The 72089-nt window shown below is 38.0% G+C and overlaps 3 protein-coding genes and 1 pseudogene across 3 annotated transcripts; 3 read left to right on the top strand and 1 right to left on the bottom strand.

Moving 5' to 3' along the window:
- The first annotated feature begins 3708 nt into the window (after positions 1-3708).
- Positions 3709-4730, top strand: LOC100669052 (olfactory receptor 51G2-like). The gene has a single exon (XM_003421470.3). It carries the CDS (start codon positions 3771-3773, stop codon positions 4728-4730), a length of 960 nt encoding a protein of 319 aa, XP_003421518.2. The 5' UTR covers positions 3709-3770.
- Positions 4731-13368: 8638 nt separating this feature from the next.
- Positions 13369-14319, top strand: LOC100669331 (olfactory receptor 51G2-like; annotated as a pseudogene).
- A 9209-nt stretch (positions 14320-23528) lies between these two features.
- On the top strand, positions 23529-24485 carry LOC100670185 (olfactory receptor 51G2-like). The gene has a single exon (XM_003421471.3). It carries the CDS (start codon positions 23529-23531, stop codon positions 24483-24485), a length of 957 nt encoding a protein of 318 aa, XP_003421519.2.
- Positions 24486-59158: 34673 nt separating this feature from the next.
- On the bottom strand, positions 59159-60275 carry LOC100676378 (olfactory receptor 51G2-like). The gene is given in 1 exon segment (XM_003421551.3): positions 59159-60275. A coding segment is annotated over 1 exon segment (1008 nt). The 5' UTR covers positions 60236-60275; the 3' UTR covers positions 59159-59227.
- Positions 60276-72089: the final 11814 nt, after the last annotated feature.

Genomic DNA, 72089 nt, shown 5'->3' with positions numbered 1-72089 from the left:
GACAATGAAAGTAATATTGCTGATTTGATTTTGCTCATCCCAAGGATGATGTTTCCTGTTTTTGTGTCTTCACATATCAAATATACAGGGGGATTGTTTAATGAGTTAGAAAAATCATAAAGCAGGTCTTAGAAGTGCAAGAAATTGTGAAAGTTTTGTTATGGAAAATTCCTAGATACTGAGGATTCAAACCATTGCCTGGAAATCGGCTTCCTCTTCAGATGAAAACCCAAACATTCCTTCGACTTATTTATATTATTTGCATACTTCCTCCATCTTTCAATAAGTTATTGAAAATATGCAAAGCCACATGTAAAAGAGGTAAAAGAAATTTTCACCTCCTCACAGCGGGATGTTATTATTAGGTGCCCGGAAGTCAGTTCTCACTCAAGGAGACCCCATATACAACAGAAGGAACCACTGCCTGGTCCTGAGCCATTCTCACAATCATTGCTGTTTCCTGTAGCCACTATGTCAATGCATCTCATTGATAATCTTCATCATTTTCACTGACCCTCTACTTTACCAAGCACGATATCTTTCTCCAAGAACTGGTCCCCCGATAACATGTCCAAAGTACCTGAGACGACATCTCTCCGCCTTCACTTCTAAGGAGTATCTGGCTGTACTTTCTACAAGACGGATTTTTTTGTTCTTTTAGCACTCCATGGTATATTCAGTATTCTTCGCCAACAGCTTAATGCAAAGGCATCAGTTCTTCTTTTGTCTTCCTTATTTATTGTCCAGCTTTCTCATGCTTATGAGGTGATTGAAAATACCATGGTTTGGGTCACAGCAGCACAGGTTATCCTAAGAAATAGATTATCTGATCATCAACTTGGTAATATTTCTGAAATTATTACCACCAATAACTCAATCTCTTTGGTGGTTATAATCGCAACCCCTCTTTATGTTTATGGTTAATGACTATGAAAAAAGCATTGGGTCATACCAGTCTGGGTATGTTTCTGGTCATGATTGCCATCACCATTACAAACCTCAGCACTTGTTGGGAGCCTCCAGAGTTCTCCTAAGGGCTAGTGGTTTCAAGCTATGTCTCTTAATTCTTCAAGTTTTCCTTTCCTCTCTTGTCCACATTAATAGCCATTTGGAGAGCAATCATATATTTTACTGTATAGTGAGTTACTGTCTTTGAGCTTCAGATTGTATACTTAGTAAGCACACTAGTAGAATTCCATTTTTTTTTTTTAAGTTGAATGAGTAGTTTTTCTAGGAGATTAATTGCTTTCTAAATTATGTCTGTTACCTCTCTTTCTGGTATCCTCACTCTTGTTAGAACAGATTTTTGTTTTCTAGCTACAGTAGACAGTACCAATTCACAGTCTTTCCCTTTACCTGATGTTTCTCTAAGTATCTCTCTTTCTCTGTCACAGATATACACACACACACACGTGAACACACACCCACGAACACACACACTCACAGTCACACTTGTACACATACTTCTTGAAATGGCTGCCTTCTTTCAATTCTAAGCTTATTCCAACAGCTTCCTCCTTGAGAATTATTCTAGAACACTTAACCTAAATTTCACATGCTCATGTGCAGCCCTTCTACCAGGGTACATTACGGTATTTTTTTTAGAGAGTAAAGAACATTTTTTAATTTAGTTCAATAGTTTGTTTTTAAATTAATTTTGAATTTACAGAAGAGTTGCAAACACGGTACAAGAATCCCCATGTATACTTTACCCAATTTCCTCTGGTATTAACATCTTATATAAGCATAGTAAATTCAGCAAAACTAAGAACTTAAGAATGGTGCAACATTATTTAAAAAATTTAATGTACTTTGCTGTTGTTGAGAAAACACATGACATATGCCATTTCAATAGTTTCTACACGTGCAATTCAGTTACATTAAATACATTTTTGAGTTTTACATCCTTAACAATATTTATCGCTATTTGTGTTCATCTTGTTCATGATGCTTCATCATAGAAATAGTTGCACCTCTCTTATCCACCATGATAATGCCAGCACCCAAAACCATGAGTGCTTACCAGTAATTATTTACTGAAAAAACATTTAGTTAAATGATATGGGTTTTATACTAGACTGTGTGAGTCCAGAGAGTGAAATTTATAGTCACTCTTATACATTTTTTTTTTTTTAAATCAGGATTTCATGAGAGTTTTTAGCTGACTTAGATAGGTGGCTGAAAGTCAGCCCAGGCTTTTGATACTCGAGACACAGCAGAGGGCTACCTCTACCCTTTAACATAAAATAACACATATAGAAGGAAAACAATGGAATTGGCTAGAATTCTGTTCCAGTCTTTCATCAAATGGAGATTTTGGGAATATAAGTCTTTGGGAGTATTATTTGGTAATACTGTGGTAGATTCTATTTCTTTATCTGGAAGCAAAGCCTAATAAAATTTCAGCTCCCAATGTAGATGCTTCAGGTGATCTGAAATTATAGATGCAAAAGTAATTTTAGAGTACTCTAAAGTGAAATACAAATAAGAAAGATTACACTTGAACATTGCTACCTGCAGAAGTGTTACAGGATTCATATTCGGGATTTTTTTTTTTTTTTTAGAAAGGAGTTGCTTACTAAATCATACATCTCAAGACAAAAGATCTGAAATTGTTTGCAATTAAGGTTAAAGTTAATGCCTTCTTGGAAAAATAAAATGTAGAATTTTTTTTAAGACTCCTCAAAATTCAGTCGATTGTATTGGCTACATTAAAGAAATGGGGTTCCAGAAAACCCCTGCCTTGGTTTATGTTGAGGAGGCATTAGAGGATGCTTTAAAATAGAATTGTCTTCTACTAGTTTCTGAAATGAAAGAATCTATATTGGAAAATACTTGGGTTGGCAGCTCATATGTCATTGAGATCCAAGGCAAAGACACAGAGGACAGAGGCTCTACTCTCAAACTGTAGTATGGAATGAGGTCTACACGAGACGTTATTTATTGATGATTTTTTTGTTTTTTACAGCCACTGAGCCTTCATCAATACAATGCTGGAGAATAACAGAAGGCCTATAAACTTCTTTCTAATTCTAATATTCTTCAGTTTCAGTTTACGTTCATACTCTTAGATCCATCTATCGGCATATATGCATACTTAGAGTCAGAAATTTGAGGAAAAAATACAAAATTAGAAGAATACACAATTTATTTATCCATGGTTTCATTATTTAAAAATATTTCTTAAACATATGCGTGAGGAGTATGAACATATTGCCATGCTAGCAAAACATTTTATAATATTTGAAAACAAACTCTTAATATAATTCTCACATTTATTTTACTATGGAAATAAATACCTACTAAAAAAAAATTTTTTTTTTAATTGACATAGTGAAGTTGGAAAGCAGGACATGACAGAAATTGAAGATAACTTGAATTCCACATCAAACTCTAACACATGAATTAGTTAAAAGAGCTTGGTTTTACCTTCAGGATATGCACAATGAAGGCATAGAGTCAAGATAGTCTCAGTTCCCTTCCTGACCACTATTTCATTCAATCTCCATCTCTTTGGGAGGTTTAATTGGTGTCTTCTGACACCCTCTACTCATACATAATCACCATTCGTCAGTGAAAACACTGTGTACCTTGCTTTATCTCACTTTTCATGTAAAAGGAAATACTTGGAGTATGAGTATTCAGAAGAGTATTGTAGAGAAAGTTTTTGCAAAGTTCTTATTTGAGCTACATGTTCTGATACATCAACTCATTAGATTCTAGGGTCTGTGATTGCTCTTCTGCCCGGAGTTTTGCCTCTCCAGGTCGTCATGTCAGACTCCAACAGCAATGACACATTCTTCTTCCTGACAGGCTTCCCAGGCCTTGAGACTGTGCACACGTGGGTCTCCATTCCTCTGTGTGCCATGTATGTGGCATCCCTGGCAGGGAACAGCCTGATCCTATGGGTGGTGAGGTCAGAGCCCACCCTGCACCAGCCCATGTACTACTTTCTGTCCATGCTGGCACTGACTGACCTGGGCCTCTCTGCCTCCACGCTGCCCACCGTGCTCACTATTTACATGCTGGGTTTCAGACAGGTGGCAAAGGATGTTTGTCTGGCACAGATTTTCTTCATCCACACATTCTCCGTCATGGAGTCCTCTGTGCTGCTAACCATGGCCTTTGATCGTTTTGTGGCCATCAGAAGCCCTCTTCGCTATGGCACCATCCTCACAAACACCCGAGTTGCCACCTTGGGCTTAGCCATTGTAGTGCGCAGTATTGGTCTCCTCGTTCCAGCCCCCATCATGCTGAAGAAGCTGCCTTACTGCCAGAATCGCCTGCTTTCCCACTTCTACTGCTTACATCCTGATGTCATGAAGCTGGCCTGTGCTGACACTCACATCAATAGTGCCTATGGGCTCTTTGTGGTGCTCTCCACACTGGGGTTGGACTCAGTGCTCATTGTCCTCTCCTATGGGCTTATCTTCCAAACAGTGCTGTCCATTGCCTCAAAGGGTGAGAACCTCAAAGCCCTCAACACATGTGTCTCCCACATCTGTGCTGTGCTGCTTTTCTACATTCCCCCTATTGCCATGTCCATGATCCACCGATTTGGGAAGAGAACATCACCTTCTACTCCTATGCTGCTCTCTTATCTGCACTATCTCACCCCTCCAGTGTTTAATCCTGTTGTTTACACTATCAAGACCAAGGAGATCCGACTGAGGATGCTACGCCTATTCCAACCTGGTAGGAGTGGTATTAGAGATGTCCATGGGTATTAAGTATCTGGCAAAGTGAGAAAAGGCAGGAGTGGCTCTAACCATAATGGTGACTCTGAACACACAACAAGTCACCTAGCAAGAAAAGAATGCAGTGTAAAAAACATTATCCTTTTCCACATGAAGTGCTCTCATTCATAGAAAGAAATAATCCACCTAAAAGATAAAATGGTTATCTAGATCCTAAAACCTGTAATGTCTTTGACCAGAGTTATCAAAAATTTTGCAAAGAAAAAAAATCACAACAATACAATTTTCTTTTAGTTATCAGCTTACATTTTTCAATCATTAGTCTTGAATACAGTGAGTTACTCAAATGTAAGTGATGGATGCTATGAAAATAAATTTGTGAATTCTATTACTGCAGTTCTCATACTGAGTGCAGCAGCTATTTCCTTGATTCACTTAATAAAACAAATTGTTGACTTCTTCGCATATAGCATATTACAAGGTGAATATAGATGAGGAACATGGATGGGATGGAAGAGGCAAGTTGATGGATGTTATAATAGTCAGTACAGGAAAACAATTTTATAATTTTTTAAAAGCTAACCTATGTTTAAAAAAAAAATTAGCAGAGTGATGACTAAATAGTTCCGTATCATTTACTCAAGTGTTATCTCAGGGATATCAGCAGGCATACTCCAACATATATTTTAAGTTGAGTTGATAATCAGGAAACTATATCTTAATGAAAAGCCCAAACAGAAGGCATGTTTTTAAGCGACATATTCTCTGATTTTATCCATAAAATATGTTTAATATAAAAATGATTTCCTAGTTAAAGATGTCTACATGCTCCCCTCAAAGAAATAAGCATACAAATAGTGCTTGATAAATGCAGCAGTTAAACTTGACGAATATACCTTTTCCCTCAATATTACCTATGCTGGAAAAAAGACCAGTTAGCCTTTTCTTGACTTTAAAGATTGGGTAGATGAAGGCACAGTTTACTGGCAGTGTAAATAAAGAGAAATAATAAGATGACAAGTTCAATTCTTGTCTTAGTCATCTGGTGCTGCTATAACAGAAATACCACAAGTGGATGGCTTTACCAAAGAGAAATTGATTCTCTCACTGTCTAGTAGGCTACAAGTCCAAATTCAAGGTGTCAGCTCCAGGGGAAGGCTTTCTCTCTCTGTCAGTTCTGGAAGAAGTTCCTTGTCATTAGTCTTCCTTGGTCTGGAAGCATCTCAGCACAGGAACCTCAGGTCCAAAGGATGTGCTCTGCTCCTGGCACTGCTTTCTTGGTGTGTGAGGTCTCCAACTCTCTGCTTGCTTCCCTTTCCTTTTTATCTCTTGAGAGATTAAAGGTGGTGCAGGCAACACCCCAGGGAAATTCCCTTTACATTGGATCAGGGATGTGGCCTGAGCAAGGGTATTACATCCCACCCTAATACTCTTTAACCTAAAATTACAATCATGAAATGGAAGACAATCACAAAATACTGGGAATCATGGCCTAACCAAATTACTACACACATTTTGGGGGGGACGTGATTCAATCCACGACAATTCTGTACATGTTAATATGAGATTCATGCAGGGAATTAAACAAATTTGTACAACAACTGTACAACTGATTTATACTCTTTTAATCACTTGGGGGTAGTTCTACTCTGTCATATAAGGTTTCTATGAGTCAAAATAGACTCGATGGCAATGGATTTGTTGTTTTTATAAGACAGTGGAAAGATTGCTTTTCCAGAAGCCTTGTAACAGATAGTTTAGAGCCAGTGGGATTGGCTGAAGTATTTCAAATGTAGAAGTAGTGGTAGTGGTGGTAAAAGTTTCCATGGACACTTTATCCTCCATTATACTGTCTTGAAAACCATAGAATCCTGTCCATAGATTTGGCTGTTGCTGTCTTTAGGATTTCATAACTAGTCCAATAGGTGAGTGTCCTCTCAATAGCGGACAAAAATATTTCCGGAAACTTGTATTATGCAGCTGGAGACCTGAAAAGTGGGGAAAGCTTAGGAAAAATACCAATTATTCAAATTGGTACTATTATTACTGCAAATCATCTAATACCAAAGTGAACCTCCTTGTAATAGACTGTTGATTTCTGGCTGTTAGTCATGATTGGAGTGGAAAGTGTCAGGCAGAGAAATGAGATTTATATGAGTTTCAGGTTACTTTTATTTATTTATTTATTTATTTACTTTTTAATGAAGAGACAGCATAATTATAGTAATTCTGTTATTTAGGTCAGAGAGTAAAGAAAACATTATTTTGTTCCAGAACAGCAAAGGCATGGAGGGGGAAGGTATTTAGATTTTATCTCAGATACTCTTCTGGAAAAAGTTGGCGGTCATTTTCCCTCAGGTGGATTAGGATGAGCATATATTTTCAGTAGAGGATGAAAGAAACAGACCTGAGACACAAAAACAAGAGAGTCCAAAATAAAGGTGTAAGAGGTAGCTGAGATTATCTGACATGTCCCTGGAATAGCCATAACATAGTAAACTCTGCAAGAAAGCAGAGTAGGAAGGAGCTGTATGGGGAGGTCACACTTGCCTCTCTGCAGCCTGGCATACCCCGGGGTATCTGTATAATAAATGCAGTATTTACTTTGCAAAATGTTCACCCTTCCTCTTTTCTCTAACTGCCATGGAGTTATCTAGCTGCATGTCTGTGTTTTACTCTCTTAAGATGAACGGAATGAACTTATCTTCTAATTTTCACAAATATTTATTTGGTTCAAGACTCCAGACTTGGCTGAGCCTAGTTTCTCAACTCTAATCCCATCATCTCATGGAACACAATTGGGTAACTAGAGTTCGAATCAAGAGTTACTCATATTCCAGTCAATTTGAACAAGAGTTGCAGCATACATACAGGTAGGCTAAACATCAAGGAAGGGAAATCCATGGCCTTGAATGAAAACTCAAATACTGCTACCATAAGTTTGATGTTAAATATTTCCATAAGTGTGGGTACTTAAATACAGTCATGTGTACCTGGATACTTACTCGTGCACAATTGTGATTGAACAGCCGTTTGAATTAGAAGAAATCTGCTATGAGCAGTAATGTACGTGTACATGACAGCACTATCTCCTAGAATTATTCTCTTACTCAATTCTTCCATTAGAAGAGTAATAGTAGTTTTTAGGTGCAAAAAGTTCACCCAAGTTAATCAAATTCAGATCACAAATTCCAAGGCAAGCTATACAGACGGTGGATAGAAAAAGAAGTCAAACTTTATGAACTGAAAAAAATTTAAAAAAAAAATAAAAATTATATATCTCCAGCTGATCACATGGGAAAATGGGGATGGGCCACTAATATCAGTCTTAATTTTTTAGATGGTTTCAAGAGACTTTTCATTACATAAATATCATTTGAGTTTAGTTTGGAGGTTAAAGTTTCTTAGCATGGCATACAAAATTTTATTCTCTCATATATGTACTTTTCCTGGTTTACTAAGATTTCTTCTCTCATATATCTACTTTTTCCAGCTTAGACTTTGCTTTCCAGATACAGAAAGACACTTGGAGTCTTGTAGCAGTTCATGTACACATAAGTGTCTCTACAGTTATGCTTCAGTTTATCTTGATGCTCATTCTGCAATGTCCTTCTCAGCCCCACATCTTTGTTCTAACACACAGGTCATACTTTTGCCTCAGTGTGAGCTCTGCTTAGAGAGCCAGCACCATAGACCAGGATGAGAGGACCCCTTAAAGGAGCTACTCTTTCCTCCATGCTTATCCTTTAGATTTGTATCAACCTGGGATAGAACAGTGAGAAACTGAAAAATTCAGATTTAGACAGAGCCCAAGGATTTCCCAGTCATGGAGTCTCTCTACAGCACATAGTAAATGACTGTCCTCAACCCTTGAGTACCTGTTGTGTTCCCCAAGGACAGGATGTCCAGGGTATTGGCCAGGTTGCTGTAAAACTACCACCCATTAAGAGTTCCTTACCATTGAAATCTAACTGAAAAAAAATATTCCCAGCTTTGGTGTCTTTAAGGGCAAGTAAACATTATCGGGCTTTGAGAGGAAAGACAGACCCATGTAATTGTGGATGGTAACAATAAATTTTATGAGGAACAACTGAATAAGAGCACATTAGAGTACTAGGCAGACAAAACAAGACCCACATGCTAAGGTATCTTCTAGAAGATATTGTAAGCTATCATTTCCTTAAAGATCTCCCCGCAATGTGCTATTGCAAAAGAGATCACCAATAGAAGGCATAATTAAGAGAGAGGCTAGAAATCTGCTGGAAAATCTTCTCTTCTTAAATAAATCTTGTTGTAGATCTATCTGAATCTACGGGCAGATTTAATCGCTCCCCCTCAATACAGTCAAACTAAGATTAAGAAAGGTTGGTGGAAGAGAATGGGAAGGGGAGAAGGCTAGAATATAAATCTCCTTTTGGGGGAAAAATGTGAAAAAGTATAGCCTGAATCCATAAGCTCACAGTTATTGATATGATGTAATATTTTTTTCTAAAAAATTGATTTGTCATCTTTGAAGATAGAGTTTGAAGCTTTAAATTTTAAGAATTTAAAAATTCCTCACGTTTATGCATACCACCTTTATATGGTCTGTATGTATATAGTGTTGAGAGATTTCTTTGGGGAAATAAGAACCTTTAGTTTTTGATTATCATGACAGAGTATGAGTCTTAGTGAGCTTTTGGTGTAAATTCTAATGTGTTTGAAGAAAGAATAGATATTGATTTGAGGGAAAGTACAGTCCTGCTTCCCACTTTGTTTTTCCTGTCATGCCACAGGCTTAGAGCTCTTTTAACATCTACCTAGCAGTGAACAGGAAGAACTCTTTTAAGCAATTAGTTTAGAGTCCATTCTCATAATCTGTGGCCAATGAGCTTCTGCTCACTCCTTTTCTCAGTTATAGATAAGAAATGTTCCATCGTCCTCAGCAGATAAGATAATGATGACGATTACCCTAAGATTGGATTATATACTTCACAACATATATTGCACTGAATAATTTCTAGGAAACTTCAAATGACACTATCAGGTAAGCAGGGAGTGTATTGCTTTATTCCAATATACAGGTTCCAAAGGAAATATGAGGCTTGATCATGTTTATTCAGTGAGTTTCTTGTGAAGCTAGGATCAAAAACATATCTCTTGCTTTTGCCTGCAGTAATATGCTTCTAAAAGCTGAATTTATTTTTATAACAAAAAGTCCTTTAAACATGCACCATGCTGGGTGCTTGGATAAATTTCACAAATAGGAAAATAAATGTGACATGTTCCATGTATCTGTGGATATCAAATCTTTGTTTTATAAAGCTTGTTTTTTCGTCCTAGTTAGGACAATGAAAGTAATATTGCTGATTTTATTTTGCTCATCCCAAGGACATTCCCTGTGTTTGTGTCTTCACATATCAAGTTTGTACAGGTTTGTTTAAATAGTTAGAAAAATCCTAAAAGAGTTTTTAAAAGTGTAAGAAATTGTGCAGAGGTGAAAGTTTTGGGACAGAAAATTCACAGATACTGAGGATTCAAATTTTTATTTGGAAAGCAGCTTCCTCATCAGATGAAGTCCCCAACCTTTCTTTCAACTTATGTAAATTATTTTCCATACTTCCTCTATCTTCCAATAAATTCTTGAAAATATGTAAAACCACACGTAGATGAGGTAAAAGAAATTTTCCAGCATCTCACAGCATGAAACTGTTGCTAGGTGCCTTTGAGTCAGTTCTGACTCACAGCGACTCTAAGTACAACAGAAGGAAACACTGACCAGGCCTGCGCCATCCTCACAATCCTTGCTGTTTTAGGCCATTGGTGTAGTCACAGTGTCAGTCCATTTCACTGAGTGTGTTCCTCTTTTTCACTGGCCCTCTACTTTACTAAGCATGATGTCCTTCTCCTAGGGACTGATCCCTTCAGATAACATGTCCTAAGTATGTGAGATGTAGTCTTGCCATCCTTGCTACTAAGGAAACATTCTTGTACTTCTTCCAAGACACATTTGTTCATTCTTTTGGCAGGCCTTGGTATAATCAATACTCTTCACCAACACCACAGTTCAATTCAAAGTCATCAATTCTTCTTTGGTCTTCCTTATTCATTGTCCAGCTCCCAGCTATAGTAGACATTAACAATTCAGTCTTTCCCTTTACCTGATATTTCTCTGTGTATCTCTCTTTCTCATTTATGCACACAAATACAGGTGGACACACACATAAAACACACACTCACAGTTACACTCATACACATATTTCTTCAAACAGCTGCCTTTTTTAATTCTCATCTTGCTCCAACTGTTTTCCCTTTAAGAGTTATTCTAGAATATTTAACCTAAAACATAATGAACTTGTGTGCAGCTCTTCTACCAGGGCATATTAAAGTTTTTTTTTTTTTTTTCTTAGAGAGTAAAGAAGATTTATTTATTTTTAACATTTTGTTTTTAAATAATTTTAAATTTACAAAAGAGCTGCATATATGACAATCTTTTAAAGAGAATTCACGTGTATTTTTTACCCACCTTCCTCTAATATTAATATATATAAAAAAAAATCATGGTAAATTTATTAAAACTAAAAAATTAAGTGGTATAATACTTTCTTAAGAACTTTGTTTATTTTGTTGTTGTCCTTGTTGAGAATATACACAAAATATATAAACTCTGGTACCAGAGTGGTTAATAGCTACAACTGCTAACCAAAGGTCAGCAGTTGAAATCCACCAGTTGCGCCCTGGAAACCCTATGGGGCAGTTCTACTCTGTCCTATCGGGTGGCCATGAGTCAGAATTGACTCAAAGGGGTTTTTTTTGGTGCACAAATCAACAACTTCTACATGTACAATTCAGTGACATTGATTACACTTTTAGTTGTATATTTTTGACAGTATCTCTATTTGTATTCATCTTGTTCATGATGCTTCGTCATAGAAATAATTGTATCTGTCTTTTTTTTTTTTTATCTTATGGATCAGGATAATGCCAACACCAAAAAATAAGAGTGTTTACCAGTAATTACTTACTGGAAATAACATTTAGGAAAATAATTTGGGTTTTATAATTGACTCTGTGACTACTGATAATGAAACCTGAAATGGCTATTACATATACATATTACATATTACATATATATATATTTTTTTTTTAATCAGAATCTTATAAGACGTTTTAGCTCACTCAGGTATGCAGATGATGCCAAACCAGGTTTCTGTTCTCATAATGCAGCACAGGAATACCTCTCTCTTTTAACGTAAAATAAAATGTATAGAAGGAAAATAATGGAATTGGCCAGAATTTTGCTCCAGTGCTTCATCAAAGGAAGGTTTTGGGAATATAAGTCTTTGGGGAATTATTGAGTTAATCTCTTGAAGGCTCTATTTCTTTATTTGGAAACCAGGCATAATAAAATTTCAACTCCCAGTGTAAAGGGTTAAGGTGATCTGAAATTATAGATGCAAAAGTGATTTTCAAGTACTGTAAAGTGAAATACAAACAGAAAGAATTACAGGATCCAAAAGTAGGACAGTTTTTTTTTTAGAATGGAGTTGCACGCTAAAACACATATCTCAAGACAAATTAGTTGAAAGTGTGTGTAATGAAGACTAAAGTTAATGCCTTCTTGGAAAAAAAAAATGTCAAATTTTGTAAGGCTCCTTAAAAGTCAGTTGGTTGTGTTGGCTACTGTTATTGAAGTGCATTTCCAGAAAACTCCTGGGTCGATCTTTGTTGAGGAATGGTTGGAGGATGCTTTAAAATAGAGTTCTTTCCTACTTTTTCTGAAATGTAACAACCTATATTGGAAGATATATGGGTTGTCAGCTCAGAGATCATTGAGGCAAGGCAAAGACACGGAGGGCAGAGGTTCTATCCTCAAAGAGTAGTATATGATGAGGTCTACAGGACATGTTATTCATTGATTTACTTTTTGCCTTTTTGCAGTCACTGGACTTTTATCAATACAATGCTGGGATACGTCAGAAAGCCTATAAGCTTCCTTGTAATTCTAACATTCTTGAGTTTGAGGTTACATTCATCCACTTAGCCCCATCTATCAGCACACATCTGCAGTCAGAAATTTGAGGAAAAGAAAAAATTAGAACTATATATAATTTATTTTTTCTTGGTTTCATACATTACAATATTTCTTAAAAATATATGTGGAAAATATTAACACATTGGCATGTCAGAAAAAACATTTTATAATATTTGACAATAAAGCTCTTAGAATGCTTCTCATATTCATTCTGTTACAGAAATAAAGGTCTACTGATTTTTTTTTTTTTAATTGACATCAAGAAGTTATGAAAGCAGGACCTGTCAGAAACTCAGGATTGCTGAATTTCAACTCCAACACTGACATGAATTTCTTGAAAGAGCTTGGTTTTATTTTCAGAACATGTAAAACAAAGATTTGGAACTAAAATTGCCTTGATGCTTTTCTTGACCAGTGTTTCAATCAAACTTCATCCCTTTGGGAGGTTTATTTATTGATGTCTTCTGAATCAGGCTATTTATGCATAAATTCTCTGTCATTTAAAACTCTGTCTTTTGCTTTGGCTGACTTTTCATGTAAAAGTAGATACTTGGGTTATGTGTATTCAGAAGAACATTGCAGGAAAGTTTTTTGCACGGTCCTACTTTAAGTTACAACTTCTGATTCGTCAACTCTTTAGATTTTAGGGCCTGTGATTGCACTTCTGCCTGGAAGTGTTCATCATGTCAGACTCCAACAACGACACACCCTTCTTCATAATAGGCCTTCCAGGCATTGAGGCTCTGCATGCCTGGCTCTCAGTCCCCCTCTGTGCCTTGTATGTGGTGTCCCTGGTAGAGAACAGCCTGATCATGTGGGTGGTGAGGTCAGAGCCCACCCTGCACTAGCCCATGTACTACTCTCTGTCCATGCTGGCACTGACTGACCTGGCCTGTCTGCCTCCACACTGCCCACCATGTTCACCATCTACATGCTGGGTTTCAGGCAGGTGGCGATGGATGTGTGCCTGGTACAGCTCTTCTTCATCCACATATTCTCCATCATGAAGTCCTCTGTGCTGCTGACCATGGCTTTTGATCGTTTTGTGGCCATCAAAAGCCCTCTTTGCTATGGCACTATCCTCATAAACACCCGGATTGCAAGCTTGGGCTTGGCTATTGTGGTACGCAGTATCAGTCTTCATATTCCAGCCCCCATCATGCTGAAGAAGCTGTCTTACTGCTGGAGTCACCTGCTTTCCAAATCATACTGCCTGTACCTGGATATTATGAAGCTGGCCTGTGCTGACACCACATCAACAGTGCCTACGGGCTCTTTGTGGTGTTCTCAGTGCTGGGGGTGGACTCAGTACTCATTGTCCTCTCCGATGGGCTGACCCTCCAAACAGTGCTGTCCACCACCTCAAAGGCTGAGCGCCTCAAAGTCCTCAACACACGTGTCTCCCACATCTGTGCTGTGCTGCGCTTCTACATTCCCACCATTGCCACATCCATGATCCACTGATTTATGAAAAAAGCATCCCGTCTAGTCCTGTGCTGCTGTCTTATCTGCCCTATCCCACCCCTCCAGTGCTCAATCTAGTTGTTTCCACTATCAAGACCAAGGAGATCTGACTGAGGATGCTGTGCCTCTTCTGGGCGGGTATGAGTGGTATTAGAGAAATCCATGGTCATTAAGTATCTGGTGGAGAGAGAAAAGACAGGAGCATCTCTAGACATAGTGGCGACTCTGAACACACAAGTGACATAGGAGGAAATGAAAGTACTGTAAAAACCATTATCCTCTTCCACATGAAGTTCTCCGACTCATAGTAGGAAATAATATACTTATTTTTTAACCTAATCTTTCATAAAAAGGAATAATCATTAAGAACTTATCCAATACATAATTATACACCCTGGAAAAAAATTATATATATATATATATACATATACATATAAAACTATGCTGCAGATTTTGAGTTTTAGGAGAGCTTCATATTATTTAAGGCTCATAAAGGGAACTAGTATTATAAATGGAAATGAGACCTTAAAAAATAACTTACATGAATATTTTAATGTACACATAGTACTTTGCCTTAGAGCTGAGAAGAAAGAAATTTTGGCAAATAAAGCCACGGGCATGTTTGGAATTCAGTGACATTAGACTCATTTTGGAAAATCACTGTTAAATATAATCCCCTTGAAGACAGGGATTCTTTTTTCTTGTTCAGCATTGCATCCCTACTCTTGAATATGGTGCTTTGCATTTATTAGATATTTGATTTGTATTTGCTAGATGAATGAATGAATAAATGGATGAGTGGGTTAAATTTTCAAGAAGACTTTTGAAATGAAGAAAAGCTTCATGAGAGAAAAAATATAATTCTAGATGTGATGGACATGCTCATGAAGACCTCTTGACTGCCATTTTTAGAGCACTCCATAATCTTCTGTTTTTCTCTCTTTCTCAATACAATTTTCAGATAGAGTGGGTGTCTAGTTCTTAAAATCTGTAATGTCTTTGGCCAGAGTTATCAAAATTTTTGGAAAGAAAAATCACAAGAATATTAACAATTTTAATGATAATTCTTTTAGTTACCAGCCTACTGGTTTCAGTCTCATTAAACTTGAATACCAAGAGTTGCTTAAATGTAAGTGTTAGATGCTTTGAAAATAAAAGTTGTGATTATAACTGCAGTTCTCAAACCGAATGAAACAGCTATTTCTTTGATACAATTTATGAAAGTTAAATTGTTGGCTTCCTATCGTATAGCATATTGCAAGGGGAACATAAATGAGGGGTTCTGGGTTGGGATGGAATGAACAAGCTGATGGAAGTTGTAATAGTATGGGAAAACTGTTATAATTTTTCAAAAACTAAGCTATGTTAAAGAAAAAATTAGCAGAGTAGCAACCAGATAGTCTCATATCATTTACTCAAGGATTATCACAGGGATATTAGTGGGCATACACTAGTATATATTTTAATTTGAGTTAATAATGATGAAACTATATTTTAATGAAAAACCCAAAACCAATGGTATTTTTTAAGTAACATATTTTCTGAAAACATCAATAATATGTGTTTCATATAAAAAAGAGTTGCTATTTAAAGGTTTCTACATGTCCCCTTTAATGTAATAATCATACAAATAGTGGTAGTTCAATGCAGCAGTTACTTGTTGAATATGCCTTTTCCCACAATCTTACCTACTGGAGAAAGACTAGTTAGCCTTTTCCTGATGTTATTGACTGGGTAGATGAAGGCACGTTTTACTGGCAGTGTAAATAAAGAGAGATAAAAAGATGACAAGTTCAATTCTGTACATGTTTAATATGAGATTCATGCAGGGAATTAAATTCGTAGAAAGATTACTAAATATATAAACCTGAAACTCAGAGAAGAGACTGGAACTTCAAAAACAATGATTACTATATAGGTGATTGCTGAAACAATAGCATGGATATTATTGTCCAAGAATTTCAAGGAAAAAAAGAATACTGGCACAAGAATAATACCCTGAGGGATTCAAGAGTAAGAGGTGATGCCAAAACATATAGCCTCAAAAAGAATTGTAGAGAATGGAGTGGAGGGAGCCCTGGTGGCCCAGTGGTTAAGAGCTCGGCTGCTAAATGAAGGGTGGGCAGTTTGAACCCACCTACCACTCCACTGGAGAAAGATGTGGCAGCCTGCTTCTGTAAAGACTTACAGCGTTGGGAACCCTGTGAAGCAGTTCTACTCTTTCTGATAGTGTCAGTATGAGTTGAAATAGACTTGACAGTAATTTTTTTTTTTTTAATAACAGTGTGGAAAGATTGCTTTTCCAGAAGCCCTGTAACAGATAGTTTAGAGGAGGTGACATTGCCTGAAGTATTTCAAATGCGGTAATAATGATAGGAGTGATAATGATGGTAAAAGTTTCCATGCAAGCTTTATCCAGCATTGTAACATTTTGTAGACCATAGAATTCTGCCCATAGAATTGGCTGTTGCTGTCTTTAAGATCTCGTAACTAGTCCAATAGGTGAGTGTCCTCTCAACAGGGGACAAAAGGATTCCCAGAAACTTGTATTCTGCAGCTGGACACAAAGACAGTGGGGAGGCCATGGGAACAGTATTAATTATTCAAATAGCTAATATTATAACTGCAAATTACCTAATACAAAAGTAAATTTAGTCATGATTGGAGCTGAAAGTGTGAGTCAGAGAAATGAGAGTTATTGTGAGGAATGGAATACCTTCAGGTTTTTTTTTTTTTAATGTAAAGACAAAATAATAGTAATTCCATAATTTAGGTCAGACAGAAAAAGCATAATTCTATTTCAAAATCCATGTGACAACAACAGCAAAGATGGGGCATATATTTAGATTTTGTCTCAGACACTCTTCTGAAAAAAGTTTGCAGTCAGTTTCCCTCAGGTGAATAAGAATGAGCATATATTTTTGTTAGAGGAGGAGCGAAACAAAGAGGACCTGAGACCCAGTAACAGGAGCTGTCCAAAACAAAGCCTAGGAGGTAGCTGAGATTATCTGAGTTGTCCCTGGAAAAGCCATGACATAGTAAACTCTGGAAGAAAGCAAAGTAGGAAGGAGCTATATGGGAGGGAAACATTTATGTCTCTGCTGCCTGGGATGATACTGAATACCTTCCCAATAAATAATACGTTACCTTTATAAAATGTTCATTCTTTGCCTTTTCTCCAACTACCGTAGAGTTATCCAATTGCGTGTCTGTTTTGTTTTACTCTCTCTTAAGATGCACAGAGTGAATTTGTTTTTCAATTTTTACAAATATTTTTTGGTTCAAGACTCCAGACTTGCCTGAGTCTATTATCTCAACTCTATCCCCCTTTTCACATGGATAAGAATTGGGTAGGTAGAGCTTGGATCCAGAATTATTTATATTCCTGTCAATTTGAACAAGAGTTGCAGCATATATGCACAAAGGTTAAATATCAAAGAAGGGAAATTCATAACCTTGGATGAAAACTCACATACTGCTATCCTAAATTCGAGGTTAAAGATTTCAATTATAAGTGTTGGACCTGAAACACCTAAATGTGGTGATATACCTGTATAATTACTGGTGCACACTTGTAACAGAACAGCCCATTGCGATTGAAAGAAGTCTGCTTTGAGCAAAAATGTGCCTGTGCCTGACAGTACTGTCTTCCAGAATTATTGTCTGGCTTAATTATTCCATTAGAAAAGTAAGATTTGTTTTTAGGTGGAATAAAATCATTCAAAGTAATCAAAATCTGGTAACTTCTTCTCTGACTAATTCCAAAGCTTGCCACACAGACAGTTGATATAAAATGCAATCAAATTTTCTAAACTGAGAAAGACTTTAAAAAAAAAAAAAAGAAAGAAATTATCTATCTCCAGCTAATCACATGGGAAAGGGGTAATAGACCACTGAATCATTTTTCAAATGATTGCAAGAAAGCTTTCATTATATAAATTCCATTTGAGTTGAGTTTTGAAAGCTAAAATTTCTTAGCACTGCATGCAAAGTTTTCTTCTTTCACATATTTACTTTTCCTGGTTTAAACTTTGTAACCTAGAAACTAAAGAACACTTGGAGTCTGCAACACCTCATGAACACATTGCTGTTTCTATCATTTGTTCTGTAGGTTACCTTAATCCTCTGCCTGGAATGCCCTTCCTAGCCCAATATATTTGTTCTAATATTTTTGTTCTGTAATTTTCTGTCATTGTGAGCTCTGCTTAGATGGTCTGCTCTAGAAACCAATATGAGAAGGCACATTAAAGAACTTCCCGTTTTCCCCACGCATATGCTTTAGATTTGCACCTATTTGGATGAGAACATCGAGAATGTAGAAACTTCAGACTGAGAGGGCCTAAGGATTTTCTAATCACAAAGGAGTCTCTTTAGAGCATATTGTAGAACTTGTTTGGTAATGACTGTCCTCAACCCCAGGATACCTAATGTGTTGTGTCTAGGGAATTGACCAAGTCCCTGTAAAATACACCCCATTAAACGTTCCCGGCGATCAGGGTCTCACAGAGGGGAGAGAGAGTCCCAGGTTTGGTGTCCTTACCGGTGAGTCAGTATTGTAGATCTTTGAAAAGAAAGAAACAGCCGTGTGATTGATGATGTTACCAGTTACTTTTTGGTGAACCCTTGAATGTCAGTGCTTTGATGGGCTAAAGAGACAAAAGAAGATCAGCATGTTAAGGTGCCATGTAAGAGGTATCATGAGCTATGGTTTCCTTAAGATCTCCTCCAAATGTACTACTGCAAGAAAGAACACCTTCAGGATTGAGAGATGCTGGAAACCTACGGGAAAACCTTCTTCTCTCTTCAGATAAATTTTGATGCATTTATATCTAAATACATCTCAATACCATTTGATTCTCTGCCCCTCAAATATGCCAAACTAAGATTGAGGAAGATTAGTTTAAGAGAATGATGTGGGGAGAAAGCTGGAATATGGATACAGTCTGAATAAATAGAGTCTCTTTCCTCTTGAAAAAAGAAAAGGGGGAAAAAAAAAAAAGGTGCCAGAAGTATCATCTGAGAGAATAAGCTCATGGTTATTGAGACTTAAGCTATTTTTTTAAGCCTCTTTTCAGCTTTGAAGTTATATCTTGAAGCTTGAAATTGCGAGGATATTAAGAACAATGAAAGTGCTGCCTAATTAAAAAAACAAATATTTGCTTCAACTTTATTAAAAATTCCTTATTTTTGATGCATACCACCTTAATCGTGGTGAGAGGTTTTCTTTGGGGGAATGAGAACCATTGTTTCTTTTGATTATCATAACAGAGTTTGTGTTTCAATGAGCTTTAGGAGAAAATCCTAATGTGGATGCAGGAAGAATACATGTTGATTCAGTGGAAAATATAGAACTGCCTCCTAGTTTACTTTTTCTCTTATGCTACAGGTTTATAACTCTACTAAAATCCACGTACCAGTGATCAGGAAGAGCTCCTTTAAGCAATTAGATTATGGTCTGCTCTTAGAATCCGTGACAAATGAGCTTCGTCTCACTCCTCTCCTCAGTTATAGATAAGAAATGTGACATTGTTTCCATCAGATAAAACAATGAAGACAGCTTTCTAATATTGGATATGTTGTTGTTGTCAGGTGCCATCAAGTCAGTTTTGACCAGTAGCGACCCTATGTACAACAAAACGAGACACCACCTGGTCCTGCATCATCCTCACAACCATTGTTATGTTTGAGCCCATTGTTGCAGCCACTGTGTCGATCCATCTCATTGAGGGTCTTCCTGTTTTTCACTGACCCTTTACCAAGCATGATGTCCTTCTACAAGGACTGACTCCATAGCATGTCTAAAGTATGTGAGACATAGCCCCACCATCTTTGCTTCTAAGGAGCATTCTGGCTGTACTTCTTCTGAGATAGATTTGTTCTTCCTTTTGGCAGTCCATGGTATATTCAATTTTCCTGCCAACACTATAATTCAAAAGCTTCAATTCTCCTTCAGTCTCCCTTATTCATTGTCCAGCTTTTGCATGCATAAGATATGAGGTGATCGAAAACACTGTGGCTTGGGTCTGGTGTCAAGGTGACATCTTTGATTTTTAACACTTTAAAAAGGTCCTTTGCATCAGATTTGGCCAATGCAATGCATTGTTTAATTGGATGTTATTGTACATTGTATATACATTTATACACAAAATATATTGCACAGAGTAATATCTAGGAATCTTCAAATAACATAACCAAGTAAGCAGGGACGAGACTGATCCAATTATAGGACCCCAGAATGAATTCAAGTTTTGATGATGTTTATTCAAGAAGTTTGTTGTAAAGCTCGGATCAAAAAACATCCCCCCACCCCATATCCCCTGTTTTTTCCCTACATCAATTTTCTTTCAGTCACTAAATTTCTTTTTAAAACAAACAGTGTTTTTAAACCTGTCCCATGTCAGGTATTTGGATAGATGTGAGAAACAGAAAAATAAATGACATGTTCTGTGATCTCAAATTCTTGTTCCCTAATGCACATTTTCTTGTCATGGTTAGCACAATCCAAGTAAAATTGCTGATCTGATTTTGTTCATCCCAAGGACATTCCCTGCGCTTGTGTCTTCACATATCAAGTCTGTGGAGGAGCTGTTTAAATTAGTTTGAAAAAATCCTGAAACAGGTCTTATAAGTGTAAGTAATTGTGAAGAGGTACAACTTGTGGTATGGAAAGTTTACAAAGACAGAACATTCGAACTGATATTTTCACAGTAGCTTCCTCCTTCAGGTGTAGCCCCCAACCATTTCTTTATCTTATTTATATTACTTTCCGTAGTGCCTCCATCTTTAAATAACTTATTGAAAACTTATAAAGCCATATGTAGAAAAAAGACATGTTTCAGCTTCTCACAGCAGCATAGCTTATCCTAAAATATAGAGTATCTAGTTATCAACTTAATATTACCACTGATAAAACGATGCCCTTGGGAACCATAATCACCACTCCTCTTAATGTTTATATTTGATGATTCTTTGAAAAAAAAAATGTATTGGGTCGTCCTAATCAGTGTGCCTGCCTGGTCATGATTGCCATCACCACCACAAAGCTTAGCATGCGATGGGAGCTTTTTACTTCACCTAAGGACTACAAGTGTCAAGCCTTGTCTTTTATTTCTTAACTTTTTCTTCTACTTTCATGTCCACATCAATGGCCATTTGGAGAGCCATTTTACTTTTATAATTAGTTTTTCTCTTTGAGGATCAGAATTGTATATCTAGTAAGTACAAATGCAGAATTCTGCTTTTTAAGATTAATATTTAGATTTTCTCAGTGATTAATTAGGTTCTAATTATCCCTGTCCAATACCTCTCTTGCTGCTATCCCTATTCTATCTCGAACAGATTTTAACTCCTAGCTACAGTGAACATTAACAATTCATGGTCATTTTCCTAATAACTTCTCTATGCGTTTGCTTTCTCTTTCTCTCTCTCTCTCTCTCAAACACACACACAGACACACATACAAGCACAGGCACGTGCAAGGCAGACACTGACAGTCACACTCAATCACATGTCTTCTAAAGCTTCGTTCTTTCAATTCTGATCTTACTCCAACCGTTACCTCCTTCAGAGTTATCTCAGAACACTTAATCTTTAAAACAAGATCACGTGATGTCTTTCTATAGGTGCAAATTATTTCCTTAAAATATTTTATTCCTAATCGTGTTCGCTTTATTCATGATGCTCCAACACAGCAGTGACTTTATCTCTCTTGTAGACAGCTATAACGCCGGTGCCTACTCATAAGACTCCTTAGCAGTAATTACTTATTCAAGAAATATTTAGGCCAAAATTTGGGTTTTATAACTGACTGTGTGACCACATATAGAAAATCTGAAGTGACAGTTATATTTAATTTCTTTAATTATGATTTTAATGGAGTCTTTAGGTTACTCAGATGTGCAGATGAAGGTAACATCAAGGTTCTGATTCTCAAAACACAATAGAGGACTGAATCTCTGTATTTTAACATAAATTAAAATGTACTGAAGGAGAAGAACTGAATTAGCCAGAATTTTTGTTCCAATCTTTTATCAACCTTTTATTAAATCTGAGACTTTGGGAGGATTAATTACTTGATCTCTTGAAAATTCTATTTCTTTATCTGGAAGCCAGGTTTAATAAAATTTGATCTTATTCACCTTAAAGGGTTAAGTTGATCTAAAATGACAGATGCAAAAGTGATTTTAGAGTACTGTAAAGTGACCTAAAAGTAAGAATGATTGTACCTTCACATTCTTACCTGCAGAAGAGTGACAGGATCCATAATCAAGAGATTTTTTTTTAAAAGGAATTGGACACTACAGCATGTGTCTCAAAATAAATGAGTTGAAAGGTCTTGTAGTGAAAATTAAAGTTAATATCTTCTTGGAAGGAAGAGGGGGTGAAACCTGAATGTAGAATTTTATGACTCCTCAAAATTTACTTGTTCTTTTGTGTATTATTATTCAATTTATTTTCTAATCATTGTAGATTTCCAGAAAGGTCCACCTTGAAAGAAGCAACCTATATTGGATAATATGTAGGTTGCTGGTTGAGAGGTGTTTGAAGTTCAGGGGAGAAAATACAAGGAGGACAGAGATTTATCCCCAAAATGTAGACTACAATGAAGTTTACAGGAGATCTTATTTATTGATGAATTATTGTGCTGGGGAGCACCAGAAAGCCTATAATATTGCTTCTCATTCCAACATTCTTGAGTTTGAGTTTACCCTAATACTCTTAGATCTGTATGCCAACACACATGCATATCTCTACTGAGAAATTTTAGAAAAAGACAAAATGAGAAATATGTATAATTTCTTTTTTTTATGATTTCATGTCTTTAAAATATGTATGGAGAATATAGACACGTTGGCATGCCAGTAAATCATTTATGTTATTTGACGATAATAATTACCATGTTATGGAAATAAATGTCTACTAACATAGTGAAATTTTGAAAGCAGGAATCGAGGAGACTTGATTCCACCCCTAACTCAAATACATGAGTTAATTGAAGGAGCTTAATTTCATTTTTAGAATATGTGCAATGAAGAGTTGGAATCAAGATTGCCTCAGTTCCTTTCTAGATCTGTGTTTCAATCAAATTTCATCTCCTTGGGAGGTTCTTTTTGGTCCTCAGGAACCAGGTTACTCACGCATAATATTTCTCTGTTGGTTCAATCTCTGTGTTCTCTGCTTTGTCTCACTTTTCATTTCATGGATAATATTTGAGCTGTGGATGTACAGTAGAACATTGTAGGGAAACATTTTACAATGACCTAGTTTAAGCTAAATGTTCTGAGCCATCATCTCATTGAATTCTAGGGTCCGTGATTGCACTTCTGCCTGGAGATTTGCCTCTCCAGGTCACCATGTCAGACTCCAACAACAACACCTACTTCTTCCTAACAGGCCTCCCAGGGCTTGAGGCTGTGTACACCTGGCTCTCCATTCCCCTATGTGTCGTGTATGTGGCTTCCCTGGCAGGGAACAGCCTGATCCTGTGGCTGGTGAGGTCAGAGCCCAGCCTGCACCAGCCCATGTACTATTTTCTATCCATGCTGGCGGTGACTGACCTGGGTCTATCTGCCTCTACGCTGCCCACCATGATCACCATCTACATGCTGGGTCTCAGACAGGTGGCGGTGGAAGTGTGTCTGGCACAGCTCTTCTTCATCCACTCCTTCTCCATCATGGAGTCCTCTGTGCTGCTGACCATGGCCTTTGACCGTTTTGTGGCCATCAGCAGCCCTCTTCGCTATGGCACCATCCTCACAAACACCTGGATTTTCAGCTTGGGCTTGGCCATTGTGGTGCGTGGTATAGGTCTCCACATCCCAGTCCCCATAATGCTGAAGAAGCTTCCATACTGCCGGAATCGCCTGCTTTCCCATTCTTACTGCCTACACCCAGATGTCATGAAGCTGGCCTGTTCTGACACCCTCATCAACAGTGCCTATGGTCTCTTTATTGTGTTCTCTACACTGTGTCTGGACTCTGTACTCATTGTCCTCTCCTATGGGCTGATCCTCCAAACAGTACTGTCCATAGTCTCTAAGGTTGAGCGCCTCAAAGCCCTCAACACATGTGTCTCCCACATCTGTGCTGTGCTGCTCTTCTACATTCCCACCATTGGCCTATCTATAATCCACCGATTTGAGAAGAGAGCTTCCCCTTTCAGCTGTGTGCTGCTCTCTTATTTGCACTATGTCTTACCTCCGTTGCTCAACCCCATTGTCTATACTATCAAGACTAAGCAGATCCGACTGAAGATATTGCAACTCTTCAGGAGAGGTGGAATAAGCAAAAGGGACAAAGAGCACCATTAAAATTCTTGCTGAATAAAGCAAAGACAAGGATATGTTCTATCCATAACCCAGAAAACCCAGTGCCGTCGAGTCGATTCCGACTCACAGCGATCCTATAGGACAGAGTAGAACTGCCCCATACAATTTCCAAGGAGTGCCTGGCAGATTGCCGTAGCATTTAACCACTACACCACCAGGGTTTCCGTTTTATCCATTAAAAAAAAAAAAAATCCATAGTTATAGCTTAATCTGTTATTTTATACTGAGCGCGTTATGCAGAGATCCAATGAAAATGGAGACACTACCCTCAGCCTAAGGAACTCCACTCTCTAAGGGGAAGGTATAAGCCACATTTCCATGTAAATATTCATTCATTAGACACATATTTGCTGAACATCTATCAAGTACTATGAATTCTGCTGAAATATGAGGATTAAAACATAATTAAGCTGCTGACTGTTTAGAAGGTGAATCTCATCATCTCTGATATTCACATAAGAGACTATTACTTGACCGATAACCAAAAGTTTGGAGGTTTGAGTCCACCTAGAGTTGTCCCAAAAGACTTACCTAGTAATATATTTAGAAAATTCAGCATTGAAATCCCTGTGGAGCAGTTATACCCTGACACACATGGAATCATTATGAGTCAGATTTGACTCAAAAACAAATGGTTTTTTGTTTGTTTGTATGTTTGTTTTATCAGGAAATTAAAGTACAAAGTAGTGACTCAAATTGTCCCAAGGTCAAATAGCCAGTAGTGGAATAAAACTCAAACCCAGATCAGCAGGCCTAATTAGAGAAAAGGAGTTTATTTTTCCACATCATGCTGTAAAAGCAAGGAAGAAATTTTTGGTAGAAATAACCAAATGTACTGATAATCTTAAACAATACTCAGGTTACTATATGTCTTGCCTTTCTTAAAGTTCTGATATGCCTTGCTAGAAATGAAAATTGTGATACAAGAATGTGGAACAAAACAGGAGTCTATGCATTATATGTCATGAGATTAGAGGAGAAAAGAAACTTTGAAGAATTGCTCTAGCTGCAATGAGGATTATGATTAAAAAAAAAATGAGGATTATGATAGCTGCCATCAAATTGACTTTGACTCATGGCAACCTTAGGTACAACAGGATGAAACGCTTCCTGGCCCTGCATCATCCTAACAATTGCCAGTGTGTTCAAATCCATCGTTGCGGCTATGGTTCCAATCCAACTCACCAAGGGTCTCCCTTACCCTCGCTGGCCCTTTACTTCACCAAATATGATGTTCTCCTCCAGAGGTTGATCCCTCCTGATGAAGTGTTCAAAACAAGCAAACCGGACAGTATTCTGCTGTGTTTTCATTAGCTAATTTTTGGAAGGTGATGACGAGACCTTTCTTCCTAGTCATCCTTATTCTGAAAGCTTTGCTGAAACTTGTCCATCATGGGTGATCCTACTGGTATTTGAAATACTAGAAGTGTAACTTCTAGCATCATAGCAACACGGGAGTCACCATAGTTCAAAAAAGTGACAGACTTGTTGTGGACTCTCTCTTCACCCATTTGTAAATCCCCACAATTCTGAATCCCTACATGGTGCTTAGCTCAGAGTCAGCAGGCTGTAATTCTAGGCTCAGTTAAGGCCATTTTTCACGCACTGTGTTCCCCTGGGTTAGTGTTTCAAATATAAGGTATTTTTATGTTTGGAAGGAAACCACCGTGGTGTAGTGGTTAAGAGCTATGGCTGCTAACCAAGAGGTTGGCACTTAAAATCCACCAGGCATTCCTTGGAAGCTCTACAGGGCAACTCTACTCTGTCCTATAGGGTCGCTATGAATCGGAATGGACTTGATGGCAATGGGTTTGGTTTGGGTTTTATGTTTGGGAAAAAAAAAAAGGTATAATGCTTAGCAGACATAAAAATATTCTATTATGTCCAGGACCAGTGCTAAAACTAGTAAATTCTCTGAATTACATTCACATATGAGCCTAAAATAAATTCTCCATAATTCATGATCGCACACACCCTACATGAGTTAAGTAAGCCTGAGAGATATGCTTGCATAAGGAATGAACCTGAAATTCACCCTTTTTGTTTTTCAAGTTGCTGAGAAAGTCACTGCATCTCTAAAGGAGGGACCAAGCACTTTTCAGTTTATATAAATATAACTAATATTTTCTCAGCAAACACTACAGGAAAAAACAGGACGATTTTTAGCTTTTGATAAGAAAATGAATTCTAATTTTGGGAAAAACAGGATTAAGGACTAAGTCATTTGTTCTATAGAATAAGGAATATGCACTTATTAAAAAGTAATACAAAGAAGTAAGAAGGAATTACTTAAATTCAGATATTGTGCAGACATTTTCTCAAAATGAACTATGTTAATCTGCTGCTATGAGAAAAACAACTGGCAGTATTTTTAGCCAATGAAAAATTTGATCTTTCAAGTAGACTTTTGGAAAATTTGTAACCACCACAGTCAGCCTTCAAGTCTTAAAAATTTCTATGATGAAACCAGTGTGATGTTAAGGAATATGATTTCTCGATATTGTATAAAGGGCTATGTCAACATTTGGAACATCTGCATAACTCAGTGAACCAATATATTCTAAATATCCTATATGTTACAAAAATCATGCATAAGTAAAAGATTCATTTAAGTGTAAAATAGATCAATGCCATTAAAAAAAAAAAGACAATATTTTGGAATACATTTTCAAAGATAGTTTAGAAAGTTTTCATATACTAAGCTTCCCTCACCCAGTTTTCCCTAATATTAGCCTCTGATATAATCATGATAGTTGAAAAAACTAAGAAATTAACAGTGGTACATTATTTTCAATAACTTTAAAAGAGAAAGGGAGGTGGATACAAAAAAAATTAAAAAAAAGAATCACTCAAAATAGCCACAGCCAGTGTAGTTCACAATGATCAATAGTACAAGGAAGATTTCCAAACCACAGAATTCCTAAGTTATCTATGGGACCCCTCTCTTTCCTGATTTTCTGTTTCATTACATTCATCATTATTCTGAAACTGTGAATCTCAATATTCATGATGTTTTGACACCATCAAGGTTATACTATTTAACCATTAGCTAAGGTGATTTTTTTTTTTGGGGGGGGGGCGTCTGTTTTAATTTCATGTGGACTGCAAAAACTATTAGGTATCAACACTGATCTTGATCAAAGAAGCCCTTAAATTTATCTATTTCAATCCTTATCCAATGCTGAAGTTTCTTCTCCATTAAACCTTTGCTGTCGAGTTGATTCCGACTCATAGTAACCCTATAGGACAGAGTAGAACTGCCCCATAAGGTTTCCAAGGAGTGCCTGGTGGATAGAAACTGCCATCCTTTTGGTTAGCAGCCATAGCTCTTAACCACTATGCCACCAGGGTTTCCTTTTCTCCATTAGTCTTCATAATTTTCCTCCAGTCTGAGCACAGCTATATTCCTGAGCGGATGTACCAGGGACTGCTACATGATTCCAGGTGTTTTTAGTAGCTCAGTCGGAAATCTCTTCCTTACCTGGCTATTCTAGATGCTGCTGAGGTCAGCTGGGGTGAAATTAATCCTGACAAGAAGGAGGCATCCTGATCTAAATTATTCCCCTTCCTGTCACTTTCCTAATAGCAGCAATCTAACTTTTCACTTAATCACTCTCTATAATAAACCACTCTGAAATTCAATGTTCCCTTCACTCTACATCTCCTCAAAACTTCCTCTCATCAGTAAAAATAGTTTCTTGCCCAAGAAGCTCATGTGTTTTTGTTAGCTTACACAACTGTGTATTTAGTTAACAGGAATTACTTCTAGTCCCTTAGCATTAAAGTATCCCAAAGCATTCATGGAAAAATATCCATAATCCTAGCAGTGCAAAGATGTCCTAAAACATGACCCCTCAAAGTCACTCTTCCCTGAAACATGCAAGAAAAATAATGTATACAGATTGTTTTGATGGTTAATGTTGTGTGACAACTTGGCTGGGCCATGATTCTTTCAGGTTTGGTAGTTATGTAAAGATGTAGTTTGGCAGTTATGCAATGATGTAATTTGGCCTTTGTGTAATAATGTAGTAACCCTCCCCGTTGTGATATATTGTAACCACATCCACGAAGTGATCTGATGTGATCAGCCAGTCAGTTGTAAGTGATGTTTCCTCAGATGTGTGGCCCACATCCAATACGTATGGATGTTCTGGCTAAGCTCACTGGCTTGTGTTTGCTCGAGATCCTGCATCCAGATTGTCATATTCTGAACTCCAGTTTTTGTTACTTGAAACAGCAGTCTGTCATATATCCAGTGACCTTGGGTTAGTCACGCTCTGCAGCTACATGAGTCAGGAAAAGCCTCCGGCCTGACACCTGCTCCCCAGTCTTGGACCTTGTCAGCCTCTATAACTGTGTGAGTCATTTCCTTGAGACAAATCTCTCTCTCTTCATATATACTTCACTGATTTTGTTTCTCTAGAGAATCCAGCCTAAGACATTTGGTACCAAGAGTGGTTCTAGAGAAAGAAAATTTTAAGGATTAGTTTTCTGAATTGATTCTCAAGTCCTGTTAGTCTAAAAGATGTTGATGACTCTGCTTCCAGTGGTAAAGAGGGTACTGTTACTACATCATGTGAGGTGACAACAGAAATACAGAAAATGTCACCCCCAATAGATTGAGTATTGGTGAGAGCCAAGGCTCTGGTTGATGGCATGCTTGATACTTTTCTACAATTTTGTCAGAATGAGAAGTATAAGGAAACTGGTGGTTGGTTCTCCTTTTGCAAGACACAGTGGTGACAAAAAGAAATCAGCTCAGATATTCAGAGTCATATCTTCAGCACTGTCTAAATTGCCTCAAAGTTGTCACTTGTGCCCTGAAAGAAAGCCTTAGTTCTTGAAGTAACAGAGCTAATATGGCCAAAAACCAAGCCAAGAGCCTTATGGTAAAAGTGACTGAATTACAGTGTCGACAGAATTACCAACCTCAAATGACGTATGAAGTTAAGGTGAGGGAATTGATTGGGAAGAAATCGGATCCTAAAATTTGGAATGGGGTCATATGGGAAGATGATCAGGAAAATGAGGACACTGAGCCCCTAAATTCTGTTGAATCATTCCTGCCAGCAGAACCAGCCCTCTGACTCTCATCTGAAGAGATGTCTGCTAAGCCAACCTCCCAGATAAAGACATTAACACTTCTACCCCCATCTGATGAGATTAAGCTAGCTCTATCTGAAGAATCTTTATCTAAATCATCACTTGAGGCAGCATCTGAGTCATCTCTGGGGCATATCCTGAGGCAGATGCCTTACAAGACATTGCTGAATGTTCTCAGAACACATCCCCTACCACCCATTTTTGTTTCTAGAAGTATAACCAGGCTTAAGTCCCAATGAGTCCCAAAAGGTGAAATACAAAATGTGACCCAGGAGGAGGTATGCTACACTCTAAATGAACTGCTTTCGATTTCTAATATTTACAAACAGAAACCTGGGAATATGTGTGGAAATGACTATGAAGAGTGCTGGATACTTGTGCGAAGAACATAAAGTTGGATCAGTCAGAGCTTATTGATGTGTGCCCAATAAGCACAAATTTTTCGTTCAATATTTCAGCTTGAAAGATAGGTAAGTATCTAATAGTTTATTTGGTACATTAGCTGAAGCGTGTATTCTGTGGTGGCCTACACTAAATCACACTGAAGTTCAAGACCTGCCTTGGCATACTGTAGAAGAAAGTATCCAAAGACTTAGGGATACTAGCACCTTAGAGTGAATTCATCAGGTTAAACCCACACACCCATACATGGAGTGCCCAATAAAGATACACCTTTAACCACGATGTTGAGTAACAATTTTATGAAGGGTATCCCCAGCATCCCTAAAGACAGCTGTGATTTCTATATAATGCAAGTCATATCTGACAGGGGGAACAGCACTAACTGAATTAGGGCACCTAATTACAATGGGGTTGATAGGACCTCGTGGTGGTATGAAATAAGTAGCAGCACTCTATGGACAAATACAAAGTGGGCGTGGTTACTGTAATGAACAGCAGAAAAAAAGCAGTAATCAGAGTAATCTGATTTGTCTGGACTTATGGAATTGGCTAATTAGTCATGGTGTCCTTTGGAGTGGAATAGATGAAAAATCTACTAAATATCGACTTGATTTGTACAAGTGGAAGGATTCTAGGTCAAGCGAACAGTTTAACTTAAATCACCAACATAAAGAGTCATAGTCCTTGAGTCAATTCCTAGACTTGAGCCAGTTCACAGGCCTACAACACTTTGAATAAAGGGGTAGTCAGGACCCCTTGAGGAACAACCCCACAGTTCTACCAAAAATTTATACTATTAATCTTTCTCCCAGCTTTTCCAAAGGGATCTATAGCCATTTACTAGAGTGACAGTTCTTTGGAGAAAAATAAATAATCAGACTTTTCAGGGATTACTGGATACTGAATCTGAACTGACATTAAGTCCAGGAGACTTAAAATGTCACTCTGGCCCACCAATCAGATGGGGACCTACAGAGATCAAGTTACTAATGGAGTCTTTGCTAGTGCTCACCTCACAGAGGGTACATTGGGTCCTGAAACATTCCTGTAGTGATTTCCCCTGTTCCAGAATGCATAACTGGAATAGATACAGCAACTGCCAGAACCTTCACACTGGATTTCTGACAAGTGTAGTAAGGGATATTATGGTAAGAAAAGCAAAATGGAAGGCATTAGAACTGTCCATAGACAGGAAAACAGTAAACCAAACACAATACTGCATTCCTGGAGGACTGCATAGATTTTTATAGCTACCATCAAGGATTTGAAGAATGCAGGTGTGGTGATTCCCACCAGATCCCCATTCAACTCGTCTATTTCACCTGTGCAAAAAACAGATGGATCTTGGAGAATGACAGTGGATTATCATAAACTTAACAAGGTGGTGACCCCAATTGCAGCTGCTGTTCCAGATGAGGTTATCATTGCTTGTGTAAATTAATACATATCCTGGTACCTGATATGCATATACTGATCTGCCAAAGCCTTTTCTAAATTCCAGTTTCAAAGGACCCCCAGAAGCAGTATGCCTTCAACTGTCAAGGCCAGCAATACACTTTCACTGTCCTACAGGGAGTATACTGACTCTCTAGCCCTGTGTCATAATTTAGTCTGCAGAGACCTTGATTTCCTTTCCCTTCCACAAGATATCACACTAGTCCATTACATTACTGATATCATTCCAAATGGATCTCATAAGGAAGAAGTGTCAATGACTCTGATCTTGGTGGCAAAACATTCACATGCTGGAGGGTGAGAAATTAATCTGAAAAAAATTCAGGCCCCTTCCACCTAAGTGAAATTTCTAGGGGTCCAGTGGTGTAGAGAATGCTAAGATATTCCTTCTACAGTGGAGGATAAGTTATTGCATCTAGCCCCTTCCACAACTAAAAAGGAGGCACAATGTCTGATGGCCACTTTGGATTTTGGAGGCAACATATCTCATTTGGGTGTGCTATTCTGCCCTGTTTATCAAGTGACTTGAAAATCTGCTAGCTTGGAGTAAGGCTTAGAATAACAGAAAGCCCTGAAATAGGTTAAGTCTGCTGTGCAAGTCGCTCTGCAACTTGGGCCATACTATTCGACTGATCCAATGGTGCTTAAAGTGTCGGTGTCAGTTAGAGGAGTTGTTTAGACTCTCTGGCAGGCCCCTCTTGGTGAGTCACAGCATAGATACTTAGGATTTTAGAGCAAAGTCGTACCATCCTATGCAGACAACAACTCTCCTTTTGATAAACGACTTTTTGCTTTTTACTGGGACTTAATAGAAACTGAACACTTAATCACGAGCCCCCAAGTCACCAAGAAGCTTGAGCTGTCCATCATGAACTGAGTGCTGTATGGCCCAAAGAGCCAAAAAGTTGGACATGCACAGCAGCACTCCATTATTAAATGGAAGTGGTAAATACTAGATCAGGCCCAAGCAGGACCTGAAGGCACCAGCAAGTTGCATGAGGAAGTAGCCCAAATGCCCATGGTCTTCTCTCCTGTCATATTACCTTCCATCTCCTAGTCTGTACCTATGGCCTCATACAGAGTTCCTTATGATCAGTTGAGTGAGGAAGAGGAAACTCATGCCTTGTTTACAGTTTGTTCTACAGGATATGAGGGCACCACTTGAAAGTGGACAGCAGCAGCGCTATTGCCCCTTTCTGGAAATGTCCTGAAGGGCAGTGCTGAAGGAAATCCTCCCAATGGGCAGACCTTTGACCAGTGCCTATGGTTGTTCACTTTGCTTGGAAGGAGAAATGGGCAGATGTGCAATCCTATACTGATTCCTAAGCTATGGTTAATGGTTTGGCTGGATGGTCAGGGACTTGGAAGGAACATGGTTGGAAAACTGGAGACAGGGAGGTATGGTGAAGAGTCATGTGGATAGACCTCTCTGAATGGGCCAAAGAAGTGAAGATATTTGTGTCTCATGTGACTATTCACCATAGGATGACATTGGCAAAGGAGGATATTAACAATCGATTTGAGGATTGGATGATGCTTTCTGTGGAAGCCCATCATCCTCTTTCCTGTCACTCCCATCATTACCCAATGGGATCATTAAGGAAGTGACCATGGTGGCAGAGACCAGGATTTTCCAAGGGCTCAGCAGCATACACTTCCACACACCAAGGCTGTCTTGGCTAGAGCCACTGCTGAGTGCCAGATCTGTCAGCTACAGAGACCAACACTGACTTCCCTATATAGCACCATTCCTTCAGGTGATCAGCCAGCAATTGGTGGCAGGTTGATTACATTGAACTGCTTCCATCATGGAAAGGGCAGAATTTTGTTCTCACTGGAATAGACACTCTGGATATCAATTTGTCTTCCCTGCATGTAATACTTCTTCCAAAACTATCATCTGTGGACTCACAGAATGCCTTATGCACTGTCATAGTATCCCACACAGCACCACCTCAGATCCACGGACTCACTTCACAGCAAATGCCATGGAATTCACTAGTCTTACTCTGTTCCCCATCATCCTGAAGCAGCTGGCTTGATAGAATGAAGGAATGGCCACCTGAAGATATAAATTTGGCACCAGTTAGGTGGCAGTACCTTGAAAGTTGGGTCAGTGTTCTTCAGGGATATATATGTGTTCTAAATCAATGTCCAATATATTGTTCTGTTTTTCCCATAGCCAGGATTCATGGGTCCAAGAATCAAGGGGTTTAAATGCAGTATGGCACAACTCACTATTAACCTTAATGACCCACTCACAAAATTTTTGGTTCCTATCTCCATGACCCTATGTTCTGAGGGTCTAGAGGTCTTTGTTCTAAAGGGAGGAATGTCACCAGGAGACACTACACTGATTCCATTGAACTGGAAGTTAAAAATGCCACCTGACCAGTTTGAGCTACTCATGCCTCTGTATCCACAGGCAAAGAAAGGAGTTACTGTATTGGTTGGTGTGATTGATCCTGATTACTAAGGGGAAATAGAATTGATATTAGATTATGGAGGTAAAGAAGAGTATGTCTGTAATACAGGATATCCTTTAAGACATCTCGTAGTGCTACAATGCCTCATGATTAAGTCAATGTAAAACTGGCAACCCAATTTGGACATGACTACTAATGGTGCACACACTTCAGGAAAGAAACAACCATGTGTCTGATTATGTTAATAATAAGCTTTCTGGTGAACAACTGAATGACAGCACATTAGAAGACTAGACAGACAAAACAGGATCAACATGCTAAGGTACCTTCTAGAAGATTTTGTGAGCTACAGTTTCCTTAAAGATCTCCCCCAAATATGCTGTTGCAAAAGAGATCACCAATAGAATGTGTAATTAAGAGAAAAACTAGAAACCTACTGGAAAATCTTCTCTTCTTCTTAAGTAAATCTTGATGTAAATGTATCTGATTCTATGGGCAGATTTAACTGCTAACCCTCAATAAAGCCAAACTAAGATTGAGAAAGTTTGGTGGCAAGAATGGGAAGGGGAGAAGGATGGAATATAAGTCTCTTTCCACTTGAGGAAAAAAAAAAAAAAGTGACAGAGGTATATCCTGAATCAATTAGCTCGTAGTTATTGATAATAAATATTTTTTTTCTAAATAATTGATTTATCAGTTTTGAAGACAGTCTTTGAGGTGTCAAATTTTAAGAATTTTAAGAATAATTAAAAGATGGCCTTAATTAAAAAAAATTACTCAACTCTGTTATTAAAAAATCCTCATTTTTGATGCATACCACTTTGATATAGTCTGTATGTATGTAGTGTTGAGAGATTTCTTTGGCAAAATAAGAACCTGTTTTTTTTGACAGAGTATGAGTCTCAATGAGTTTTTCGTATAAATTCTAATGTGGATGCAGGAAGAAAACAGATTAATTCAAGGGAAAGTGCAGTACTGCTTCCCACTTTGCTTTTCCTGCCATGGCACAGGTTTATAGTTCCTTTGAAGTCTGCCTACCAGTGGGCAGGAAGAACTCCTTTAAGCAATTAGTTTACAGTCCATTCTCATAATCCGTGGTCAATGAGCCTCTGCTCACTCTTCTCCTCAGTTATAGTTAAGAAATGTTCTCTTGTCCCCAGCAGATAAAACGATGACAATTACCATAATATTGAATTAAGTACTTCACAACATATACTGCACTGAATAATTACTAGAAAACTTCAAATGACACAATCAGGTAAGCAGGAAGCATATTGCTATATTCCAATATTCATATTCCAAAGGGAATAATCACTGAATTTATTCTTACAACAAATAGTCTTTTAAACATATCCAATGCCAGGTGCACGGATAAATATGAGAAAAAGAAAAATAAATGAGCCATGTTCCCTGTATCTGTAGATATCAAATCTTTGTTCATATAGTCCAGGAGAAGCTGGACTATATGAAGAAGAACGGGGCATCAGGATCGGAGGAAAACTCGTTAACAACCTGCCTTATGCAGATGACACAACCTTGCTTGCTGAAAGTAAAGAGGACTTGAAGCACTTACTAATGAAGGTCAAAGACCACAGCCTTCAGTATGGACTACACCTCAATATAAAGAAAACAAAAATCCTCACAACTGGACCAATGAGCAACATCATGATAAATGGAGAAAAGATTGAAGTTGTCAAGGATTTCATTTTATTTGGAACCACAATCAACAGCCATGGAAGCAACACTCAAGAAATCAAAAGACGCGTTGCATTGGGCAAATCTGCTGCAAAGGACCTCTTCAAAGTGTTGAAGAGCAAAGATGTCACCCTGAAGACTAAGGTGTGCCTGACCCAAGCCATGGTATTTTCAATCGCATCATATGCATGTGACAGCTGGACAATGAGTAAGGAAGACCGAAGAAGATTTGACGCCTTCGAATTGTGGTGTTGGCAAAGAATATTGAGTATACCATGGACTGCCAAAAGAACGAACAAATCTGTCTTAGAGGAAGTGCAACCAGAATGCTCCTTAGGAGCAAGGACAGCGAGACTGCATCTTACATACTTTGGACAAGTTGTCAGGAGGGATGAGTCCCTGGAGAAGGACATCATGGTTGGTAGAGTACAGGGTCAGCGGAAAAGAGGAAGACCCTCAAGGAGGTGGATTGAGACAGTGGCTACAACAATGAGCTGAAGCATAACAACGATTGTAAGGACGGCCCAGGACCGGGCAGTGTTTCGTTCTGTTGTGCATAGGGTCACTATGAGTTGGAACCGACTCAACAGCACCTAACAACAACAACAACATGGGCTGATCTTCCAAACAGTGCTGTCCCTCACCTCAAAGGCTGAGTGCTTGAAAGCCCTCACCACATGTGTCTCCCACATCTGTGCTGTGCTGCTCTTCTACATTCCCACCATTGCCATGTCCATGATCCACCACCAATTTAGGAAGACAGCATCCAATTCTAGCCCTGTGCTGCTCTCTTGTCTGCACTATCTCACCCCTCCAGTGCTCAATCTAGTTGTTTGCACTATCAAGACCAAGGAGATCCGAGTGAGGATGCTGCGCCTCTTCTGGCCGGGTAAAAGTGGTATTAGAGACATCCATGGTCATTAAGAATCTGGTGTAGAGAGAAAATGCAGGAGTGCTCCAGTCATAGTGGCAACACTGAACACACAACAAGTCACATAGGAAGAAAAGAATGTACTGTAAAAACTATTATCCTCTTCCACATGAAGTCCTTTCACTCATAGGAGGAAATAACCCACCTTTTTACTTTTTTTTTTTTAGTCTTTCATAAGAGGAATAATTATTAAGAACCTATCTTATGAAATACATTATTACTCACCCTGGAAAAAAATATATATATGTATATATGTTGTTTTTGTTAGGTGCTGTCGAGTCAGTTCCAAATCATACCAACTCTATGCACAACAGAACAAAACACTGCCTGGTCCCGAGCCATCCTTACAATCGTTGTTATGCTTGGGCTCATTGTTGTAGCTACTGTGTCAATCCATCTCCTTGAGGGCCTTCCTCTTTCCCACTGACCCTGTACTTTGCCAAGTAAGATGTCCTTCTCCAGGAACTGATCCCTCCTGCCGACATGTCCAAAGTATGTAAGATGCAGTCTTGCCATTCTAGCTTCTAAGGAGCATTCTGGTTGTACTTCTTCTAAGGCAGATTTGTTCGTTCTTTTGGCAGTCCATGCTATATTCAATATTCTTTGCCAACACAACAATTCAAAGACCTCGATTCATCTTCAATTTTCGTTATTCATTGTCCAGCCCTCACATACATATGATGCGATTGAAGATACCATGACTTGGGTCAGGCACGCCTTAGGCATCAAGGTGACATCTTTGCTCTTCAACACTTTAAAGAGGTCCTTTGCAGCAGATTTACACAATACAATGCATCCTTTGATTTCTTGAGTGCTGCTTCCATGGCTGTTGATTATGGATCCAAGTAAAATGAAATCCTTGACAACTTCAATCTTTTCTCCATTTATCATGATGTTGCTCATTGGTCCAGTTGTGAGGATTTTTTTCTTTATGTTGAAGTTCAATCTATAGTGAAGGCTGTGGTTTTTGATTTTCATTAGTAAGTGCTTCAAGTCCTCTTCACTTTCAGCAAGCAAGGTTGTGTCATCTGCATAATGCAGGTTGTTAACGAGTCTTCCTCCAATCCTGATGCCCCGTTCTTCTTCATATAGTCCAGCTTCTTGGATTATTTGCTCAGCACACAGATTGAATAGGTATGGTGAAAGACTACAACCCTGACACGCACCTTTCCTGAATTTAAACCAATCATTATCCCCTTGTCCTGTCCAAACAGCTGTCTCTTGATCTATGTACAGATTCTTCATGAGCACAATTAAGTGTTCTGGAATTCCCATTCTTTGCAACGTTATCCATAATTTGTTACAATCCACACAGGTGAATGCTTTGCATAGTCAATAAAACACAGGTAAACATCCTTCTGGTATTCTGTGCTTTTAGCCAGGATCCATCTGACATCAGCATTGATATCCCTGGTTCCACATCCTCTTCTGAAACCGGCCTGAATTTCTGGCAGTTTCCCGTTGATATACTGCTGTAGCCCTTTTTGGATGATCTTCAGCAACATTTTGCTTGCATATTAATGATATTGTTCTATAATTTCCACATTCATTTGAATCACCTTTCTTGGGAATAGGCATAAATGTGGATCTCTTTCAGTCAGTTGGCCGGGAAGCTGTCGTCCATATTTCCTGGCATAAACAAGTACGCATCTCCAGTGGTGCATCTGTTTGTTGAAACATCTTTTTTTTTTTTTTTTTAATTTTTGCTGTGCTTTAAGTGAAAGTTTAAGAATCAAGTCAGCCTCTCACACAAAAACCCAAATACAGCTTACTACACACTCCCAATTACGCTCCCCCTAAAGAGACTGCCCACTCTCTCCACTCTCTCTTTTCTTGTCCATTTCTCCAGCTTCTAACCCCCTCCACCCTCTCATCTCCCCTCCAGGCAGGAGAAGCCAACATAGTCTCAAGTGTCCACCTGATTCAAGAAGCTCACTCCTCACCAGCATCCCTCTCCGACCCAGTGTCCAGTCCAATCCATGTCTGAAGAGTTGGCTTCAGGGATGTTTCCTGTCCTGGGCCAACAGAAGGTCTGGGAGCCATGACCAGCAGGGTCATTCTAGTCTCAGTCAGACTATTAAGTCTGGTCTTATGAGAATTTCGGGTCTGCATCCCACTGCTCTCCTGCTCCCTCAGGGTTCTCTGTTGTGTTCCCTTTCAGGGCAGTCATCGGTTGTAGCCGGGCACCATCTAGTTCTTCTGATCTCAGGATGATGGAGTCTATGGTTCATGTGGCCCTGTCTGTCTAGTGGGCTCATAGTCACCTTGTGTCCTTGGTGTTCTTCATTCTCCTTTTGTCCAGGTGGGTTGAGAAGAATTGATGCATCTTAGATGGCTGCTTGCTAGTGTTTAAGACCCCAGATGCCACTCTTCAAAGTGGGATGCAGAATGTTTTCTTAATAGATTTTATTATGCCAATTGACTTAGATGTCCCCGGAAACCATGGTCCCCAGACCCCTGCCCCTGCTATGCTGGCCTTCGAAGCATTCAGTTTATTCAAGAAACTTCTTTGCTTTTGGTTTAGGCCAATTGTGCTGACCTCCCCTGTATTGTGTGCTGTCTTTCCCTTCACCTAAAGTAGTTTTTATCTACTATCTAGTTAGTGAATACCTCTCTCCCACCCTCCCTCCCTTCCCCCTCTCATAAGCACAAAAGAATGTTTTCTTCTCAGTTTAAACTATTTCTCAAGTTTTTATAATAGTGGTCTTATACAATATTTGTTCTTTTGCAACTGACTAATTTCACTCAGCATAATGACTTTCAGGTTCCTCCCTGATATGAAATGTTTCACAGATTCCTCACTATTCTTTATCGATGCGTAGTATCCCATTCTCTGAATATACCATAATTTATTTATCCATTCATCTGTTGATGGGTACCTTGGTTGCTTCCATCTTTTTGCTACTGTATACAGTGCTGTAATAAGCATGGGTGGGCATATATCTGTTCGTGTAAAGGCTCTTATTTCTCTAGGATATATTCCAAGGACTGGGATTGCTGGATCCTATGGTAGTTCTATTTCTAGCTTTTTAAGGAAGTGCTGAATCGATTTCCAAAGTGGTTGAACCACTTGACATTCCCACCAGCAGTGTACAAGTGTTCCAGTCTCTCCACAGCCTCTCCAACATTTATTATTTTGTGTTTTTTGGATTAATGCCAGCCTTGTTGGAGAGAGATGAAATCTCATTGTAGTTTTGATCTGCATTTCTCTTATGGCTAATGGTCGTGAACGTTTCCTCATATATCTGTTAGCTACCTGAACGTTTTCTTTAGTGAAGTGTCTATTCATATCCTTTGCCCATTTTTTAATTGGGCTATTTGTCTTTTTGCAGTTGAGTTTTTGCAGTATCATGCAGATTTTAGAGAATAGGCACTGATCAGAATTGTCATAGCTCAAAACTTTTTCCCAGTCTGTAGACAACCTTTTTACTCTTTTGGTGAAGTCTTTGGATGAACATAGGTGTTTGATTTTTAGGAGCTCCCAGCTATCTAGTTTTTTCTTCTACATTCTTTATAATGTTTTGTATACAGTTTATGCCATGTATTAGGGCTCCCAACGTTGTCCCTATTTTTTCTTCCATGATCTTTATCGTTTTAGATTTTATGTTTAGGTCTTTGATCCATTTTCAGTTAGTTTTTGTGCATGGAGTGAGGTATGGGTCTTGTTTCATTTTTTTTGCAGATGGATATCCAGTCATGCCAGCACCATTTGTTAAAAAGACTGTATTTTCCCCAGTTAACTGTTTTGGGGCCTTTGTCAAATGTCAACTGATCGTATGCAGATGGATTTATGTCTGAATTCTCAATTCTGTTCCATTGGTCCATGTATCTGTTGTTGTACCAGTACCAGGCTGTTTTGACTACTGTGGCAGTATAATAGGTTTGAAAATCAGGTAAAGTAAGGCCTCCCACTTTGTTCTTCTTTTTCAGTAATGCCTTGTTTATCTGGGGCCTCTTTCCCTTCCATATGAAGTTGGTGATTTGCTTCTCCATCTCACTAATGAATGCCGTTGGGATTTGGATCAGAATTGCATTAAATGTATAGATCGCTTTTGGTAGAATAGACATTTTTATAATGTTAAGGTATGTTCTTCCACTTATTTAAGTCTCTTTTGGTTTCTTGCAGAAGTGTACTGTAGTTTTCTTTGTGTAAGGCTTTTACATCTCTGTTAAGATTTATTCCTAAGTATTTTATCTTCTTGGGGGCTACTGTAAATGGGATGGATTTGGTGATTTCCTCTTTGATGTTCCTTTTGTTGGTGTAGAGGAATCCAACTGATTTTTGTATGTTTATCTTGTATCCCGATACTCTGCTGAACTCTTGCATTAGTTTCAGTAGTTTTCTGGAGGACTCCTTAGGCTTTTCTGTGTATAAGATCATGTCATCTGCAAATAGAGATACTTTGACTTCTTCCTTGCCAATCTGGATGCCCTTTATTTCTTTATCTAGCCTAATTGCTCTGGCTAGGACTTCCAGCACAATGTTGAATAAGAGTTGGGATAAAGGGCATCCTTGTCTGGTTCCCGATCTCAGTGGGAATGTTTTCAGGCTCTCTCCATTTAGGGTGATGTTGGCTATTGGCTTTGTATAAATGCCCCTTATTATGTTGAGGAATTTTCCTTCTATTCCTATTTTGCTGAGAGTTTTTATCATGAATGAGTGTTGAACATTGTCAAATGCCTTTTCTGCATCATTTGATAAAATCATGTGATTCTTGTCTTTTGTTTTATTTATGTGGTGGATTACATTAATTGTTTTTCTAATGTTGAACTATCCCTGCATACCTGGTATGAATCCCACTTGGTCATGGTGAATTATTTTTTTGCTATGTTGTTGAATTCTATTTGCTAGAATTTTGTTCAGGGTTTTTGCATCTACATTCATGAGGGATATAGGTCTGTAATTTTCTTTTCTTATGGTGTCTTTACCTGGTTTTGGTATCAGGGATATACTGGCTTCATAGAATGAGTTTGGTAGTGTTCCGTCCTTTTCTATGCTCTGAAATACCTTTAGCAGTAGTGGTGTTAACTCTTCTCGGAAAGTTTGGTAGAACTCTGCAGTGAAGCGCTCTGGGCCAGGGTTTTTTTTTGCTGGGAGTTTTTTGATTACCTTTTCAATCTCTTATTTTCTTATGGGTCTATTTAGTTGTTCTACCTCTGTTTGGCTTTGGTTTTTTACCTCTGTGTTAGGTAGGTAGGTAGTGTGTTTCTAGAAATTCATCCATTTCTTCTAGGTTTTCAAGTTTGTCTGAGTATAGTTTTTCATAGTGATCTGATATGATTCTTTTAATTTCAGTTGGGTCTGTTGTAATATCGCCCATCTCATTTCTTATTTGGGTTATTTGCTTCCTCTCCTGTTTTTCTTTTGTCAGTTCAGCCAGTGGTTTATCAATTTTGTTGATTTTTTCAAAATCCAGCTTTTGGTCTTCTTAATTCTTTCAGTTGGTTTTCTGTTTCATTTAATTTAGCTCTAATTTGTATTGTTTGTTTTCTTCTGGTGCCTGTGGGTTTCTTTTGTTGCTGTCTTTCTATTTGTTCAACTTGTAGGGATAATTCCTTGATTTTGGGCCTTTCTTCTTTTTGGATGTGTGCATTTATTGATGTAAATTGGTCTCTGAGCACCGCTTTTGCTGTGTCCCAAAGGTTCTAATAGGAAGTGTTTTCATTCTCATTGGATTCTATGAATTTCTTTATTCCATCCTTAATGTCTTCTATAATCCAGTCTTTTTTGAGAAGGGTATTATTCAGTTTCCAAGTTTTTTATTTCTTTTCCCTCCTTTTCCTGTTATTGATTTCCACTTTTATGGCTTTATAGTCAGAGAAGATGCTTTGTAATATTTCAATGTTTTGGGTTCTGCTAAGGCTTGTTTTATGACCTAGTATGTGGTCTATTCTAGAGAATGTTCTGTGGGCACTAGAAAAGAAAGTATAGTTGGTTGCTGTAGGGTGGAGTGTTCTGTATATGTCTACTAGGTCAAGTTGGTTGATTGTGGCATTTAGATCTTCTGTGTCTTTATTGAGCTTCTTTCTGGGTGCCCTGTCCTTCACCGGAAGTGATGTGTTGAAGTCTCCTACTATTGTTGTAGAGCTGTCTATCTCACTTTTCAATGCTGATAGAGTTTGTTTTATGTATCTTGCAGCCCTCTCATTGGTGACATAAATATTTAATATGGTCATATCTTCTTGGTGTATTGTCCCTTTAATCATTGTATAGTGTCCTTCCTTATCCTTTCTGATGGCTTCAACTTTAAAGTCTATTTTGACAGAAATTAATATTGCCACTCCTGCTCTTTTTTGCCTATTGTTTGCTTGATATATTTTTTTCCAGCCTTTGAGCTTTAGTTTGTTTGTGTCTCTAAGGTGTGTCTCTTGTAGGCAGCATATTGATGGATCTTGTTTTTTAATCCATTCTGCCACTCTCTGTATCTTTATTGGTGCATTTAGCCCATTTACATTCAGGTAATTATGGATAGGTATGAATTATTGCTATCATTTTGATGTCTTTTTTGTGTGTTGACAGTTTCTTTTTCCCACTTGATTTTATGTGCTGAGTAGATTTTCTTTATATATTGTCCTTTCCTCTTATTTGTTGTTGTAAATTTTGTTTCTGCTGAGTCTGTGTTTTTCCCTTTTATTTTATTTTGATGAGTAAGATAGTTTGTCTCCTTTGGGGCTACCTTATTATTTACCCCTATTTTTCCAAATTTAAAACTAACTTTTATTTCTTTGTATCGCCATATTTTTCTCTCCATATGGAAGGTGTATGATTACATTTCTTAGTCCCTTTTTATTATTTTAATGCTGTCTTCTTTTATATAGTAACTTCACTGTTACCCTGTTTTGGGATTTTTTTTTTTTTTATATAATCTTGCTTTGTGTTTTGGATTTCCCTGTCTGAGTTGATGTCTGATTGCTCTGTGTGGTGTTCTAGTCTTGGGTTGATACCTAATATTATTGATTTTCTAACCAAAGAACTCCCTTTGGTATTTCTTGTAGTTTTGGTTTGGTTTTTACGAATTCTCTCAACTTGTGTTTACCTGGAAATATCTTAATTTCACCTTCATATTTAAGAGACAGTTTTGATGGATATAGGATTCTTGGCAGGCAATTTCTTTCCTTCCATTTTTTAAATATGTCATCCCATTGCCTTCTCGCCTACATGGTTTCTGCCGAATAGTCCGAGCTTATTCTTATTGGCTCTCCTTTGTAGGTGGCTTTTCTTTCATCCCTTGCTGCTCTTATAATTGTCTCTTTATCTTTGGTTTTGGCAAGTTTGATTATAATATGTCTTGGTGACTTTCTTTTAAGATCTACCTTATGTGGGTTCGATGAGCATCTTGAATAGATATCTTCTCATCTTTCACAATATCAGGGAAGTTTTCTGCCAACAAATCCTCAACAATTTTCTCTGTATTTTCTGTTATCCCTCCCTGTTCTGGTACTCCAATCACTCATAGGTTATTTCTCTTGATAGAGTCCCGCATTATTCTTAAGTTTTCTTCATTTTTTAAAATTCTTTTACCTGATTTTTCTTCAAATATATCAGTGCCAAGTGATTTATCTTCAAGTTCAGAAATTGTAGCTTCTACTTGCTCAATTCTGCTCTTCTGACTTTCTATTGAGTTATCTAATTCTGTAATTTTATTTTTAATCTTCTGAATTTCTGATTGCTGTCTATGGATTTTTCCAGCTTATTAAACTTTTCATTATGTTCCTGAATAATCTTTCTAATTTCTTCAGTTGCTTTATCTGTGTGTTCCTTGGCTTGTTCTGCGTATTGCCTCATTTCCTTCCTGATATCTTGAAGGGTTCTGTCTATTAAACTTTTGTATTCTGCGTCTGATAATTCCAGGAATGTACTTTCATCTAGAAGACCTCTGGATTCTTTGTTATGAGAGCCTATTGAGGTGATCATGGCCTGTTTCTTTATGTGACTTGATATTGACTATTGTTTCCTAGCCATCTATAAGTTATTGTATTAGTTTATGCTTGCTTATTGTGTCATAGCTACTTGCTCTGTTTTGTTTTGGTATACCCAAATGGGTTGCTTGAGTGAGCTGGCCTGATTATTTTTGCCTTTGGAGCCCTGGCGTCCTGTCCCCAGCTGGCTAGATCTGTTATCAGGTATATTAGTCTAGGAGTCCATTCACTTTTCTTGTATGAATTCAGCTCAGGTTTCCAGGTAGCTGATCATCAAGTGTGTGGTACAGGCTCTGTCCTACAGTCTTAGAGGGGCAGGAGTGATTGGCATATATACCGGTATCTGATTGGGGCAGGGGGTCACGCTCTGAACAAGGCAGGTGGCTGAGAACCGACTCCCAAGTGTCTCTGAAGAAAATGCATCTCTGTTCCCTAGAGTTTGCTGGTGAGTGGGTTCTGCAGAGGGACCTTGGGCATCCAAAGTTTTTGGTTGTAAGGACTGGGAGGTACCAGTTATCTTTGGACCCCTGTCACGGGTGGCTGGGTAACCCGAGTGGAGTTTCCAGTCCTTAGGTCCCTGATGTGGGTAGGTGAGGACCTTGTTTAATATGCAAAGCAATGTCAAATGTCAAACACTCACCTCTCCATCGCACAACTGAAATGTTTGGATTTTCCCAACAAGGACGTGTTCTCCTGAAATAGGCCCACACAGGTCCATGCAGAAGGGAAAGGTGCTCAAGATCCATGGATGGTCTATACCTGGACAGGAGCCGCTTCTGCCCTGAGCTCCCCCAGTTAATGGAGCTAGCAAATTATCTTTTCCCCCCAGTTGCAATTTTTTTCCTTCCCCAAGGCTGGGAGGATGGCTCTAGGTGCTCACCAGGGTCTACCTCAGGCCCAGGAATTCAGCCGCTGAGGCCAGCTTGGGGGTTGGGGGGGTGCGGTAAAATATATGCAAATACTTAGCTTTTGGTGAGAGCACCGTTCTCCTCAGGTTCCAGAGGTGTGAATAGGCTGCGTGGCTGGCTGCTTCTCCCTCAGGAAACTGCCCCTGAACGCTAGGACCAGCCTGCTGCTGCTGCCGCTGCTCCGGAAACAATGCCTGAGGGTTCCCCGCAATTCAGGTCTGGTAACTCCTCTCCACTTCTGATGGCCTCTGCCTTCCCCTGCCCCTCAGTTCATTGTCTAAGCTTACCTTTGATGTTCAGGGCTCCCAGCTTGTCACAAGTATACTCGTTTCACTTGTTTTTTGGGGTCTTTGTTGTAAAGAGGGCTCGCCAGAAGTGTCTGTCTATTCTGTCATCTTGACTCTGCCTCCTTGCTTCTTTTTTAAATCTCTTTTTATATGTAAATGACACTTTCATTTATTCTATCATATTTTCCCTGTGTCTATCTATCTTTAACGTTTTTCTACAGTTTTCCAACTTACATATATCCATATTTAACAAAACTTACGAATTCTGCTATGTCTCATAAGGTGTTTATTTTCCCTTTACATCTATGGTTAATGAATGCCACACATTCTGATATGTTTCATAAACTACTAGCTTATTCACTATTTATATCTTCCCCATTCATTTTTCTTGTTTTCTGTAGCAGAACTGAATATTCTCATAAATATAGCAAATATACATTACTGCTGCTAGGGATACACAGTTCACTCACAGAAAGATACATCATTTTGTGAGAGTAATAAGCAAATTAGACTACATAAGCAAGTATGACTAATATAATGCAACAACAGTGATAAAAATATATCTGTAAATAAAATAGGACCAAAATGAATGAATTGTGATTGTGGGTGGCAGACAGTGATCAAAAGAGGATGCACTAAGATTAAATATCCACAAATGCTTGCCTCCAGAACAGTAGGCTATATATTTTTATCACAAGAAGATCCATAGGAGTGCTTTCATAGAACTTCGGAAAGAGGTATTGCAGTAAAAAAACAACAGCAGCTGTTTTATCAAATAGTTGTGTGAGATTACCAAATATCAATCTATAGCCCCTAATGGCTGTGGCCACTAGCTATTTATAACTTCCAAGCAAGGATTTAACCCCATTAAGTTATAACATACCAAGAACAGAACCCACCCTCATTTTTTGAATAAAGTAATGAAGGCCGAGTAAGCAGAAGTGACTTATTGAAGAATTAATTGCTAGTGGCTAGAACTATTTTCAAGCCATATTTCCTAAATCATCATTTTTTCTTTATATTACATCATGCTTCTTGCTTGAAGGAAGGTCAGCACAAAGCACTTAAATAAAAAAAAAATTAAAAGATTTATATAGGCGGGGCCGAGATGGCGGACTAGATGGACGCTACCACGGATCCCTGTTGCAACAAAGACTCCGAAAAACAAGCAAATCGATCACATACATAACAATCTACGAACTCTGAACAACAAACACAGATTTAGAGACTGAGAACAAACAAATATGGGGAAACAGCGATTGTTATCAGAGCCAGGAGCCAGCGTACCAGTCAGGTGACCTTCGGAGGCCAATTTGGGGCAGAGCCCAGGGGGGCCAGAAGGCACAGACAAGGGGCACAGCCCTAGCCCCCGAACTCATCCCGGGAGGGGGCCCAGCCGGTTCGCCCGGCGGCGTGGCGGTGCAGCCGGTGGGAGAAGTCCCTGGGAGGCAGTGACTGGTCTTGGAGGGGGGAGAGCAGCGTCCCAGCCGGGGAGCCATCCCGCCGGGATTTTGGCGGGGAGCAGGCATGCCGCGAGTGCGGGGAACAGCTACATTCCCCTGAATTGACTCCGGGGGGGGCCAGCTGTTCGTGAGGGCAGTGCCCAGCCAGTTCGAGGGAGCAGCCGGGCGGCGCAGCCAGTGGGAGAAGTCCCGAGAAGGCAGTGACTGGTCTTGGAGCGGGGAGAGCGGTGTCCCAGGCGGGGAGCCGTCCCGCCGGGATTTTGGCAGGCGCGGGCAGGTCGTGAGCGCAGGGTGCAGCTCCATCCCCCTGAATTGACCCCGGAGCGGTCCCAGCCGGTTCGCGTGGGCAGTGTGGTGGCACAGCTGGTGGGAGAAGTCCCCGGAAGGCAGTGGCTGGTCTTGGAGCAGGGAGAGCAGCATCCCAGCCAGGACGCGCAGTCGCGGTGCAGGCGCATGGAGCTGCTCCGCTCTCCTGAGCTGACCCCGGGGGGCACGAAGCAGCTGGCGGGATGGGGAGTCCCCGGGAGGCAGCGACTGATTTTGGAGTCGGGAGTGCACCACCCCAGTAGGGGAGTCTTAACCTTGGGGGTGGGGCTGACAGCAGAGGATCTGACCGTGACGCCAGTGGGCCAGACCCCCCGGGGGCAATCTCCACACAGCCAGGACATATAGGCGACGCGCCCCGCGGAAATCTCAGATATAATTGTAATTCCAAGTAAGACAAGCAACTCTGGCTATATTCTGAGGTGCTACTCTCCTGGCTCTCTGATTCTTCCCCCACCCTCCCCAGGCGGCTCCATTAACATCCGAATAGCCTGAGCCAGAGGGAGAACTCTGATAGGGATCTGACTGCATTTTTTTTTAGCAGATTTTCTGGAAAAACTAGTTTCCCAGTGATGGCTCGGAGACAGCAGTCCATGTCAAACCACATAAAGAAGCAGACCATGACTGCTTCTCCAACCCCCCAAACAAAAGAATCAAAATCTTTCCCAAATGAAGATACAAGCCTGGAATTATCAGATACAGAATATAAAAAACTAATTTACAGAATGCTTCAAGACACCACAAATGAAATAAGGCAAACTGCAGAAAAGGCCAAGGAACACACTGATAAAACTGTTGAAGAACTCAAAAAGATTATTCAAGAACATAGTGGAAAAATTAATAAGTTGCAAGAATCCATAGAGAGACAGCAAGTAGAAATCCAAAAGATTAACAATAAAATTACAGAATTAGACAACGCAATAGGAAGTCAGAGGAGCAGACTCAAGCAATTAGAATGCAGACTGGGACATCTGGAGGACAGGGAATCAACACCAACATAGCTGAAAAAAAAATCAGATAAAAGAATTTAAAAAAATGAAGAAACCCTAAGAATCATGTGGGACTCTATCAAGAAGGATAACTTGCGAGTGATTGGAGTCCCAGAACAGGGAGGGGGGGACAGAAAACACAGAGAAAATAGTTGAAGAACTCCTGACACAAAACTTCCCAGACATCATGAAAGACGAAAGGATATCTATCCAAGATGTTCACCGAACCCCATTTAAGATTGATCCAAAAAGAAAAACACCAAGACATATTATCATCAAACTTGCTAAAACCAAAGATAAACAGAAAATTTTAAAAGCAGCCAGGGAAGGAAGAAAGGTTTCCTTCAAGGGAGAATCAATAAGAATAAGTTCAGACTACTCAGCAGAAACCATACAGCCAAGAAGGGACTGGGACGACATATACAGAGCACTGAAGGAGAAAAACTGCCAACCAAGGATCATATATCCAGCAAAACTCTCTCTGAAATATGAAGGCGAAATTAAGATATTTACAGATAAACACAAGTTTAGAGAATTTGCAAAAACCAAACCAAAGCTACAAGAAATGCTAAAGGAGATTGTTTGGTCAGATAACCAATAATATCAGGTACCAGCAAAATACAAGGTCACAAAACAGAATGTCCTGATATCAACTCAAATAGGGAAAGCTCAAAAACGAACAAATTAAGATTAATTCTAAAAAATAAATAAATAAATAAATAATACACATAACAGGGAATCATGGAAGTCAATAGGTAAAAGATCACAATAATCAAAAAGAGGGACTAAATACAGGAGGCATTGAACTGCCAGATGGAGAGTGATACAAGGCGATATAGAACAATACAAGTTAGGTTTTTACTTAGAAAAATAGGGGTAAATAATAAGGTAACCACAAAAAGGAATATCAACTCCATAACTCAAGATAAAAGCCAAGAAAAACATCACGACTCAACTAACATAAAGTCAAACATTATGAAAATGAGGATCTCACAATCTACTAAGAAAAACCTCTCAGCACAAAAAAGTATGTGGAAAAATGAAATGGCCAACAACACACATGAAAAGGCATCAAAATGACAGCACTAAAAACTTACTTATCTATAATTACGCTGAATGTAAATGGACTAAATGCACCAATAAAGAGACAGAGAGTCACGGACTGGATAAAGAAACACGATCCACCTATATGCTGCCTACAAGAGACACACCTTAGACTTAGAAACACAAACAAACTAAAACTCAAAGGATGGAAAAAAATATATCAAGCAAACAATAAGCAAAAAAGAAGAGGAGTAGCAATATCAATTTCTGACAAAATAGACTTTAGACTTAAATCCACCACAAAGGATAAAGAAGGACACTACCTAATGGTAAAAGGGACAATTGATCAGGAAGACATAACCATATTAAATATTTATGCAACCAATGACAGGGCTGCAAGGTAGATAAATCAAATTTTAACAGAATTGAAAAGTGAGATAGACACCTCCACAATTATAGTAGGAGACTTCAACACACCACTTTCGGAGAAGGACAGGACATCCAGTAAGAAGCTCAATAGAGACACGGAAGACCTACTTACAACAATTAACCAACTTGACCTCATTGACTTATACAGAACTCTCCACCCAACTGCTGCAAAATATACTTTTTTCTCTAGTGCACATGGAACATTCTCTAGAATAGACCACATATTAGGTCATAAAACAAACCTTTGCAGAGTCCAAAACATCGAAATATTACAAAGCATCTTCTCAGACCACAAGGCAATGAAACTAGAAATCAGTAACAGAAAAAGTAGGGAAAAGAAATCAAATACTTGGAAAATGAACAACACCCTTCTGAAAAAAGACTGGGTTATAGAAGACATCAAGGAGGGAATAAGGAAATTCATAGACTGCAACGAGAATGAAAATACTTCCTATCAAAACCTCTGGGACACAGCAAAAGCAGTGCTCAGAGGCCAATTTATATCGATAAATGCACACATACAAAAAGAAGAAAGAGCCAAAATCAGAGAACTGTCCCTACAACTTGAACAAATAGAAAGTGAGCAACAAAAGAACCCATCAGGCACCAGAAGAAAACAAATAATAAAAATTAGAGCTGAACTAAAATGAATTAGAGAACAGAAAAACAATTGAAAGAATTAACAAAGCCAAAAGCTGGTTCTTTGAAAAAATTAACAAAATTGATAAACCATTGGCTAGACTGACTAAAGAAATACAGGAAAGGAAACAAATAACCCGAATAAGAAACGAGAAGGACCACATCACAACAGAACCAAATGAAATTAAAAGAATCATTTCAGATTACTACGAAAAATTGTACTCTAACAAATTTGAAAACCTAGAAGAAATGGATAAATTCTTGGAAAAACACTACCTACCTAAACTAACACATTCAGAAGTAGAACAACTAAATAGACCCATAACAAAAAAAGAGATTGAAACGGTAATCAAAAAACTTCCAACAAAAAAAAGTCCTGGCCCAGACAGCTTCACTGCAGAGTTCTACCAAACCTTCAGAGAAGACTTAACACCACTACTACTGAAGGTATTTCAAAGCATAGAAGTAGACGGAATACTACCCAACTCATTCTATGAAGCTACCATCTCCCTGATACCAAAACCAGGTAAAGACATTACAAAAAAAGAAAATTATAGACCTATATCCCTCATGAACATAGATGCAAAAATCCTCAACAAAATTCTAGCCAATAGAATCCAACAACACATCAAAAAAATAATTCACCCTGATCAAGTGAGATTTATACCAGGTATGCAAGGCTGGTTTAATATTAGAAAAACCATTAATGTAATCCATCACATAAATAAAACAAAAGATAAAAACCACATGATCTTATCAATTGATGCAGAAAAGGCATTTGACAAAGTTCAACACCCATTTGTGATAAAAACTCTTACCAAAATAGGAATTGAAGGAAAATTCCTCAACATAATAAAGGGCATCTATGCAAAGCCAACAGCCAATATCACTCTAAATGGAGAGAACCTGAAAGCATTTCCCTTGAGAACGGGAACCAGACAAGGATGCCCTTTATCACCGCTCTTATTCAACATCGTACTTGAAGTCCTAGCCAGGGCAATTAGGCTAGACAAAGAAATAAAGGGTATCCGGATTGGCAAGGAGGAAGTAAATCACTATTTGCAGATGACATGATCTTATACACAGAAAACCCTAAGGAATCCTCCAGAAAACTACTGAAACTAATAGAAGAGTTTGGCAGAGTCTCAGGATATAAAATAAACATACAAAAATCACTTGGATTCCTCTACATCAACAAAAAGAACACCGAAGAGGAAATAACCAAATCAATACCATTCACAGTAGCCCCCAAGAAGATAAGATACTTAGGAATAAATCTTACCAAGGATGTAAAAGACCTATACAAAGAAAACTACAAAGCTCTACTACAAGAAATTCAAAAGGACATACTTAAGTGGAAAAACATACCCTACTCATGGATAGGAAGACTTAACATAGTAAAAATGTCTATTCTACCAAAAGCCATCTATACATATAACGCACTTCCAATCCAAATTCCAATGTCATATTTTAAGGGGATAGAGAAACAAATCACCAATTTCATATGGAAGGGAAAGAACCCCCGGATAAGCAAAGCATTACTGAAAAAGAAGAAAGTGGGAGGCCTCACTCTACCTGATTTCAGAACCTATTATACAGCCACAGTAGTCAAAACAGCCTGGTACTGGTACAACAACAGGCACATAGACCAATGGAACAGAATTGAGAATCCAGATATAAATCCATCCACGTATGAGCAGCTGATATTTGACAAAGGACCAGTGTCAGTTAATTGGGGAAAAGATAGTCTTTTTAACAAATGGTGCTGGCATAACTGGATATCCATTTGCAAAAGAATGAAACAGGACCCATACCTCACACCATGCACAAAAACTAACTCCAAGTGGATCAAAGACCTAAACATAAAGACTAAAATGATAAAGATCATGGAAGAAAAAATAGGATCTACCCTAGGAGCCCTAATACAGGGCATAAACAGAATACAAAACATTACCAAAAATGATGAAGAGAAACCAGATAACCGGGAGCTCCTAAAAATCAAACACCTATGCTCATCTAAAGACTTCACCAAAAGAGTAAAAACACCACCTACAGACTGGGAAAGAATTTTCAGCTATGACATCTCAGACCAGTGCCTGATCTCTAAAATCTACATGATTCTGTCAAAACTCAACCACTAAAAGACAAACAACCCAATCAAGAAGTGGGCAAAGGATATGAACACACATTTCACTAAAGAAGATATTCAGGCAGCCAACAGATACATGAGAAAATGCTCCCGATCATTAGCCATTAGACAAATGCAAATTAAAACTACAATGAGATTCCATCTCACACCAACTAGGCTGGCATTAATCCAAAAAACACAAAATAATAAATGTTGGAGAGGCTGCGGAGAGATTGGAACTCTCATACACTGCTGGTGGGAATGTAAAATGGTACAACCACTTTGGAAATCCATCTGGCGTTATCTTAAACAGTTAGAAATAGAACTACCATACAACCCAGAAATCCCACTCCTCGGAATATACCCTAGAGATACAAGAGCCTTCACACAAACAGATATATGCACACCCATGTTTATTGCAGCTCTGTTTACAATAGCAAAAAGCTGGAAGGAACCAAGGTGTCCGTCAACGGAAGAATGGGTAAATAAATTGTGGTATATTCACACAATGGAATACTACGCATCGATAAAGAACAGTGACAAATCTCTGAAACATTTCATTACATGGAGGAATCTGGAAGGCATTATGCTGAGCGAAATGAGTCAGAGGCAAAAGGACAAATATTGTATAAGACCACTATTATAAGATCTTGAGAAACAGTAAAAACTGAGAAGAACACATACTTTTGTGGTTACGAAGGGGAGAGGGAGGGGGGGAGGGAGAGGGTTTTTTATTGATCAATCAGTAGATAAGAACTGCTTTGGGTGAAGGGAAAGACAACACTCAATACATGGAAGGTCAGCCCAATTGGACTGGACTAAAAGCAAAGAGGTTTCCGGGATAAAATGAATGCTTCAAAGGTCAGCGGAGCAGGGGCGGGGGTCTGGGGAACATGGTTTGAGGGGACTTCTAAGTCAATTGGCAAAATAATTCTATTATGAAAACATTCTGCATCCCACTTTGAAATGTGGCGTCTGGGGTCTTAAATTCTAACAAGCGGCCATCTAAGATGCATCAATTGGTCTCAACCCACCTGGAGCAAAGGAAAATGAAGAACACCAAGGTCACATGACAACTAAGAGCCCAAGAGACAGAAAGGGCCACATGAACCAGAGACCTACATCATCCTGAGACCAGAAGAACTAGTTGGTGCCTGGCCGCAATCGATGACTGCCCTGTCAGGGAGCACAACAGAGAACTCCTGAAGGAGCAGGAGATCAGTGGGATGCAGACCCCAAATTCTCATAAAAAGACCATACTTAATGGTCTGACTGAGACTAGAGGAATCCTGGCGGCAATGCTCCTCAGACCTTCTGTTGGCACAGGACAGGAACCATCCCCGAAGACAACTCATCAGACATGAAAGGGACTGGTCAGCGGGGGGGAGAGAGATGCTGATGAAGAGTGAGCTAATTAAATCAGGTGGACACTTGTGAGTGTGTTGGCAACTCTTGACTGGAGGGGGGATGTGAAGATAGAGAGAGAGGGAAGCTGGCAAAATTGTCACGAAAGGAGAGTCTGAAAGGGCTGACTCAATAGGAGAGCAAGTGGGAGAAGGGAGTAAGATGTATGTAAACTTACATGTGACAGACTGATTGGATTTGTAAATGTTCACTTGAAGCTTAACAAAAGTTAATTAAAAAAAAAAGATTTATATAAACAAAATTGATAGAGGAGAAATAAATAGTAGCACTTGCTCATGACCAATTAACTCTTTGATGAATATACAATGATAGCAAGAATAATGCAAAGTGAGAAATATATAGAGTTACCAAATTTTTCAAGAGCATCTAATATATACCAAATATTGTAATAGGATTTGCAGATGATACAGAAATATGCAATTTCTGATCCTTGCTTTAAAGTTTCTCATAGATTATACTGTACCTGGAAAAAGCATTAATTCAAAACCGTGAAAAAGAAAAGACCTTATATATCTCACAGTATATATCTCAAAATTAACAATACTTTTCTAAGTATTTCCCTTCAAACTGTTTTTCACCTGATCAGTACTTCAGCAGGGTCAAGGAGGAAGCTAGGGTGTGTTTTTCTGTTATAATGCCACAACAAAAAGCTAACCAAAACAAGACTACAATGACTCATAAGGGTTAAGCAAGTTCCCAACTTTATGTGACTCTGATTCAACCAGTACTGAAAAATTTGTACTCTGTTCCTTATGACTGTACTCTCAATGATTTTTTTTTTTTTAAGTACATAGGATAAGTACACATAATTGACATTCAGTGAAAGGGTAGTCAATGAGGATGCGAAAAGTCACCAAAAATCCAGGGGAATAGTGGAATGTGACCTAGAAATTGGGAGATAAATAAACTTTATTTGAGGGGAACTATTTAAGGATAACTTCAGATTGATTAAATTGTAAGAGCAAAGGTAGGGAGAAAAGAATATACTTTATTAGGGGAAAGACACTAAGAATATTGTCCTGGATGGTAGGAAGAGTTATAAAAGGGACAGAAGGTAAAATAAGGTGGAATAGGTAATATGAAGCTCTGTTGAAAACAAAGGTCATGTAATTATGGACGGAAGTTAATAAATGATGTATAGTCAAAGGGGAAAAAGGAATGTGGATTAATTTTTTTTCTTTTTTTATACCAAGTAACAGAAGGAGAGAAAGCCTAGGTTCAGGACAAACTCTCTGGCAATTCTTACAGTCATTATGATGTCATATGATAAGAATGCAAATAAGTGTGCATGATACAGTCGTTTTTTGTTAGGTGCCAATTCATTTCCGGCTCACATCAATCCTATATACAATAAAAGGCAACATTGGGTCCGGTGCCACCCACACAATCATTTTTACGCTTGAGCCCATTGTTGCAACCATTATGCCTATCCATTCCATTGAGGGTCTTCCTCTTTTTCACTGACCCTCTACTTTACCAAGGATGATGTCCTTCTCCAGGGACTGGTCCCTCCTGAGAATATGTGCAAAGTTCATGAAACGAAGTGTTGTCATCCTTGCGTCTATCGAGCATTCTGGCTGTACTTCTTCCAAGACAGATTTGTTCGTTCTTCTGGCAGTCCATGTTGTTGTTGTTGTTGTTAGGTGTCATCAAGTTGGTTCTGACCCATAGCAACACTATGTACCACAGAAGGAAACACTGCCTGGTTCTGCGCCATCCTCACAATTGTTATGCTTGAGCCCATTGTTGCAGCCACTGTGTCAATCCATCTCGTTGAGGGTCTTACTCTTTTCTGCTGACCCTGTACTTTTCCAAGCATGAAGTTCTTCTCCAGGGACTGATCCTTCCTGACAACATGTCCAAAGTACCTAAGATGCAGTGTCACCATCCTTGCTTCTAAGGAGCATTCGGGTTGTACTTCTTCCCAGAGAGATTTGTTAGCTCTTTTGGTAGTTCATGGTATATTCAAAACTCTCTGCCAACACCACAATTCAAAGGTATCAATTCTTTGGTCTTCCTTATTCATTGTCCAGCTTCCACATGCACATGTTGAGCCTAAAAATACCATGGCTTGAGTCAGGCACACCTCAGTCTTCAAGGTGACATCTTTGCTTTTCAACACTATAAAGAGGTCCTTTGCAGCAGATTTGCCCAATGCAATGCTTCTTTTGGTTCTTGACTACTGCTTCTATGGGTGTTGAGTGTGGATCCAAGTAAAATGAAATCCTTGACAACTTCAATCTTTTCTCAGTTTATAAAGATGTGGTTTATTGGTCCAGTTGTGAGGATTTTTGTTTTCTTTATGTTGAGGTGTAATCCATACTGAAGGCTGTGGTCTTTGATCTTCATCAGTGTGCTTCAAGTCCTCTTCATTTTCAGCAAGCAAGGTTGTTTCATCTGCATAACACAGGCTGTTAATGAGTCTTCCTCCAATCCTAATGCCCCATTCTTCTTCATATAGTCCAGCTTCTCACATTATTTGCTCAGCATACAGATTGAATAGGTAAGGTGAAAAGATATAACCCTGACACACACGTTTTCTGACTTTAAACCACTCAGTATCCCCTTGTTCTGTCCAAACAACTGCCTTGACCTATGTGCAAGTTCCTCATGAGCACAATTAAGTGATCTGGAATTTCCATTCTTCACAATGTTATCCATAATTTGTTATGATTCACACAGTTGAATGCTTTTGCATAGTCAATACAACACAGGTAAATACCCTTCTGGTATTCTCTGCTTTCATTCAGGATCCATCTGATACCAGCAATGATATCCCTGATTTGACGTCTTATTCTGAATCCAGCCTGAATTTCTGGAAGATTTCTTTTGATATACTGTTGCAGCTGCTTTTGAATGATCTTTAGCAAAATTTTGCTTGCACGTGATACTAATGATATTATTTGACAATTTCCATGATCGGTTGGATCACCTTTCTTGGGAATAGGCATAAATATGGATCTTTCCCAGTTCATTGACAAGGTAGTTGTCTTCCAACTTTCTTGGCATAAATGAGTCAGCACTTCTAGTGCTGCATCTGTTTGTTGAAACATCAGAGGATACTCTGAAACTTGCTCTCGAACTTCCAGCATCTAAAGCAAAAGAAAAGGAAGGCCATGGTGTATACAATATTCTTATCCAACACCATAATGCAGAAGCATCAATTCTCCTTCAGTCTTTCTTACTTATTGTCTAGCTTTCACATGCATGCAAAGCTATTAAAAACACCATGGCTTGGGTCAGTTGCACCTTAGTCCATCAAGCAACATCTTTGCTTTTTAACACTTTAAGGAGAACTTTTGCAGCAGATTTTGGGCTTTGATTTTGGATCCAAGGAAAATGAAATCCTTGACAGCTTCAAACTTTTCTCCATCTACCGCAATGTTGCTTACTGGTCCATTTGTGTGTGTTTTTATTTTCTTTATGTTGAGATGCAATTCATACTGAAGCCTGTGGTCTTTGTGCTTCATCAGTAAGTGCTTCAAATCCTCTTTGATTTCAGCAAGCAAAGTTGTCATTTGCATATCACAGGTTGTTAATGAGGCTTTCTCCAATCCTGATGCCACGTTCTTTTTCATGTAGTTCAGCTTCTTGGATTATTTTCTCACATACATATTGAATAAGTATGCTGAAAGGACACAACCCTGATGCATGACTTTCTTGATTTTAAACCACACAGTAGCTCCCTGTTCTGTTACAAAGACTGCCTTTTGATTGTATGTACAGGTTCTTCAGGAGCACAATTGTGTTCTAGATTTGCCTTCTTCTTAGTATTATCCTTAATTTGTTATGATCCACGCAGTCGAATGCCTATGCATAGTCAATGAAACACAGGTAAGCATCTTTCTAGTATTCTCTGCTTTCAGCCATAACCCAGTGCCGTTGAGTCGATTCCGACTCATAGCGACCCTACAGGACAGAGTAGAACTAAGCCATCTGATATCAGCAATGATATACCTTGTTCCAGGTCCTCTTCTGAATCTGGCTTGAATTTCTGTCAGTTCCTTGTTTATATACTGCTGCAACCACTTTTGAATGATCTTCAGCAAAATTTTACTTGTGGTTGATATTAATGATATTGTTCAATAATTTCTATCTTTAGTTCCGCATTTGGTTGGATCACCTCTTTTGGAATGGGTACACATATGCAGAGGAAATCCTAGTGGCTTGGCAGTTAAGTGCTGTGGCTGCAAACCAAAAGGTCAGCAGTTCAAACCCACCAAGTGCTCCTTGGAAACTCTATGTGGCAGTTCTACTCTGTCCTATAAGGCTGCTATTAGTTGGAATTGACTTGATGGCAGTGGGTTTGGTTTTTGGGACGCATATGCATCTCTTCCAGTCTGTGACCAGGTGGCTGTCTTCCAAATTTCTTGGCATAGGCAACATGTCTGTCAGTCTGTCGAACAGTGAAATGGCATCACATTTATTATCAAAAGAACATTTCAAGATCTATCCTGAAGCACAACACTGTCAGTGATAGGATGATATCCATAAGCCTACAAGGGAGACCAGTTAATGTGACTATTATTCAAATTTAGGTACCAACTACTAAGGCCAAAGATGAAGAAATTGAAGGTTTTTACCAACTTTTGAAGTTTGAAATTGATCAAATATTCAATTAAGGAGCATTGATAATTACTGTCTATTGGAGTGCCAGACTAGAAATGAAGAAGAAGGATTGATATTTGGAAAATACTGCTTTAGTGATAGAAACCATGCTGGAGATCACATGATAGAATTGTGCAAGATCAGTGACTTCTTCGTTGCAAATACCTTTTTATAAATCACAACATAGATATTGGTAAATGCATATAATGCTAAATGGCCACTGATCCAATTCTTTCATCTGGATTTTTTAAATATCTTCCTCAAAATAAAGAGACTGAGAAATAGAAGTTCTTAGTATATTTTATTTTCACAACTTGCATAGGCTATGATTTACTGCTTAAGCTAGAACTACTGCTTAATTTTATCATGTAAATTTCCTTTTAAAGGTGGTGGCACTGTGGTTAAGAGCTATGCTACTAACAAAAACGTTGGCAGTTTGAATCCGTCAGTTGCTCCTTGGAAACCCTGTGGGGCAGTTCTACTCTGCCCTATAGGGTTGCTGGGAGCAGGAATCGACTGAACTACAGTGTATTTTTTTGTTGTTGTTTTTATGATATAAATGCAACTTGGGATTCTCCAGTTCCTTTTTTGATGAAAAGTTTCAGAATTTTATCTCGTATCTGCTTGGTTTTCACTACATAGACAATGGGATTCATCACTGGAGGAATGAGGAAGTGCATGTTAGCCATGAGAACGTAGATGTGTGATGGAAGCCTTGGGCCAAAGCGGTGTAACATAGACAGGCAGATCATGGGGGTGAAGAACAAGACCACAGCACAGAGGTGGGAAATGCAAGTGTTGAGGGCCTTGAGACGGCCACCATGAAATGCAATGCTTAGCACAGTTTTCAGGATCAGCACATAAGAAAGGAGAATGAAGAGAAAATCAAGTCCCATAGTGGAAAGTACCACAAACAATCCAAAGATGCTATTGATTCTATTGTTGGAACAGGAGAGCTTTATGATGTCAGGATGTAGGCAGTAGGAATGGGAAAGGACATTGGAGTGGCAGAAGCGCAGCCTCCTCAAAAGGATGAGAGGAGGAGCCTGTACAGTCAAGGTTCATACAAAAATGGCCAAACCTATCCTGGCAATTATGCTATTAGTGAGGATGGAGGAATAGTGCAATGGACGAGAAATGGCCACATAGCGGTCAAAGGCCATCGCCAGGATGACAGCTGATTCAAAATCTTGGAAGGTGTGAATGAAGAACATTTGAGTAAAGCAAGCAGAGAGAGTCAACTCTCGGGCATCCAGCCAGAAGATCCTTAGCATTGTGGGGAAGGTGAAGAGAGACAGACCCAGATCAGAGGCAGCTAGCATGGCCAGGAAGAGGTACATAGGTACATGGAGGGTCTGCTCCCTCCATATAACCATCATGATGGTCACATTGCCCACCAAGGTAATGAAGAACATGGCACAGAAGGGTATGGAGATCCAGATGTGAAGAGCTTCCAGCCCAGGGATGCCTGTCACCAGGAAGGTGGAGAAAATGGAGCAGGTGTTATTGACAGAAAACATGCCAGGGCTGCATGCCTTGCCTAAAAAGAAAAGCATTGTATTAGAAACAAATGTAAAACTTTGACTTTGCGTTTTTTTTTTTGTACCCTCTGAGTGCATATACCTTGGAATTAATGGATACCAGCTTTATGAAAATTCTTCCCTTAAACTGATCCTATGTCTAATATGAAATTAAATACTATTTCCTAACATGTATAATCTGAATCTCTAACTAGAAACAGTACTTTGTGTACTGATCAATATTTTATCTATTTAAAAAAGTATATTGTTTTTAATCTGTCATTAAATTGATATAATATTTTAAAATATAAATTCCAAAATAAATATTTTCATGAATCCTGAACTAAATAATACAGATTTCTTGTCTTGCTCATAATTACAGTGGCATACTATTTCAGAAAATTTGTCTCTGCCTTTATCAACAATGATAAACCTTAGACCAATGGTTCACAGCATGTTTTGATCTGGTATATATATATATATCTGCAAAGAGTTGACTGCACAAATTGAAAACAATCTTTTAGAAAATTTTATGTGAGCATGGCATAATAATTCTATCTTTTCTCTAATAATGAAATTTCTAGCCTCCTGTTTTGTATGCTTAAGTTTATTTTATTTGATACAAATCCGTTTTTATAGTATTTTAAAAACTAATGATTTGTGTTGGATTAGAAAAAGTTTTACATAGTTTTTCACTATCACATATTTTAAGAAGTAATCTGTTGTGTGAAAACTCATTGTTGAATGTGAACTTATTTTTTTTCCTTAAATTATACATGTGGGAAAACAAAAGATGCCATTTCTGTATACTTAATAAATACATAAATAATTACTGATTGTTTAAAGATAACTTGAAGAGAGTTTGATGGCTTTATCTAATCTTATAGGGGTAATATTCATAATTTTATTTATTATTATATAGAAATAGTTACCCCATAACTATATATTTGTATTAATGGATTGTTTATTTCTAATAAAGTAATAGAAATTTATTAAAATATGCCAACTTTATGGATTTAATTGAATATTGGTAATTTTTCCATTTGTTAACCAAATATTTAATAAATAATGTTTTTTTCTATTTTCTATTCAGAGGCACTTGTCTCTGAAATAGATTTTACACTTATGGCAAAGATCAAAATTGGCACAAATCACTTTTTATTTAAAAGATGTCTGTCAAGTATTCAACTCTAAGGTACAGTATGTCAGAGATGAGGTCTTTTTTTTATATTTTTTATTGTGCTTTAAGTGAAAGTTTACAAATCGAGTCAGTCTCCCACACGAAAACCCATATACATCTTGCTACACAGTCCCAATTACTCTCCGCCTAATGAGGCAGCCCGCTCTTTCCCTGCACTCTCTCTTTTCGTGTCCATTTCTCCAGCTTCTAACCTCCTCCACCCTCTCATCTCCCCTTCAGGCAGGAGATGCCAACATAGCCTCGTGTCCACCTGATCCAAGAAGCTCACTCTAGATGAGGTCATTTTTATGGTCTATTTTACCAAAACTTGTTTATCCCAAATGAACCCTCGTGTGTACATACTTGAGTCTCTTTCCCACTGGTTACCAAGCATCCATCTTCTAAGTCCACATCAGATCATATTCTCTGTTTGTAAAACTAAACAAACATAACGTACACACTCTTCACATCCATATGTAGCCATCCACACAATAAACATTACACATATTTACACAAACTAACCATCTCAAGTAGCCCTGATGACCCAGTGGTTAAAAGCTAGGCTGCTAACCAAAAAGTTGGTAGTCACCATCACTCACTCACTAATGTTGTGGTGGCTAGAGTATTACCCATCTTCTTCAAATCATATGCCCCTTGAGTCTAATCCTTGGTCAGGGAAGAGTCCTAGAAAAAATAATAAAAATAAATGGCTCTTAAAGTCTTACCATCTTTGATCTGGTATTAAGGATAAGAACCATAAGGATTCTGCCCACTGACTTCAGCTTTCATTTGAAATGTTACTCAATTTTTCAAACTCTCAATCTTGGCCAATACGGAAGAGACATTTAGAAGTCACAATAAGTGACTACTGAGTATTCTACACAAAATCTTAAAAACAAATAAATAAACAAACAAAAAGAAAGCCTAATTAGCCTCAGAAGCTTTATTAGCATTTTTAATCTTGAATTTTGCTAGGCCAGGGAATATGAGGGGAATCTAGGAAACTCAGTTTTCATATGATAAGAGCACGTTTGGCTTAGTCTAAATATTGTGCCAACTGGTGTCAGCTGTCAGATTTCTTAAAGGCCTTTCGCATTCATGTATTCTTGGGTATTTTCAGGATCTACACTCCCTGGTCTCAAGGGATTTTAGTGTTCAGACATGAAACTGAACCTCATGTGCAGGGCCACCATAGCATGGATAGTCCTTCACTTCGCCAGTCTAGGAATACTTACACCCACTTCTTTCCATTTGGTTCAGCATCATTTTCCAAATATACCAGGTGTTTGAGATAAAACAAAACAAAATTAAAAAAAAAAAAAAAAAACTAGGGATATTTTCTTAGGAAGGAAAAATTTTGGGGCCCTTAGGATTCCTTGTATAACCACCTAGAGTTTTCCTCAGAATTAATTTACCAAAGTACTTTTGATCCTAGTTCAGTTTCCAAACTCAACTCAGGTAAACCTTGATTTTTCTCTCATCTGGCATTTCAGAGCAGTGCGGTTGTTAAAACATCACAGTGGTGGCTTTCTCTTTCACCCATGATCAAGAATGCCCATGACTTTATTTGATCTGCTTTATTATTCATGCAGCTCTCCCCTAAGGATAGAAATCTCCTGGGAACACCTCCCTTCTTGAACTGAAGGGTTATTATTAATACTTTGTACTTCGTAGGGATGCTCTAAGACTTTCCCATTTCTTTGCATCAGGTGTGTTGAAAATCAAACCAACTAGCATAGAGTTTCACATGATAGGTATTAACACAATTATCTCCTAAGTCAATTAAAAAAAGAATTATCTACAATTTGGGATAATCCATATTTTCTGTAACATATTTTGGGAAGCCTCAGAAGTTTACTTCGTCATAAACACCTCATTGAACTCTAATTTTTTTTTTCAAATGTAACACATTTTCCACATGCTACACTACTGAATATATGTAGAAATTACCACAGTACTTTAAATGACAAACTATATCTGTCATATCATTCCTGCCATAATCCCCATCTGTCTCACACACTACTAACCTTATACAAACAATAAATATATCTCAAGGTACCTTTTTTGACATGCATTTTGAAACGAAAAACCATAGAGTTTGCATATCAAACCGGAAGATTGAAGGGCATTTACAGTACTGATGAAAATTCAATGAAATAAAAATTGTGTAGAAGTAAATTTACACAAATACACAAGTGAGTGCAAGTGAATTGAGAAAATCTGAATAGGACAAATGGATTATATTTATGGCAATATCCTGACTGCATTATTATACTATATTTCTGTTATATTAAACTATATTACACTATAAGTTCCATTATAATAAACTGTATAATACTATAGCTTAAAATATATACGTAATTGGGGGAACTGGGTGAAGCACCTTCTGTAACTATGTAATTTTTTATATCTGCATGTGAATCTACAATTATCACAATAAAATTTCAGTAAAAAAAAATAATGAAAATAATAAGAGTATTGTGGTTGTATCAGTCGAGTTTCTTTAAATAACTTTGGGCTGGGTAACTTTAAAAAGCAATAGCTCTCACTGTTTATTTCTTTTTACTTGTACTCTAGCATTTATATCTCACAGCAAACAAGCAAACTAGTTTTATCCTTAAAGAAAGTGAGATAAAGATAAATTAATTACTGACCCTTATTAAAAGACTTAATATGTAGGTAATCTGGGATTCAAAGGTGATTCTGATTTTAAAGTATATGCTCCTTCCAATTCAATATTTTGCAAAAATAACATAAACATTATAACTTGTATAGACCTGAAATGGATTGGAAAAGACAGATTTATTTCTATTGAAAGAACAGTTAAAAGAACACCTGAGTGCAAATGTAGGTAAACTATTATTTTGAAAACCTGACATCTTTAATAAGTTAAGTGCCTTGAATTCAGATCCAGCTCCCCTCCTTCCAGGGTTTGTTGTTACAGCCTGATGTTATTGTTTTTGTTTGATGACTTTTATAAATTAACTCTGTAAAGTCTGTATTGTTTGTCTTCAGTGTTCATTGAAGTTTCTGCTCAGTTAGTTCAGTGGACAGCTAATGATGACTGGATGGAGATTTCCTTAAATGCCTGGAATCAGTATGTTTCTTAGTCTCTGCCAAGGCACTCTGAGTGCATGATGGGGCATGCCTTCACTACTCAGCACATAGTTTACACCTCCAGTTTGGCTTCACTTGTTGCTTGCTCAAACTCCCAAGGTTAGCCAGAGGTAAGAATCTCAGGTCTTTTCTGAACATGCATACATCCCTGGGCATGTGGACAGCCTTATATATGTGTATTGCTTTCTGAAAACCCAGGAATATGTGCAAGCTTTCAAAGTTCATATGAACATATCAATCCCCAGATTTAGCCTTTAAATCTTATTATTAGTCTATATTTTGCCAACATTATTTATCTATCACTCTGGCAGGCACAAAGTTAAAACACTTGCCTGTAACTGCACATAACAGTGAGTAGCATCTCTATACCATAACCCTTCATCCTCCCCCCAAAAAAAAAAAATTTTTTTTTTTTCACTTTGTGCACTTAACCCTATCTTGTATGTGAACTCTTCCAAGGAACTATGAAACAAGTCAAACAATGACAATTTTGAGGCTTTGAAAGAACTCACCTCCATTGGGTTCTCTACAATGGCTGCCAGGCTACATGAGGAAGTCTCTCTGATATTTTTAAGGCTACTACTGACTTGACAGTACTTGTTTGTACTGGGCGGGAGGGTCCTGGGTGTCGCCGGGGCTTTGCAATCAGGTCCTAAACTAAAGGTTGGAGGTTAGAACCTATCCAGCAACTCTGCAAAAGAAAGGCCTGACAAACTGCTTCCATGAAAATTACAGACAAGAAAACCCTATGGAGTAAATAAAGAGACATTTGTTGTTTTCTTTTCTGTATATGATTCAAAACCAAAAAAAGAAAAAGAAACCACTTGTCTTCGAGCCGACTTCAGCTCATGGTGACCCTGTTTTTGTCAAGGTAGAACTGTACTCCATAGAATTTTCAATGGCTGATTTTTTAGAAGTAGATCACCAAGACTTTCTTCCAAAAAGCCTCTTGGTGGACTTGAATAGCCAAATTGTGTTGGCAGCCAAGTGTGTTATTAGTGCTAGAAATATTCTATTAAAAGTAATAATAATACATAAAAGAAAAGAAAAAAATCAGATGAAGGGCAAGATTGAAAAAGTCTCAGATGCTATTTGAAAGAATTCATTCTAAGTAGAAATGGATTAACTTCTTTTAATAAAGGAGATTACAGTTCTTTCCTTGAGATTGGAAGAAAGAATTTCATGGCACACCTAGAAATATATTTTTTGTTATATATATGAACAGGAAGTGAAGTCATGCCTTTCCTTATATTCATCACTTTTTTTTAAATGAAGTGGCAGCATGATGATTTACATACATGGTTTGGGGGAAAGTTTGAAAGTGTACTTGCGGATTAGAGATAGCCATCAATGGTTTTATCAATATAATGCTGGGCTGAGACAGTAGATGAGTTGTTATGTCATAAATTTGTAAACAATCCAATCTAAAAAAAACTACTGCTCTTCTAATAAGAATTAAAAACCACAAGTGTAAGAGTAGGAAAAGGTAGCCAACTTAATTTCAAGGTTGAATTTAGAGTTTAAAAGAACAAAAGAAAAAAAAATAAAGCATGGACATCAATGGTACTTGCTAGTTGCATGGTGAATATGGAAGAAAACAAAGTAATGATGATTATATTATATAGAATAATGGATCACCAAAGAAGTCCACGTCCTAATCCTTATAAACTATTAATATGCTACCCTAAATGGCAAAAACGAATTTTGTAGATTATCCTGGATTACCTATGTGGAAAAAATATATTCATAAGAGTCCTTGTAAAAGGTACATAAGCGGATCAGAATCAGAGAGAAAGATGTGATGAAGAAAGTACAGGTTTGAGTGATGTGACCATCATTCAAGGGAAGTGGATAATCTCTAGAAGCTGGAAAAAATAAAGAACAAATTCTTCTGTAGTCCCCCCAGAAGGAATATAAACTTTGATTTCACCTCCATAATACACACATTTCCAACTTCTGACATCCAGAACTGTAAGATAATAAATTTGTCTTGTTTTAAGCCACGAAATTTGTGCTTACTTGTTACAGGAGTCATGGGAAACTGATACAATAGTTGTAAATAGATTTAGAGAAATATGAGGATTTGAGGGGTTAGGACTAGTGATCTCGAGGTCAAAGATCGGGTGCTATGAATACAGAGACTGAGCATGCGAAAAGATAGGACATGGAGGATTACACTAATTCTCATTGATGATTATGTTTAAGGTCTGACAATGGAAGTGTCACTACAGTTAATTTAGATACAAATTGTTAACATTGAAAATTTGAAGAAAAATGGGGACTATGGGGGTAGGTGAATACTCTAAATAGAATTTATAACTACTCATATGTTTTTGCATTAATTAATACTTCTATACTTACCACAAAGAAAAGTAAAATAAATAAATAAAATAAAATAAATACTTTACTGGGACTTCTTTGGACTATGCTTTGAAGATACGTTGGTGGCTAAAACCAATTCCCAAGTATTGTATTAAAAAGAAAGATTTTGAATGGACATTTTACAGCAATAAGGAAGGAGACAGCAAAACGGATAAAAAAAGAGGGGACTTTTATTTACTTATTGACTAGGAACTAAGTTATCTTGGGATTTTGTTTAAGAATTAATCAACTTTTCCAATCATAATACAGTCATTAATTTTATGACTAAACTGATAATTTATGTATAAAAAATTTTTTTTATGTATAAGTTATATTAAAAAGTAAGGAACTTCAAAAATACTTAGAGTATATCTTCTTGAATTTTCACAAAGATTAATTCAAGTAACTATCATGCATTACAAGCAACCATTTTATTTATTTTTTATTTAAAAAGGCTCACTGTTTTTGTTGTTGCTATTGAGTGCCTTCAAGTCAGTTCCAACTCACAGCAACTTTATGTACAACAGGATGAAACATTGCCTGGTCTTACACCATCCTCACAATCGTCGCTATGTTCGAGCCCATTATTGCAGCCATTTTGTCAGTCCATATCGCTAAGAGTCTTCCTCTTTTGCTGACCTGGTACTCTACCAACCATGATGTCCTTCTCCAGGAACTGGTACTTCTTTATAACATGTCCAAAAGTGTGTGAGACAAAGTGTTGCCATCCTTGCTTCTAAGGGGCATTCTGGCTGTATTTCTCCCAAGACAAATTAATTCCTTTTTGTGGCAGTCCATGGTATATTCAATATTCTTTGCCAATAGTATAATTCAAAGTCATCAATTCTTCCACCTTCATTAATCATTGTTCAGCTTTCACATGCATGTGAGTGATTGAAAATGCCATTGTTTGGGTCAAGCACACCTTAGTCCTCAGATTGGAGTCTTTGATTTTTAACACTTTAAAGAGGTCTTTTATAGCAGATTTTAGCAATGCAATAAGACATTGGATTCTTGACTGCTGCTTCTGTGGGCATTGATTGTGCATCCAAGTGACATGAAATCCTTGAAAACTCCTGTATTATCTCTATTTATCATGACATTGCTTATTTGTCCAGTTGTGAGGATTTTTGTTTTCTTTATGTTGAGGTGCAATCCATATTGAAGGCTGTAGTTTTTGATCTTCACCAGTACGTGCTTCAAGTCCTCTTTCCTTTCAGCAAGCAAGGTTGTGTCATTGGCATATTGCAGATTGTTAATGAGTCTTCCTCCAATCCTGATGCTTCATTCTTCTTCATATAGTCCAGCTTCTAGAATTATTTTCTCAGCATACAGATTGAATAAGTATGGTGAAAGGATACGAGGTTGACACACAGCTTTACTGGTTTTGAACCATGTAGTATCCCCTTGTTCTGTTGGAACAACTGCCTCTTGATCTATGTACAGCTTACTCATGACCACAATTAAGCGTTGTGGAATTCTCATTCTTCACAATGTTATCCAGATAGCATTATTTAGATAATGCCTCATTTCAAATCAGTGCCTCTAGTTTCTATTCTTTGTCATTTGAAGCATGCTTTCTTTTCAGAAACTTTACACTTAGTATTCCTTCCTGTCTCAGTTGCTCTTACATTAGATATTACATAGTTATTTGTCTATTTAATTCTTTCCTATTTCCCAACTCATTTTAAATTGTAGGTAACAGTGATGAAAATTATATCTTGTCCTTTGTAAATACTAATCATCTTCCTTCACAACCTCTGGAAAAACTAGGTTATGTCTCTATTTGCAATTCCTCTTGACATTCCTTTATCCTGTAGAAATTAGTGCTGTTTTGACATTCATTTTGGACAGTTATAATACATATCTAGTTCCCTCAGGTATAAATACACTAAAAAGATTTAACAAAAGTCAATTTTTATATCTGTATGAGAATCAAAATTACCTTTTTCTAAAAATTATCTTTTTAAAAATTACTTATTATGGTTTTAGCAGTTGCTCCAACTATTCAGTATGACACTTAGCACAGAAAATAAATCATTTAGACAATGATGTTATTTGGAATAAAGTAGACCATGGCAGATGGAATGTTGATAATGGCAATACTGAACAAAATGATGACTATTATGATGATAATCATAAAGATGATAACATCAATAATATTCAAATGGGAAAATCAAAATCCTACCAGAGTTTCACCTATTTCATTTTCTCTGTAACCTATATTGTAATGCCAACCATGAAACACTTATTCCATTGCAGCTAAAAAACTTTAGCTATTTACCCTCATGTATATGTAGCAAAGACAGCAATGGGTTTGGTTTATATTTGGTTTTATATGTAGCAAGTGGATTATATATGGTACCAACACATGGTGGGCTAGGATCTGTTTGAAGAAAAGAGTCTCCAAGTAGCCTGCAGAGAGCCTGTTAATAAATAGGAAACAGAACGTTTATGATAAATACAAATAGAATGATAATGAAGACAATAATTTTACTCTGGTACATAGAGAATCAAAACATAGGAAGGTACAGGGCATTTTTACCCTATAAGATATAAGAATGTATACATACTCCAAGATGAAATGTGGAGACAACAGTTTGAATAATATGAAGATTTTAAACACAGCAAAATATCAATGTAATGAGTTTAGTGAAATATACCTTTGCTTTTAAAATGGCACATGGGCCATCTAGTACAGAAAAGAATAATTTCTGCCTTAAAATTAAGAGAAGTCAGTCTTGGAATAAACAATTCAATAACCCTTATTTATTAGTATGGGTATGAAATAGTTTTCTTTCTTGACAGTTGCAAAATGTGAGGGCTCCCTCTAAGATCATATCAAGGATGCCACTATCAGCCCCACTCATGGATAAAAGAAGTCTTACTGGAAAATAAGTTCTTGGCTTAATTATCACTTGCAAAAAAATTTTTGTTTCTATTCTCTGAGTCCTTATGTTAGTCAAATCAACAAACATGACACTATTTTTATCTTGCCTTTTGGTAAGTATTCTTACCTGAATTAACCATCTCAACTTTATTTCACCCAACAGTACTAGGAATGCCCTAACCTCCTAATCACATGAAATCATCTAATCAATGTTGCTGTATAAGATGTCTCAAACTTATTAAGCATGCATAATTGTGAAAATACAAGGAAGAGGGAGTCTTGCATTTATAGAAAAGTTCAAACAAATACTGTTTGACTGAATTGAATGAGTAATAAATTATAGTGATGAATAAACACGGGAGAAGGTCCAATGGACAGTACATCTTTTAGCAAACTGAAGAACAACACAACTAGCCATGTTTGGAAAAACAATTTCTAAAGGTGGAGTTAAAAAGTAATTGTCATTCTGAAAGTACTTGGAAACAGGAAATTTACGTGATGAATTAAACGACCACGATGCTCCTTGGAAGGAAGGATGGTGAGACTTTGGTTTACTTCTTTGACATGTCATCAGGAAAAACCAATCCCTAAAAAAGGACATCGTGTTTGGTAAAGAAGAAGGTCAATGTAAACAAAGGAAGCTCAATGAGATGAATAGGATCACAACACAGGTGGGAAACGCAGGTGTTGAGGGTACAATGCTTAGTACAGTTTTTTTTAGGATCAGCACATAAGAGAGGACAATGAAGAGAAAATTGATCCCCATGTGCATAAAGAGTCCAAGAACATTATCCATCCTAGTGCTAGAGTAGGAGAGCTTTAAGATGCCAGGATACAGATAGTAGGAATGAAGAAGTACACTGAAGTGACAAAAGCACAGCTTCCTCAGGAGGATGGAAAGAGGCATCTGTGCAATCATGATCGCACTACAATAGCCAAACCTATCCTGGCAATTATGCTATTAGTGCTATGGAGGAATATTTCAATGAATGAGAAATGGCCACATAGTGGTCAAAGGCCATCGCCAGAATGACAGCTGACTCAAAATCCTGGAAGGTGTGAATGAAGAACTTTTGAGTAAGGCAAGTAGAGAGGGTCAGCTCTCAAGCAACCAGCCAGAAGGATCTCAGCATTGAGGGGAACGTGTAGAGGGACAGACCCAGATCAGAAGCATCTGGAATGGCCAGGAAGAAGTACATAGGCCCATGGAGGGTTACTGGAAAAAAGGAAGACCCTCAATGAGACTGATTGACACAATGGCTACAACAATGCATTCAAGCATAACAATGATTTTGAGGATGGTGAAGGACTGGGCAGTGTTTTATTATGTTGTGCGTAAGGTCACTACAAGTCAGAACTGACTCCATGGCACCTAAGAACAACAATATCATACATTTTCTTATATAGCTACCTTTCTGGCTAGCTTCACATCACTCACCTCACTGCTTACACCTATTCTTAGTTATTATTTTGTAAATATTATCCCTTGCCATTTGGTTCCCCCACCTTTAAGTATGACCCTAGATACCCCAAACCAATAAATATCCTAACCGGACTGCCTTTTGACAAATGACTAAACCTATGTCAAAGGAGTATTATAGTTTAGTGCAATTAATAAACTAAGCATTCAATTCTAACCCATTTTCCCACTGTGACTCAAGATACACAACTCAGAAACAGTGAAATCTGCTAAGAATCTTTGAGCCCCCTGCATGTGTCTCAGTAACTAAAACAGTGAGGCAAATCTCAGCTTCTTTCATTGTGCTCCCAAATACACAGTTTATTTATGTTACCTTATGAATGAGGATTTTTTTTTTAGGAATCCTTTCATATTTGATCAGATTTGAAAACTTCCCCTTGGTGAAAACTGGAAACCTGCCTTATTAATATCAAGACCTCTGTTCATTTCTCTGTTGTCATTGACAGTTTCTTGAGTATGTAAGAAGAATTTTGTAGGGAAGAGGATAAAAGGCATCTATCAAAAATCAAAGCTAATATTTTATTTAACAGGAAAGTAGTGAATACATCTCCCTTAAGAACTATAAGAGGAGAAGGAAGTCCAATCTCACCACTTCTATTCCGTATTATATTGGATGTTCTAGCTAATGCAGTAAGGCAAGAAAAAGAAATAAAATCTATACATATTATAAAGGGAGAAAAAAACCTTTTTCTATTTCCAGATTATATAATTTTCTATGTGTAAAGTCTATGTAAAAAGTAACAAGAACAAGTAAGTAATTTTAGCAAGCTTATAGGATATAAGCTAACATAATTTTTTTCCTATATACTAGAAACTAACTACTAGGAATTAAAATACAAAATGTTAATTTTACTAGTATCAC

Source organism: Loxodonta africana, chromosome 7 (genome assembly GCF_030014295.1).
Source record: "Loxodonta africana isolate mLoxAfr1 chromosome 7, mLoxAfr1.hap2, whole genome shotgun sequence".
NCBI classification, from domain to species: Eukaryota; Metazoa; Chordata; class Mammalia; order Proboscidea; family Elephantidae; genus Loxodonta; species Loxodonta africana.
This window is presented reverse-complemented; position numbering and strand designations above follow the sequence as displayed.

Excerpts from the sequence above, each read along its gene's own strand:
- LOC100669052 (XM_003421470.3), top strand. The coding sequence starts at position 3,771 with ATGTCAGACTCCAACAGCAATGACACATTCTTCTTCCTGACAGGCTTC.
- LOC100670185 (XM_003421471.3), top strand. The coding sequence starts at position 23,529 with ATGTCAGACTCCAACAACAACACCTACTTCTTCCTAACAGGCCTCCCA.